The sequence below is a fragment of the Triticum urartu genome, chromosome 1A, assembly GCF_056163025.1.
Source record: "Triticum urartu cultivar PI428250 chromosome 1A, HENAU_Tu73, whole genome shotgun sequence".
NCBI classification, from domain to species: domain Eukaryota; kingdom Viridiplantae; phylum Streptophyta; class Magnoliopsida; order Poales; family Poaceae; genus Triticum; species Triticum urartu.
The window spans coordinates 498598596-498669813 of NC_141873.1; the positions used below are offsets into that span (position 1 = coordinate 498598596).

Below are 71218 nucleotides of genomic sequence, written 5' to 3' on the forward strand. Positions count from 1 at the left end.
TCAACTCCATGGCCTCTCCGGTGATGTGTGAGTAGTTTATTTCAGACCTACGGGTCCATAGTTATTAGCTAGATGACTTGTTCTCTCTCTTTGGATCTCAATACAAAGTTCTCCTCGATCTTCTTGGAGATCTATTCAATGTAATCTTCTTTTGCGGTGTGTTTGTCGAGATCCGATGAATTGTGGGTTTATGATCCAGTTTATCTATGAACAATATTTGATTCTCCTCTGAATTCTTTTATGTATGATTGGTTTATCTTTGCAAGTCTCTTCGAATTATCAGTTTGGTTTGGCCACTAGGTTGATCTTTCTTGCAATGGGAGAAGTGCTTAGCTTTGGGTTCCATCTTGCGGTGTCCTTTCCCAGTGACAGCAGGGGCAGCAAGGCACGTATTGTATTGTTGCCATCGAGGATAAAAAGATGGGGTTTATATCATATTGCATGAGTTTATCCATCTACATCATGTCTCTGTTCTTATGAACTTAATACTCTAGATGCATGCTGGATAGCGGTTGATGTGTGGAGTAATAGTAGTAGATGCAGAATTGTTTCGGTCTACTTATCGCGGACGTGATGCCTATATGCATGATCATACCTAGATATACTCATAACTATGCTCAATTCTATCAATTGCTCGACAGTAATTCGTTTACCCACCGTAATACTTATGCTCTTAAGAGAAGCCACTAGTGAAACCTATGGCCTCCGGGTCTATCTTCCATCATATTAATTTTTCAATACTTAGTTATTTCTTTTCTCTTTTATTTTACTTTGCATCTTTATCATAAAAATACCAAAAATATTATCTTATCATATCTATCAGATCTCACTCTCGTAAGTGACTGTGAAGGGCTTGCCAACCCCTTTATCACGTTGGTTGCGAGGTTCTTATTTGTTTGTGTAGGTGCGTGGGACTTGAGCGTGATCTCCTATTGGATTAATACATTGGTTCTCAAAAACTAAGGGAAATACTTACGCTACTTTGCTGCATCACCCTTTCCTTTTCAAGGGAAAACCAACGCAGTGCTCAAGAGGTAGCAAAAACAACTTTGTAACATAGAAAAAAAATGCCTTGATGTTTTTTTGCCATCTGCGTGATCTTGATCCAATGGCTGTCGGGGCTTCCCTGGACCTTCCCCAGGGTACGTTCCCAGTTAACATTTTTCTAAAAAAATGCTACACCTAAAGGCCCTTTACATATCTTGCTTGACTTGATCCTCTCTAATTATTCACTAATCTATCGCCTGAACTTGAGGGTGGGATCCGTAATATCCAACCAAATGGTGCCACATCACCTTGCACTACCGGACTCGCGGTCTATGCCTACGGCCAGGGGCCGTCGGCATAGGTCCTTTGCCGTCGGCATAGATCTATGCCTACGGCTGCTGTCGGCATAGACCCGTCGGCGTAGATATCGTCAGCGTAGTCTTGTCAGACCGTCGGCGTAGTATAGCCGTTGGCATAGGGACCTATGCCGACGGCCAGGGTCAGCCGTCGTCATAGTTTAGCCGTTGGCAGTGTTTTCCCGTCTGACGGCAACGGACGGCGCCGTCAAAAGCGCTGACGAGTCATGGGACGCCACATGGCAGAGGTACGCCGACGGGTTGGCCGTCGATATAGGTAGAAATCTATGCCGACGGCCTAGCCGTCGGCGTACCTCTGCCACGTGGTGTCCCGTGGTGCTCCTGGTGGCAGTGTTATGCCTATGGCAAAGCCGTAGGCATAGATAGTCCTGCCACGTGTCTTTCCCTGGTTTCTCCTGGCGGCAGGGCTATGCCTACGGCAAAGCCGTCGGCATAGATGAAAATCTATGCCGACGGCATTGCCGTAGGCATAGATCTGCCACGTGGCAAGCCCTGGTAACTCCTCGGCTTATATATGCCAACGGCTTTGCCGTAGGCACAGTTTTTTATTTTTTTTTTATTTTCCCTGTTTTCTCTTTTTCAATTCATTTGACAGCATTTCAAAGCAGAATAATATGGAATTATGCAGAAATATGATAGTTCATCATCTAAACATACTCAAGTTCATCATCATCATCTAAACATAGTCAAGTTCATCATCATCATCTAAAGATCATCACCGGCGGAAGTTCATGAACATAAAAGTAGTGCAAGACATGGAACATCATAAAAGTAGCAACATGAAAGGCATGGCACGACGGCCACATGCACGGAATCATCATCGACATCAAGCAAGACCACCTCCGCCAAAACCACCACCATGACCACCTCCGCCAAAACCACCACCACCAAGACCACCTCTGCCAAAACCTCCACCGCGACCACCATCACTCTGCCAGATCGGAGTGACTGGGGTCGACGGAGCAGTAGTCGAGCCACTGGTCCCCTACATGTTTCAGAAAAGATTCTAACGGTAAATATGATATGATAGTGTTGAATGAACGAGAACTAGTTTGCCAGTAGTTAGGCAAATGTACTAACCGGACCATCACTGCGTAGTGCCACCCATTCATCGAACATGGGCACGTGTGGGGGTTCTCCCGCAGGTGGTGGTGGGGGTCCCATTTGTGGTGGATCCGTGCGGTTACTCCATGACGCCAACATAGCCTGGATGTTAGTTAAACAAGCAAACTAGAAGGTCAGAAGGAATGAAAGTGCAAAATTTTAGCTTGGTTTTAAGAGGGCAAAACTAACCACCATCATCTGACGGTTGTAATCATCATTTGCCTTCACTCGTTGCAAGTACTCTCGCACCTCGAGATTCCTATGCTCGACAAAGGCCTTATATTCCTACATAATTTAGGTTGTTTCTAAGTGAGCAATGCTGAAAATGAACTGAGAATGCTAGAGAGAAAAAGATAAAGGGGAAGTACTTACAGCATGCTGGCGGGCTAAGGGAGTCTGTGAACGCCCCGTACTCTCTAACTGGCTCGGGTTGGTAGACCGAAGCCGTGTGTACGAGATCGAAGGAGTTATCAAGCCATCGAAACACGGATACCGGCCATGTGACTTCCCCTGGATGGCCACCACCACCGTGTCATCGATCTGAGGCTGGGCGACCTCAGGAACAGGAACATCCGGATGCAACTTCTGATAGTGCTGAGTGTAAGACTCCAGGTGCTCCTCGGTCTTGCCATAGTACTGGCTCTCGCCCTCCTTGGGATGACTCCGCTCGCGGGCCAGCTTCAACGACTCAATGTCTGAGAGCGGCCTCTTCAACTTGTCCTCCTGCAACGTCAAACAGAAGTTAGCCATACATAAGAACATGACGGTAAAGAAGAACAAAAATGCATCATGCATATAGATATACCTTCATGGCCTTGAAGCCCCGGTGGTTCCTGTTTCCTTGGCCGTGTGTCCCATCTTTTCCACGGTTAGCCCGGGCCTTGATGCTCTTGGCAGCAAACTCTGCATCGTCGCCGAGCCACCTATCCACCAAACTCGCCCATCCGTCATGCCTTCCATAGCACCAACGAGGAACAACCTATGCAAATTTTGGAAGCATGACATGTGAGCACGAAACATATAGTTGACTGCTTGAAACAATGATAAGTTAGTAATAGTTACCATCATGCACTGCTCCCTGTTCAAGGTAAGTCGTTGCCTCTGCGCTTGAGTTTTGGTCATCTTTTGTTGCAGGTAGATGTGGTAGTACTGCGAGACGGCAACCCAGCGCACCTCGTACTGCAACTGACAAGCTTTCTTCTTCGCAGCCGCAAGCAAGACCACGTCGGCTCTGGCCTTGTGCTCGTCAAGAACTCTATAGAGTTGCTGCAATCATGCATAAACCAGAAGCAAACAAGGCATGAGTTGAGTGATTCAATGATAAACTATGAACGAAACTGAAGACAAGTGATTCAGAAGAGAACTTACCCAAAATTTGGTGATCACGGCCTTAGCGGCCGTCCCGTACTCCGCGTTGCTGCAAGCCTCGTAGTGGGCCCAGCTCGTGGCCAAAACCCGCAGCTGCAGGTCCCTGTCTGGCCGCGGGCAGAATAGGACAGGCCAAAACTCCTTCAACAGGACAGTGATAAGGCCGTTCGGTTTACGGCCCTTTCCGCGAAGGATCCAGTTTCTGCAAAAGAATCAAATGATTGCCATGTGTACAATAAGAAAATGTTGTCATGTGTTGAAAATATGATTGAGAGGCACTTACTCTGTCCCCACAGGTTCAATGAGCCACTTGTGCTCCTCGATAGAAGGTGGTGTAGGTAGTCCGGCATTACCATGCAGCCACCCCTGCGGAGCACCCGGTGGCAAGTCACCCCACAACTCGGGATCAACATCCCCTCCACCCTCCTCGCCCTCCTCCTCACCCTCCTCCTCGGCCTCCTCCTCGCCCTCCTCCTCCTCACCCTCCTCCTCCTCGCCATCAGGAACATACTCCTCCTCCTCAGACTCAGAAGGTGCCTCTGTATAGGAGGGCATCGAAGAAGAACCTCCTATTTCGGACACGGCCCGGAGTTTTTTGCCCCGGCTGCCTCTCCCCCCACCTCCTCCTCCTCTAGGGGCTCTTCCCCCACCGCCTCCTCCTCTAGGGTCTCCTCCCCCGACCCCTCCACCTCCCTGTGAGGTGTCATCCTCGCGTAGTCGGGAGGGAACCTTGTGGGCTCGTCCACTCCGAGTAAGTCCTTTGAATTTACTGAGGAAACTGGCGCCGCTGGACTTGCCCATGATTAGCAAACCTGCATTGAGAAGAGAATAAACAATTAGTAAGGATATCAATTAAACAAGCATACAAGAAAAACATTAATACCAGAAGAGCACATTAAGCATACTATTGTAATGATCATTAAAAGAACTTACATTTTCTAGAACCCATATGAATCATCACTATTGTAATCTATTTGTGGACCGGTCTCATCATCACTATTACACATATCTTCTTCGTTGTCTGACGGAGGTGGAGGCTCTTCCTCATCGTCAGCGTCTTCATTTAACTTTTCAAGCATAATTATGTCTCTTTGATTCACAACTGCCTCACCATCAATCCGTGCGTCGTTGTCGTTTGGGTCCAGGTCAACATAACCCAAGTCATCATCCTCGTTGTTTCGGACCACGTCATCATGTTCCTCTTGATAGAACACTCCCTCGTATGTCATGGGGTTTATGTTGTAGTAATCATCATCGTTCGGGTCCGGTAGCTTACCATGCGGCGACACCTTGAACACAACTTCCCAACCCTTTAGGTACTCTTTCTGGCATGGGTAAGGCAGATAATATACTTGTGTGGCCTGGGTAGCGGCGATAAAGAGATCAGCTCCGGCATAGACGGTTGATGGTTTAACTTCAACTAAACCAACAGAAGGCGTATGTCTCAAACCCTTTTTGGGGTCGAACCATCGACATTTGAACACGGTGAGACTTAGGTGTTCGCGGCCACGTTTGAATGTAAGCTCGTATATTTTTCCTACCCTTCCGTAGTAATCTACTTTATTATCTCCTTCAGTGAAGACTCCAGTATTTATGGTTTTGGGATTAGGCCGACTGTTCTAGTGCTCCTCTGTATGGAAGCGATACCCATTCACATCATACTTTTGGCATGTCATGATGACAGGGTCAAAACCCATGGAAACCCATCTCAATTCTTCATCCATTGATTTGGTCGGATCATTTCCCTACAAGTTTAATTGAAATTATAGGGTGCATGAGTTTAATTGAAATTATAGGGTGCATGAGTTTAATTGAAATAGGTAATAGGGAAGTGTGAAAAATTACTTTCTCCATGAACCACGCAACGAAATTTTTCCTTCCATCAGCACCCTTTCGGAGAAGAGCAAGTGCCTCCGCTTCAGTAGGAGGAAGCATTCCCGTCCATTCTTCTTCAACGAATCGACTACAATAAGAACATCGGTATAATAACTAGGCAAAGTGAACATAACGAATTGACTAAAAGAATGGTGCAAAGGTATTACCTCATCCACTCATCCTCAACTTCCTTGATGTTGTGCAAGATATAGAACATGACATCCTCCCACTCATCTCGTGGCATGAGATAAGGTTTCGAGCATCCAGCCCTACCACCTTGCCCGATGAATAGAGGCAACTTGGGTTTATACTTGGGTTCTTCTGTATTGTATCGAGACACCTTATTGTGCAACGTGGGAACATGGTCCGGATAGTAGGCTATCCTGAGGTCTGCCACCTCCTCTAGGATAACTGCCTCAGCTATGGAAGCTTCAATCTTAGCTTTGTTTCCACATTTCTGTCTCAGATGCTTGTACTGTCTCTCAGGGCCGTACTGCCAACGATTCTGCATAGGGCCCCCCAACAATACCTCGTTCGGGAGGTGCAAAATGAGATGTATCATCGGAGTAAAGAAGCCTGGCGGGAAGATCTTCTCTAGCTTGCATAACAACTCCGGTGCCTTCTTATGCATTTCTTTTATCTTCTCAGGACATACTTCTTTAGCACAAAGCGTGCGGAAGAAATGGCTTAACTCCGCAAGCACACGCCAGACACGCTCAGGAACATAGCCCCGAACCATCACCGGCATAATCCGCTCAATCCATACATGATAGTCATGACTCTTGAGCCCGGTCACTCTGCCCGTTGAAAGATTGACCCCCTTACTTATATTCGACGCATAACCATCAGTGAACTTCACGATGTGTTTCATCCACTTGAATGCCTCCATCTTATGATCCTTTTTAAGTACGAAGTCAGCATCTGGCTTGAACCAAGATTTTCGACTGCCTGTGGGAGGCTGCATGTGTAGACGTGGTCTATCACAAATATTCTGTTGATCAACTCTAGCATTAACATTATCCTTTGTCTTATCAGGAATGTTGAGGATTGTGTGAAAAAGGGACTCTGCGACATTCTTTTCGGTGTGCATCACGTCTATGTTGTATGGAAGTTTGAGGTCCTTAAAATAGGGAAGCTGTGTGAAGGGGGTAATGTGAGTCCAGTTGTGCGTCTCACCATATCCTTCAAATTTTTTTCCCTTTACCTTTTCCTTTGCCCTCGCCCTCGTCTTCGCCTGTGGCTTTGCCTTTGCCTTTGCCTTTGCCTTTGCCTTTCCCTTCACCGGTAGGCTTAAGAGCTTTCAGCTGAGCAAGCACATCCGCACGAGAAAACATTGGAATCTCGTTTACTTCATGGACAACTTTGCCTTTTGTGAAGTTCTTCTTGTCTTCCCTATCAGGATGGTCTGGAGGGAGGAACTGTCGATGCAGGTCAAATGCAACATACTTTCCACCCTTCTTCAGCCAAATGAAAATCAAGGCCTGCATGCACACTCGGCAAGGCATCTTTCCACTTGTACACCATCCGCAGAACAGGGCATAACCGGGAAATTCGTGCATGCAATATTGTAGCCAAACTTTCATCAAGAAATTTTTCTGCAGATGTCGGTCCTATGTCAACCTCGGGAAGTACCAAGAATGGTGCAAATCATCCACCAACGGCTGCATAAACACACTCAAATTCTTCCCCGGATATTCAGGCCCCGGAATTATAAGCGACAGGAACATGGTCTTGCGTTGCATTATGGCGCCGGGAGGGAGATTGAGCGGAATAACAAATACGGGCCAACAGCTGTATGGATTAGACGACATACCATATGGAATGAACCCATCACCTGTTATAGCAATTCTGACATTCCCAGCCTCGGCTTCTTCCTCCGGGTACTCTATATCGAATGACTTCCATGCTTCACCTCCTGATGGATGTACAATTTTTTCTGGATTGTACCTTTTCCCTTCCTTGTGCCACTTCATCATTTTGGCAGACTCCTTGGTGATGAAAAGGTGCTGCAGTCTTTTTATAAAATCAAGATACCGAAGAACCTTCACAGGGATTTTTAGCTGCTGCTTCTGACCACGCTTATCGACCACCTCAATATACCGAGAGGAACCGCACTTCCTACAGTACTTGTCATCCGCATACTCATGCCTAAACAAAAGGTAATTCTTTGGATAAACATGTATTTTCTCATAGTCCATGGAGAGCGCCTTCATGATTTTCTTCGTAGCGTACATGGTTTTCGGCAGTTCATGGCCCTCAGGCAGGCTGTTAGCCCATACTCCCAGAAATGCTTTGAAGCAACCTCGGCTACAGCCGTACTCAGCCTTGACTGCCATCAGTTGCGAGATGGCATCCAGCACAGACAGCTTGGCACCCTCATAGAGAGGTTTCTTTGACGAGGCCAAGATTTACATGAAGGCCTTTGCGGTTTCCTCTGGTTCATTCGCTGAATGTGACGGAGGTGTCGGCTGTGCAGCAAAGACATCATCTAGCATGTCTCTAACCCCATCATCCTCATAACCAGCGACGCGTTGTCGTATCACATCCTCTCTACCACGGTCCTGCTGGGCAAAGTTTATTGGCATATTAAAGTTGGGCATAAATCCATGCGTGCGAAGGTTTCTGCGCGGGCGTCGGCTTCGTGCCGCTGCGCGGCTGCATCGATCAACTGTTGGATGCGTCGGGTCATGTGGGGGAGCTCTTCGGCCCCCAGTCCATCTAGCTCGTCTACGGCCGCCTGGGCGGCGCGCAGGTTCTCGAGTGGAGTAGCGTAGACTGGGCGGTCGACTCCTAGCATATCGGCGACGACAGCGCCGCGCTGTCTGACAACGCCGGCCCGGCTAGGCCCGCCTGGGGCCGGCGTGCCAAAGGTGGCGCGGTCGGCCTCGCGTCGGTGGGCTTCAGCGAGGCGTCTCATGGAAACCAACTTCCGGCCCTCTGTGAGGAGGGTGAGGCGGTGAGCTTCCAGTGCTTCAGCATCGGCATCGGCCGGGAGGGGGATGGACAAGTCGTGGACCGCCGCGTGCGGGGCGTCGTGGGCGCTCTCGTCAGAAGCGCCACCGTGGCCGATGACCATCACCTCGATGGTGACAGCGTCGCAGCCATCGGCCCGGGGAAGCGGGTCGTTGTAGATCGCGACGTTGGTGGGGAACGTGTCGAGCGAGGCCGTGTCGGAGTCGACAGGCATCGGATCAGTGGAGCCAACCGACTCCAAGTCCACGGCAGGCTCGCCGGAGACGTGGAGCTGGCCGAGGAGGTTGACGAGGTGGTCGGTGCCCGCGTCGGGGGCGAGCTCATTAGAGATGAGAGTCTTGTCAGGGAGATTGGCGAGGCTGCTCGCCGCACAGATGTTAGTGACGCCTTGTAGCATGTCGTGGCAAGCGCCATCGGGCGTGCCGGGCTGGCTACGCTCACGGGGGAGGAAGAGGGTTCCCGTCCAGAACAGGTCTTCGGACGACGGTGCACCTAGCCCCACGGTGGGAGCCAAATGTCGGGTGGTAGGTGCGACATATGCCAACGAGTGGCTTATCATTGTGGGAGCCAGTAAGACGTCGCCGGTGCCTGGAAACGGGATGAGGCGAAGACATGCACGCCGGCGAATCTTGCCCAGCTTCGGGGCTCTCCGTGGAGATAACACCCCTACTGCTGCTCTGCGGGGTCTCCGCATGGTCACTAGATGAACAAGTAGCTACACGGTGCTCCTTGAGCTGTTGGCGAGAGGAGGAAGAAGGGCATGGCTTGCTCTCTTCTCCTCCCTATGTGGTGTCTGAGACTAGCAGGGATTGATCTCTCTTTGCATGGATGCCCCGGGGGGTTTATATAGGCCTACCCCCTGGGGGTACAATGGTAATCCGGCTGGGCGCAGGGCCCAGCCGTCTGTGTCTACTCTCTCCGGCTTCTGCGCCGGCTGCTGGGGCCCGTCGGCTAGTGGGTCCCGCCGGCTGCCGGCTCCTTGGTCGACAGGCAGGCCCCACTGGCAGGGCCTTGTCGGCGGCTGGTTACTGTTGCTCAATCTTGGTGGCGAAGGCTTCGCCGAAGTGGGTGTGGCTACAGTGCCGCTGCCTGGTGGGCGATCACTGTAGCCCCACCGCGTCTTGTCTCCTTAATGGGGCGTCTTCTTCGAGGGAGGTGGCAAGCCGGCTGTGGGGAGCCGGCTCTATCTTGGGCCGACTGGGGGAGGTCTGGCCACCTTCGGGTGTCTCTCTGCCCGAAGGAGCCCACCGCCCGTGGGCCGTGCTGGTAGCCCGTCGTGGATGACATCAGGGTCAACGTGGCAACAGTGCTGCGCCGGACGGGTCATGGCCACCCGTACAGCGCACTGTGCCAGGCGTGCTCCGGGATTCGGGGGTGGCAGGCTTCACTATAGCCACGCCCCGTCACATCGCCGTTATGTGGATGCAGACTTCGATGGTACGATCTTGACCGCTTTATGGGAGCCGGCTTCTTGGAGTCGGCCTTCTCGCAGTCGGCTTCTCGGAGCCGGCCCTCCCGCGACTTCTCTTCATGAGGGCTGAAGTCGGGCCGCCTTTTGATAGCCGGCCTGGAGACAGCCGGCAAGGGAAGGCGGCCCTGCATCTTGGATTCTTGAGGGCCGAATCGGCTCGTAATTTTTTCAGAAGGGCCAGGGGGAGCCGGCTAGGCTACCCATGGTTATTTACTCCGACAGTAGTCCCCGAAGCTGATCGAGCTTCGAGGCTGACAAAGGGACGAGAAGCTAGGTCAGCTTCCTATCCCGAGGGGCCGGCTTTGCTCGTGCGCGCCGTCTTCGGAAAAGCTCCGTTTCTCGTAGGCGGGAACGCGGGCCACGTGGCGAGGAAATCCTGCCAACGTACGCGCGCGACGGGACGCCGCCGCAGGCCCGGGCCCGCCACTCGTAGGCCTCGGTCCGAGCGCGGATCTTCTGCGGCCCACATGGACCGCTCGCCTTCCCGCGGCGGTTTTATTCTGCCATCAAGGCACAATAATCGCGGGACGTGGGGGAGTGGGCGTAGTTGATCCCCACGTTCCCCCACGCCGCACCTCCTTGGCTCCGCCGCGCGGTCTATAAGTAGGAGGAGGAGGGGGAGCGGCAGAGGCTCGCGCGCTCTCCCTCACTCCGCCCCTTCTCGCCCTCCTTCTTCTCTTCGCCGCAGCAACTCTTTGACGCGCCGTTCCGCCGTCGCTTCGTCTTGCTCCCCGCCGCATCGCTCCCATGGCGCTGTCGAGCTCATGGGATGGCTCCAACGTCCACGAGGACCACGTCGAGTTCCTCCGCCGGACGCGGCGTCTGCCCGGCGAGAACCTTGTGCGGGTTCGTCAAGCGCCGGCGAGGGAGATTTCACCGGCACCGGAGGAGGGCGAGCGGGTGATCTTCCGCTCGCACTGCCTGCGTGGCTTCGGCCTCCCGGCGAGCAGATTCCTTCGAGCCTTCCTCGAGTTCTACCACCTCCAGCCGCATCACCTCACGCCCAATGCGGTGATGCTGCTGTCGGCCTTCGTCACCCTGTGTGAGGGCTTTCTTGGAGTTCTCCCCACGCTTGAGCTCTGGGGGGAGTTCTTCCAAAGCAAGCTCGGCACCGTCGTCGCGGGCGTGCCCGCCCCCTGTGGAGCCTTCATTGCCATGAGGCGGGCGAGCGAGAACAATCCGTTCCCGTCCATTCCGCCGATCCAGTTGGTGAAGCTTTGGCAGAAGTCTTATTTCTACGTGAAGAACGTCGCCCAGCAAGGCGACTACGTCAACCTGCCAGATTACATAGCCAGCCCGCCGGCTGGGAGGCAGCCTTTGTGGAGCTACCGGGCCAGGTCGCTGTCTCAGGTCGGGAACGCGGCCGTCTCCTGGCTTCGGGTGATGATCCAGTTGGAGGGCCTGACCGGAGCCGACTTGGTGGCCGCCTTCGTGGAGCGTCGGGTTCTTCCGCTCCAAGGCCGGCCTCACATGATCTGCCAAATGAGCGGCCGCTTCGACCCGTGCCGGCTGAGCACCAGGGAGATGCCTCACGCAGAGGTGTCTTACATGGTGAATTATATCTCCAACTGCAAGCTCGTCGAGGATTGGCGATACGGCAAGGAGCCGTATTCCCGCGCCAACCCTCCGCCTGCGGTAAGTTCTTTCTTCTTTTCTTCCTTTTTGTAGCCGGCCTCATGATAGCCAACTCTTGATCAGTTCATTTGCCTTTTGCAGAATCCTCTTCTCCCGCTGACAGCCGGGGCCGCGGGGGTAGAGCGCCAGCTCCTCCCCGACCGCACGGTGGACGACGTTGACGATCCGGACCTGGGAGCGGCCACCATGGAAGACGCCATCATGGGGGAAGGCGACGAGGCCGGAGGCGCGGGACTCGGGGCCAGCTTCGAGGACTGGCCGGATGACGACGAGGTCGAAGTCGCCCCGCACCGCCAGTCGGCGCCCGATCATCAAGGCGCGGGCTCGTCTATCGTGCCGGCTGCCCGTGGCGGCGCGCAGAAGCGCCGGGCCGTGTCGACCTTCTTCGGCAGCCGGCCGAAAAAATCCAAGGCCTCCACGGCGGCGACCAAGCGGGATGAGGCGGCCGCGAAGGCGGCCCGCTTCCGCAAGGCGGTGAAGCAGCCGCAGGCGATCTCTGTGTAAGTCGTCGAATGTCTTGCGTATATATTTTTTGTCTTCCTCGTCCAAAACTCTTCTAAACCTTTCTTTTCTTGCTTGATAGGGCGCCGCTTTCTCTCGAGCGAGGTCCTGGCGGCTCCGTAGTCGGGCCGACTGGAGGGCCCTCAAGCTCCCGCCGCATGGATCCCCGCGCCGACCTTAAGGAGGCCACGGAGCGGAACGTGCGGGAGGAGCGGGAGGCGGCGGAGCGAAGGACCGCCCAGGCGACGAAGGAGCAGGCCGACGCGGCGGCCAAGGCCCGGGCGAAGGCGGCAGCCGCGGAGATGGAGGCGGAGGCTTCGCACAACCGGCCTCCGCTGCTCGTTGTTCCCCTCCGCGCCGTGGACCCCGACGTTCCCGTGCCCCTGTCGACCAAGGCCCACCAGTGATGGAGAGGCGGGTGGATCCCGTGATCTTCGTGGAGGGGGCGTCACAGACGGCGCCGACTGGAGCGGGCCAAAGCGGCCAATCAGCTGCGGCGCCAGAGCAGCCGTCCAGGGGCGAGTCGGCGGCAGGGGCCGACCTCGAGGTGCAGCCGGCATTGCACCGGTGCACAGGGGGTGGTGCCTCCGCGCCGGAAACGCACCGAGTAGCGGGCGCCAGCCAGACGACGGAGGCCCTGGAGACGGCCAGCGTCAGCACGTCCGAGTGGACTCCCAGCGGGGGGGGCGAGCGAGCTGAACGCGGCGGCCCAGGAGGTCCGGAACCGGCTTCAAGCTCAGGCCGCCTCACTGCAGCGATACACTCAAGAGTTTCTCTCGACGCGGGCCATCATCCAGGTGAGTCTTCTGTCCTTGGTTATTTTTCTCTTTCGATTTCTTCCGTGGGGGCGCGTCAGCGCACCCACTGGGTGTAGTCCCCGAGTTCCAAGCCGGCTGCTGCGCAGGCGGTTTGGAACTTACTAGGTCCTGACAACTTAACTTATCCTTACCTCCTGTATAATCTTCCAGGAGTATCATAACCTTCGCGCAGCCGCCTTCAACTCCCAGGCTCAGGAGCTGGGCCGGAGAACTGAGGACCTGACCAGCAGCTGAAGTGCGTGTTTGTCTCGTTCATCTCCTGTGGGGGTGCGTCAGTGCACCCACTGGGTGTAGTCCCCGAGATTCGAGCCGACTGCTGAGCAGCCGGGTCGGATCTTCCTTGATGACTTCCCCTTATTAATTTTTCCTTTGTCTTCATGCTTGCAGGAGCCAATGCCGACTTGAGGGGGCAGCTCAGCGAGGCGCAGGCCGCCCTTCGCGCCAAGGAAACTGAGTACGACGCCTTGGTCCTGGAGCGCGACCGCCTGGCCAAGAAGCTGGCTGACCAGGAGGAGAGCCACAAGGCGGCCCTGAAGAAGGCGCAGGATAACGAAGCCGCCCTGAAGGCCGAGTTCGAGACCGAAGCGGCGGGCTGGGCTGAGACCAGGCAAGCGCTGAATGAAGGCTTCGGCCGTATTGAGGATTTGATCGACGGTAAGCCGCCTTCCTCGCTCCTTGCATGCCCCTTGCCGCCTGATTTGTGTTCTGACTTGTGCTGCTTTTTATTCTCTGTGCAGACTACTTTCCCGGCTACTCCGTCTTCGCTACCCAAACCATCGAGGCCCATCGCGAAGCGCACCGTCAGGCGGGGGCCGACATCGCGCCGGACGCGAGTCAGACGCTTGAGGAGCAACTCTTGGCGGTCCAAGCGCGGCTGCAGCCGGCTCATCGTATGCTCCGCCGCCTCCAGCGCGTCGGGGCGTAGGTGTTGGCCGCCCTCTGGCCAAGCGAGACGATTCCCCGCACCCCGAGTCGGACTGCCGACTGGCTGGAAGTTGCGGTTGGCCGCTTCGAGGCTTGGAAAGCATCAGCGGCCTGGCTTGGAACTGGGCAGGCGTTGGAGTTCGTCTGAGCTTGGTATCCGGGGCTGAACCTGGACCAGCTGCGCACCTGGCGGCTGGAGGCCGACGAAGAGCTGGAGGAGGTGCGGCCAGCTATCGCTCAGCGCGCTTCGACGATCGCCGAGTGTACTGACATCAGCATCTTCGCTCCTGAAATTAATGATGACGGCGCTGCCTAGCCGGAGGAGTGGTTCGGGCTAGACCCGGCAGCGGGTGAAGACTTGGCAGAGGAGATCACCTCCAGCGATGAAGGCGAAGACGACGAAGGAGAGGAGGGTGAAGACATTGAGCCGGCCGGTGAAGCGGCCAGCCAGCCTCAGCCTGATCGTGCCTCCAGCAACGAGGCGCGTGCTAGCGCGCCCTCTGCGGGAGGCGGTGATCATGCCGAGGTTCGCCAGCCGGCCACTCCTCCAGCCGGCACTGCCGTCTCCACCGACCTGCCCGACTCGCCAGTCGCTCCCTTGGCTTAGTCTGTCGTCTTTCTTTTTTCCTGCTTGTTGCCTTTTGAACGATTTTATCAAACTTGCGCAGTTCCACCCACTGGGGGTGTATTCAAACTATGTCGAATGCTGGCCTTTTGAAGGTCTTTTATGTAAGTATTATTGCCTGCTTGGTTTCCATTCATGTATGCTTTTTATCCTTAGGATGTTTCCTTTGCCGCCTTCCACTTCTGGGAAGGCAAGTACTCGAGCTTTCTTAGATTGGAGCGAGGTGAATGGAAGCCGGCCGGCCAGCTACTCTGGTAGCTGGTCGGTGGTGGGAGAAAAACCGGCTTTTGTTATATTAGTCCGTTAGTCCCTAGCCGTTTTTCGTGTGGGCACCCGTTCCTGCCCTTAACTCTTGCCAGCCGGACAGCCGGTTCTTCGAACTGCGAATTTTGGCGAGAGAAAGCTTGGGAGCCGACACACTACTTGTCTGACTGCGGGAAGGACTTCTAATATAACTCCAGGCGGCCAGTCCCCGGGCCGACTAGTCGAACCCGGTGCCGGACGGAAAAAAGTGAATGCAATGACAAGGCCATAAGCATGATACTTTTCATTTCATAGACAAAAGATGGCAGTCCCCGAGCTCTCCTCGGGGGGCCTATTGTCTCAAACTTAGTACAAAAGTTAGCGTGATACATACTGCATTTCAACTGTAAAACCTTCGGAGGAGGTTGGCGTTCCATGGTCGTTCCGACTCCTTGCCGGAGTCGTCTCTCTTTCGTGCCTTCGGCTTCTGCGCGTCGATCAGGTAGTAGGAGTCGTTGCCTAAGGCTCTGCTGATGACGGAGGGGCCCTCCCAAGGGGCCGAGAGCTTGTGCTGGCCGGCTGTTCGCTGGATCAGCCGGAGCACAAGATCGCCCTCTTTGAAGGATCTTGGCTTGACCTTCCGGCTATGGTAGCGGCGCAGGCCCTGCTGATAGATGGCGGACCGGCTGAGGGCTAACAGCCGGCCTTCTTCCAGCTGGTCGACGCCGTCTTCTCGTGCTTCCTTGGCCTCGGCTTCCGTGTACATGGTTACCCGAGGTGAGTCGAACTCGGTGTCAGTTGGGATGACCGCCTCGGCACCATATACGAGGAAGAAAGGAGTGAAGCCGGTTGACTTGTTTGGTGTAGTGCGCAGACTCCAGAGGACAGCCGGCAGCTCATCGAGCCAACAGCCGGCTGAACGCTCCAGTGGTACAATCAGTCAGGGCTTGATGCCGGAAAGGATGAGGCCGTTGGCTCGCTCGACCTGGCCGTTTGACTGCGGGTGGGCGACGAACGCTAGGTCCAACCGGATGCCTTGCGTCGCGCAAAAACGTGCCAATGCTCCCTTGGCGAAATTCGTGCTATTGTCGGTGATGATGCTGTGTGGTACGCCGTACCGAGTTGTTATATCTGTGATAAATGTCATGGCAGTCGGCCCATTCAGCTTCTTGATCGGCTTTACCTCAATCCATTTGGTGAATTTGTCCACGGTGACAAGCAGATGTGTCATGCCGCCGCGCGCCGTCTTGAATGGGCCCACCATGTCCAGTCCCCAAACGGCGAAGGGCCAAGTGAGGGGAATGGTCTTGAGTGTTGAAGCCGACATGTGTTGCTTGGAGCTGAAGAGTTGGCACCCTTTGCAATGTTTAACTAACTTCTTGGCGTCATCCAAAGCAGTCGGCCAAAAGAAACCATGGCGGAAAGCTTTGGCGACGAGTGATCTTGAGGCCGCATGGCGGCCGCATTCTCCTTGGTGGATGTCCTTGAGGATTGCAATGCCCTTCTCTTGCTCAACGCATCGCTGGAGGACTCCAGTGACACTGCGCTTGACGAGTTCTCTGTTGACGATTGTGTATGCTCCGGCTCGGCGTTGGACTTGTCTTGCCTCTACTTCGTCAGCCGGCAGATCTTGGTTTATTAGGAAGTTGAGGATGGATTGAGCCCATGACGGAGCTGCGACTTCTTCTATTGCCAGAACGGCTACTACGACCAGGGCGGGCGGGCTGGGCGGTGAAATGCTGGAGTCGGCCGCCGCCTGTTGTGTTGGTGTAGTCTCCGGGCCGACTACCGCAGTCCCCGAGCCGGGTGAGGCAGTCCCTGGGTCGGCGTAACTACGGAAATCCCCGAGCCGCCTGCTGATACCCCCTGGGTGACTATCGAAGTCCCCAGGTCACTTGCTTGGTTCTTCGAGCCGGCTGCGTCGGGGTCAGGCGGCACGAAGATGGAATCGGACTTTGGAGACGGCTTGATAGACGGCTTGAGGAGGCGTTGTAGAGAGACACCGGTTGGTATTGCTTGCCGAGTGGAGCCTATTCGAGCCAGGGCATCAGCTGGCTCGTTGTCGGCTCGTGGTACGTGGAGAAACTCGCATCCTTCAAAATACCCACTGATCTGCTGAACGAGGAAGCGGTAGCTTGCCATATTTGTGTCCTTGGCATCCCAGTCGCCGGATGATTGCTGGACCACCAAGTCCGAGTCGCCATAACATAGGATCCGGCGAATGCCGAGTTCTTTGGCAAGCCGGAGCCCGTGTATGAGCGCCTCATACTCGGCCACGTTGTTGGAGGCGGCAAAGTGAATTTGCAGCGTGTATCTGAGCTTGTCGCCTTTGGGAGAGGTGAGGATGACGCCGGCTCCCAAGCCGGTGCGCATCTTGGACCCATCGAAGTGCATGCGCCAATGAGTGGAGTCGGGAGCCGGCGGTAGGTACTGGGTCTCGGCCCAGTCGATGAGGAAGTCGGCCAATGCTTGGGACTTGATGGCGGTGCGAGGCTGGTAGAAGATCGTATAGGGGGCCAGCTCGATGGCCCATTTCGCCACCCGGCCGGATGCATCCCGGCTGCCTATGATCTCGGCCAGCGGGGCGGTGCATACAACCGTGATGGGATGCTCTTGGAAGTAGGGCTTCAGCTTCTTGGCGGCGAAGTACACGCCGTAGCACATCTTCTGGTAGTGCGGGTAGTTCTGCTTCCAGGTAGACAGCACCTCGCTCAAATAGTACACCGGCCTCTAGACCGGCTGGGCTCGGCCTTCTTCTGGGCGTTGGACTACGATGATGGTGCTGACCACCCGGCTGGTTGCGGCAATGTAGAGGAGCATGGGCTCTTTCTCAGTCGGTGCCGCCAGGACAGGCGGCGTGGCCAGCATCTTCTTTAGCTCGTGAAAAGCTTGATCGGCTTGGTCATTCCACTCGAAGTGGTTGGTCTTCTTCATGAGGCGGTAGAGGGGAAGAGCTTTCTCTCCGAGCCGGCTGATGAAGCGGTTCAGGGAGGCCAAGCATCCGGTAAACTTCTGGACATCTCGAAGTTTGGTGGGAATCGCCATTCTCTCAATGGCCTTGATCTTTACTGGGTTGCATTCGATGCCGCGTTCGGAGACCAGGAAGCCTAGGAGCTGGCAGGCTGGCACTCCGAACACGCATTTCTCGGGGTTAAGCTTGATTTGGAACCGGCGTAGGTTCTCAAATGTTTCCTTGAGGTCTTCCAGCAAGGTGTCGCGCTTCTCCGTCTTCACTACAATGTCGTCTACGTAGACATGTGCATTTCTGCCGAGTTGCTTGAGGAGGCACTTCTGCATGCAACGCTGAAAAGTGGCACCGGCATTTCTCAAGCCGAATGTCATAGTCAGGTAGCAGAAGGCTCCGAATGGCGTGATGAAGGCGGTCTTCAGGCGGTCTGCCGGATTTAACTTTATCTGGTGATACCCTGAGTAAGCATCCAAGAAACTCAACAGCTCGCATCCGGCCGTGGAGTCTATCACTTGGTCAATCCTTGGCAGGGCAAAGGGATCTTTGGGGCAGGCCTTGTTGAGGCTCGTGTAGTCTATACACATGCGCCACTTGTTGTTTTTCTTTAGCACGAGGACTAGGTTGGCGAGCCACTCTGGAAAGAAAACTTCCATAATGAAGCCGGCTGCCAGAAGCCGGGCTATCTCTTCTCCCACAATCCTGCGTTTCTCCTCCGACAGTCGGCGGAGGGGTTGTTTGACTGGCTTTGCGTCTTCTCGGACATGTAGTTTGTGCTCGGCGAATTCCTTCGGGACGCTCGGCATGTCCTTGGGGGACCATGCAAAGACGTCTCGATTCTCACGGAGGAAATCGGCGAGCTCGCCTTCCTATTTGCTATTTAGGTTTGCCCCGATGACGGCAAACCTCTCTGGGTGCTCGGGGTCAAGAGGTATCTTCTTCATCTCCTTGGCCGGCTGGAAAGATCCTTGAGCATCATGCTCCTTGGGATCGGGGGACAAGGCCGACTGCTTGCCGGCCATGGCCACGACTCGGTCCAACATCTTCTTTTCTTCGGCAATCACAAGGGACTCGGCCAGCCGACTGCTGGCTGCTGCGCACTCAGAGGACTTCTTGTAATCGCCGGCTATGGTGATGACGCCTTTGGTGCTCGGTATCTTCATCTTGAGGTATGCATAGTGGGGAACTGCCATGAACTTGGCCAAGGCAGGTCGGCCAAGCAATACATGGTAAGGGCTCTCCAGGTCCACCACTTCAAACCAGATCGCTTCCCGGCGGAAATGCTCCTTGTCCCCAAAAAGTACATCAATCTTGATCTTGCCAATGGGGGCGCAGGACAGGCGGGTACGATGCCATGGAACACAGTCCGAGTAGGCATGAGTTGCTTTGTCTTGACATTCAGCTTCTCCATGGTGTCACGGTACAGGATGTTGATGCTGCTCCCGCCGTCTATCAGCACGCGGGAGAATCGGGCAGCGCGTCTATCCGTTGCAAGGGTGGCATCCAAAACCAACGCATAAGAGCCGGGAGACGGCATCACCTCTAGGTGGTCGGTCCGGCTCCAACTGATAGGTTTTTCTGACCAGTGCATGTGCTCGGCGGGGTTGGCAGCAACCATGCTGACTTCTTGGTGCTCTCGGCGTTTGCTGCGCCGGTCTTCGGGATAACTTGTAAAGATGATATAGGCGGCATCCTCGTTGGGGAACTCATCGTGCACGGCTCCGACTGCGGGCCGAGCGGCCGGCGGCTGCGGAGCCGGAGGCGGCGGACCGGCAGGCGGAGGCGGCACGAGCCCTTCGCCTTTAGAGATTCCGGTGAGCCAGTGGCACTTCCGGGTCGTGTGGTTGGACGGCTTCGCGCCGCTGTGGAACTTGCACGGGGCGTCGAGAGTCCGCTCATAGGAGAAGGCCGGCTGCCAAGCCGGCTTGCCGCCCCTCTGCTTCTTTGGTGTGGGCCACGCTTCGGGCTGCTCGTCTTCGACTGTGGCCACCTGCCGACTGGTGGAGGGCGGCACCGGGCCCTTGCGCTTGTGGTCGTTCTGGTGTGGGCGTCGGCCGGAGTCCCCAGCCGGCGTCTTGGGCGACGGGTTGAGTACCTTTCCGGACGCGTCTACCCGGAGTTCGGTCTTCATCGAGGAGTCGGCGATGGCGTACTTGTCTGCTATGATCAGAAGCTCGTCGAGGGTAGTCGGCTCGTCGCAGAGGAGCTTGTGCTTGAGGAGGGTGCCTTCTCGGCACCCGGCAGTGAAGTATTCTATGGCTTGCACCTCGTGCACCCCTTCGCAAGAGTTGCGGAGCTCGGCCCAACGCGTGAGGTAGTCGCGAGTGGACTCGGCGGGGCCTTGTACGCACAAGGAGAGCTGTCTGGGCTTGGGAGCCCGCTTGTAGGTGCTGGTGAAGTTGCGGACGAAGGCTTCTGTGAAGTCTAGCCAGCTGTTGATGCTGTATGGCTTGAGGCTGTTGAGCCAGGTCCGCGACGTGCCCTGCAGCATGAGGGGCACATACTTCATGGCAACGCGCCTGTTGCCGTTGGCTAGGCTAACCGCCGTGGAGAGTCGATCAACCAATCTTCCGACTTCACAGAGCCGTTGTACTTGGGCGTGTCTCTTGGGAGCGAGAACCCTTTGGGTAAAGGCTCGTCGCTGATGCGGGGGCCGAAGCAAGGCGGGCCGACATCGTCTTCTTCTTCTAGCGCCAGGGATCGCGCCAGGCGGTCGATCCTATGGCGGGCGTCGTTCTCGCCGACTCCTTCGCGGCGACCTAGCCGGCCGCTGAGAGTCGGATGCGTAACAGGCGGCAGGGTGGGATATCTCTCTCCACGGGGCCGGGGCGGAGGCAGGTTGCCCCGCCACTCCATGGCCCGGGGGTGGCCTTCTGCGTCTCGCTCGATGGAGATTCGGGTTCGGCTTCGGCTGGCAGCCGGTTCTTTCTCGCGCCGCGCGCGGGTTTTACCCGTAGTCGGCGTCCGGGACGTCGCGCCGTGATCTCGGCGCGGGGGAGGGCTTTCCGCGCGGGCGCCGGCTTCGTGCCGCTGCGCGGCTGCATCGATCAGCTGCTGGATGCGTCGGGTCATGTGGGGGAGCTCTTCGGCCCCCAGTCCATCTAGCTCGTCTACGGCCGCCTGGGCGGCGCGCAGGTTCTCGAGTGGAGTAGCGTAGACTGGGCGGTCGACTCCTAGCATATCGGCGAAGACAGAGCCGCGCTGTCTGACAACGCCGGCCCGGCTAGGCCCACCTGGGGGCGGCATGCCAAAGGCGGCGCGGTCGGCCTCGCGTCGGTGGGCCTCAGCGAGGCGTCTCATGGAAACCAACTTCCGGCCCTCCGTGAGGACGGCGAGGCGGCGAGCTTCCAGTGCTTCAGCATCGGCATCGGCCGGGAGGGGGATGGACAAGTCGTGGACCGCCGCGTGTGGGGCGTCATGGGCGCTCTCGTCAGAAGCGCCGCCGTGGCCGATGACCATCACCTCGGTGGTGACAGCGTCGCAGCCATTGGCCCGGGGAAGCGGGTCGTTGTAGATCGCGACGTTGGTGGGGAACGTGTCGAGCGAGGCCGTGTCGGAGTCGACAGGCATCGGATCGGTGGAGCCAACCGACTCCAAGTCCACGGCAGGCTCGCCGGAGACGTGGAGCTGGCCGAGGAGGTTGACGACGTGGTCGGTGCCCGCGTCGGGGGCGAGCTCGTCAGAGATGAGAGTCTTGTCAAGGAGATTGGCGAGGCTGCTCGCCGCACAGATGTTAGTGACGCCTTGTAGCATGTCGTGGCAAGCGCCATCGGGCGTGCCGGGCTGGCTACGCTCGCGGGGGAGGAAGAGGGTTCCCGTCCAGAACAGGTCTCCGGACGACGGTGCACCTAGCCCCACGGTGGGCGCCAAATGTCGGGTGGTAGGTGCGACATATGCCAATGAGTGGCTTATCATTGTGGGAGCCAGTAAGACGTTGCCGGTGCCTGGAAACGGGATGAGGCGAAGACATGCACGCCGGCGAATCTTACCCAGCTTCGGGGCTCTCCATGGAGATAACACCCCTACTGCTGCTCTGCGGGGTCTCCGCATGGTCACTAGATGAACAAGTAGCTACACGGTGCTCCTTGAGCTGTTGGCGAGAGAAGGAAGAAGGGCACGGCTTGCTCTCTTCTCCTCCCTATGTGGTGTCTGAGACTAGCAGGGATTGATCTCTCTTTGCATGGATGCCCCGGGGGGTTTATATAGGCCTACCCCCCGGGGGTACAATGGTAATCCGGCTGGGCGCGAGGCCCAGCCGTCTGTGTCTACTCTCTCCGGCTTTTGCGCCGGCTACTGGGGCCCGCCGGCTAGTGGGTCCCGCCGGCCGCCGGCTCCTTGGTCGACAGGCAGGCCCCACTGGCAGGGCCTTGTCGGCGGCTGGTTATTGTTGCTCAATCTTGGTGGCGAAGGCTTCGCCGAAGTGGGCGTGGCTACAGTGCCGCTGCCCGGTGGGCGATCACGGTAGCCCCACCGCGTCTTGTCTCCTTAATGGGGCGTCTTCTTCGAGGGAGGTGGCAAGCCGGCTGTGGGGAGCCGGCTCTATCTTGGGCCGACTGGGTGAGGTCTGGCCGCCTTCGGGTGTCTCTCTGCCCGAAGGAGCCCACCGCCCGTGGGCCGTACTGGTAGTCCGTCGTGGATGACATCAGGGTCAACGTGGCAACAGTGCTGCGTCGGACGGGTCATGGCCACCCATACAGCGCACTGTGCCAGGCGTGCTCCGGGATTCGGGGGTGGCAGGCTTCACTGTAGCCACGCCCCGTCACATCGCCGTTATGTGGATGCAGACTTCGAGGGTACGATCTTGACCGCTTTATGGGAGCCGGCTTCTTGGAGTCGGCCTTCTCGCAGCCGGCTTCTCGGAGCCGGCCCTCCCGCGGCTTCTCTTCATGAGGACTGAAGTCGGGCCGCCTTTTGATAGCCGGCAAGGGGAAGGCGGCCCTGCGTCTTGGATTCTTGAGGGCCGAATCGGCTCGTAATTTTTTCAGAAGGGCTAGGGGGAGCCGGCTAGGCTACCCATGGTTATTTACTCCGACAATGTGTAGATTGAGTACGTTGTCCATGCTCTACCCCATTCTGAGACAAAATTTCGGCAGCACCTCCCCGCTGTTCTCCAAATACACGTCTCAGCAAAATGCCGAGAGAATGTGCATCCGGAGAACAACAGGGAGGCGCCGCCGAAATCCTGTCTCGAAACGGGGTAGAGCATGAACAACGTACCCAATCTACACATCCTCGAGTTGTCCGTGGAAAGCGCTGGACAATCCGAAAGAGCTGCGGTGATAAATATGCAATTGAATGCATATTTATCGATGCAACCCTTTCGGATGGGAGACCTAGGTTACGCGACTTGATGTTAAAATTTAATCTAGTGACATGATTAAAAGAACGTATGAGGTTGTGGATTTGTAGCTCACCCTCGGATGTAGATGATGTAGTCGATCAGCAAAGGGACAATCAAAGACCAAGAGCTCCAACGTCAATGATCACTCCACCGGAGGCAACACCAGAAATCCTCTAAATTCCACCAAATGAAAAAAATTAGGTCATCACATCACATATAAAGCATCATCACACATCACATCATATCACAAACTTGTTTTAGCAAGACCAACTTGATGAAGTAACCACTCATCATATCCAAATTTTAACTTTCGTCTATCTATTTTCACAAAAAAATTGCTCTTCCCTCTCATCTCATCTTCACAATACATATATCTATAATATTGAGTATGTATCTAAAAACATAGTAAAACTACACAAATATCCATTCATCTACCATCTATCTATCTCACATTGTGCACTTAATTTTTTTCACATCTATACTCTCTTTCATTTCATTCATCTATCTAACATCCATCTATCTAATCATCTATTACTATATATATATATATATGCATTCATCTACAACATTACTACACAAAAAAGGTAAAAAAATCTTACCTACGGATGAGGGGGCGACCACCGAAGCAGGGGGGCGGCCGGTCGGGGCAGGGGACGACCACCGGAGCGACAGGGGGCAGTCGCTGGAGGGGCCGGCTGGTCGGACCAGCAAGGGGCCGGCCAGGCTAGGCCGTGGGCCGGCTGGGGCGGCGTCCATGCAGGGAGGACCGGGGTCGAGGAGGGAGGGGCGGGGGCGGCTGGAGCGAGGGAGGGGCAGGGGCGGCTGGAGCGAGGCCGGCGCCGGCTGGAGCGAGGGAGGAGCGGCGGCATGCGACGCGGGTGCGGTGGGATGGGGCGGCGGCGATGCGGGTGGGGCGGCAGGGGGCACGGGCGAGGCAGTAGGCGAGTGTGGCGGCGGCGGCAGGGGGCGAGTGCGGCGGGGGCGGCAGGGGGCGGCAGCGAGTGCAGCGGCCGCGGCAGGGGGCGAGTGCGGCGACGGCAGCAGGGGGCGGGGTCACGGGGAGTGGGAGAGATTGAGTGGATGAGGGTCAACGCGAGGGGATAAGGCAAACTATGCCGACGGCTGCCGTTAGCATAGATGCCACGCCACCGATCCGCGTGACACGTCCCCTATGGCCGCAGCTATGCCGACGGCTTTGCCGTCGGCATAGTTATATTTTTCATTTTTTTAATGTTTTTAGTAGTTCATATTTTTCATTTTTTAAATATTTTTAGTAGTTCATATTTTTCCTTCTTTATGTTTTTTATTTCATATAGATTTTTTAATGTTTTTTATAGTTACATTTTTTCCTTTTTATGTTTTTTATGTATTATTATTTCATATGGATTTTTAATGTTTTTTTAACCGCTCAGCCCTCTCCTCTCCCGGAACCACACAGAGGGGAGGGGAGGCGCCCAACTCGAGTAGCTTCGTCCGCCGAGGCCGTGGCCTGGTCGCGGGTCTGGGAGCGCATGGCCGCCGACTCACCGTCCGTGAGGGGGGGCAACGCCCCGGAGACGCGTGCCGCCTCTTTGGACATGCCACGACACCACCCCGCATGTATGAGGGCCCGGTGCGACGCTCCGGTGGCATTGCTACCCCCCCCCCCCAGGGCCCCCGTCCCGCCTAACCCTGTAGCGTTTGACCACGGGATCTAGCCCTTTGACTTTGCACGGACGGGCTTTGACCAGCGGACCTCCCCGCCCGGTTGTGTTAGGTCAGCCTATAGGAACACTTTGGAGCAACAACCGGGCCAGACCCACAGCAAGATCCCCTCCGTGTAGACCCGACGCGTCCGTTTCCCCCCTCCAGGTGCCGGCGGTGGCGCCGTCCGTGAGGAGGGGGGCACACCCCGGACACGTGTGCCGGGCGTTTGCAACCGCCACAACACTTTCAGACTTGTGAGAGGCCGCCCACGCAAGATTTGGCGGCATGCTAGCCCCCTTAGGCCGCCGGCCACAGCCGTAGACGCGCAAAGGGCAATCCGCGTAGAGGGAATTTTTCGGATACTTCTCCATCACCAAAAATTATGAAAAAATACCATCGTTCCTATAGCACATGTGCCCACGTCGTGCAAAAAAACTCATGATTTTATCACGCTCCGACTATTTAATAATATTCACGCCGCATCGTTATCGCAGAACGTCTACTACCGTGTCATCGCCGTCCGTGAGGGGGGCCACGCCCTGGAGACGCGTGCCGCCTCTTCGGACGTGCCACCACACCACCCCGCATGTATGAGGGCCCGGTGCGACGCTCCGGTGGCATTGCTACCCCCCCCCCCCCCAGGGCCCCCGTCCCGCCTAACCCTGTAGCGTTTGATCACGGGATCTAGCCCTTTGACTTTGCACGGACGGGCTTTGACCAGTGGACCTCCCCGCCTGGTTGTGTTAGGTCAGCCCATAGGAACACTTTGGAGCAACAACCGGGCTAGAACCATAGCAAGATCCCCTCCGTGTAGACGCGACGCGTCCGTTTCCCCCCTCCAGGTGCCGGTGGCGGTGCCGTCCGTGAGGGGGGGCACACCCCGGACACGCGTGCCAGGCGTTTGCAACCGCCACAACACTTCCAGACTTGTGAGAGGCCGCCCACGCAAGATTTGGCGGCATGCTAGCCCCCGTAGGCCGCCGGCCACAGCCGTAGACGCGCGAAGGGCAATCCGCATAGAGGGAATTTTCCGGATACTTCTCCATCACCAAAAATTATGAAAAAATACCATCGTTCCTATAGCACATGTGCCCATGTCGTGCAAAAAAACTCATGATTTTATCGTGCTCCGAGTATTTAATAATATTCACGCCGCATCGTTACCGCAGAACGTCTACTACCGTGTCATCGCCGTCCGTGAGGGGGGGCACGCCCCGGAGACACATGCCGCCTCTTCGGACATGCCACCACACCACCCCGCATGTATGAGGTCCCGGTGCGATGCTCCGGTGGCATTGCTACCCACCCCCCCCCCAGGGCCCCCGTCCCGCCTAACCCTGTAGCGTTTGACCACAGGATCTAGCCCTTTGACTTTGCACGGACGGGCTTTGACCAGCAGACCTCCCCACCCGGGTGTGTTAGGTCAGCCCATAGGAAAACTTTGGAGCAACAATCGGGCCAGACCCACAGCAAGATCCCCTCCGTGTAGACCCGACGCGTCCGTTTCCCCCTCCAGGTGGCGGCGGCGGCGCCGTCCGTGAGGGGGGGCACACCCCGGACACGCGTGTCGGGCATTTGCAACCGCCACAACACTTCCAGACTTGTGAGAGGCCGCCTACGCAAGATTTGGTGGCATGCTAGCCCCCGTAGGCCGCCGGCCACAGCCGTAGACGCGCGAAGGGCAATCCGCGTAGAGGGAATTTTCCAGATACTTCTCCATCACCAAAAATTATGGAAAAAAATACCATCGTTCCTATAGCACATGTTCCCACGTCGTGCAAAAAAACTCATGATTTTATCGCGCTCTGAGTATTTAATAATATTCACGCCGCATCGTTATCGCAGAACGTCTACTACTGTGTCATCGCCGTCCGTGAGGGGGGCCACGCCCTGGAGACGTGTGCCGCCTCTTCGGACGTGCCACCGCACCACCCCGCATGTATGAGGGCCCGGTGCGACGCTCCGGTGACATTGCTACCCCCCCCCCCCTAGGGCCCCCGTCCCGCCTAACCCTGTAGCGTTTGACCACGGGATCTAGCCCTTTGACTTTGCACGGACGGGCTTTGACCAGCGGACCTCCCCGCCCGGTTGTGTTAGGTGAGCCCATAGGAACACTTTGGAGCAACAACCGGGCTAGAACCATAGCAAGATCCCCTCCGTGTAGACCCGACGCGTCCGTTTCCCCCCTCCAGGTGCCGGCGGCGGCGCCGTCCGTGAGGGGGGGCACACCCCGGACACGCGTGCCGGGCGTTTGCAACCGCCACAACACTTCCAGACTTGTGAGAGGCCGCCTACGCAAGATTTGGCGGCATGCTAGCCCCCGTAGGCCGCCGGCCACAGCCGTAGACGCGCGAAGGGCAATCCGCGTAGAGGGAATTTTCCGGATACTTCTCCATCACCAAAAATTATGAAAAAATACCATCGTTCCTATAGCACATGTGCCCACGTCGTGCAAAAAAACTCATTATTTTATCGCGCTCCGAGTATTTAATAATATTCACGCCGCATCGTTACCGCAGAACGTCTACTACCGTGTCATCGTCGTCCGTGAGGGGGGGCACGCCCCGGAGACGCGTGCCGCCTCTTCGGACATGCCAGCACACCACCCCGCATGTATGAGGGCCCAGTGCGACGCTCCAGTGGCATTGCTACCCCCCCCCCCCAGGGCCCCCGTCTCGCCTAACCCTGTAGCGTTTGACCATGGGATCTAGCCCTTTGACTTTGCATGGACGGGCTTTGACCAGCGGACCTTCCCGCCCGGTTGTGTTAGGTCAGCCTATAGGAACACTTTGGAGCAACAACCGGGCCAGACCCACAGCAAGATCCCCTCCGTGTAGACCCGACGCGTCCGTTTCCCCCCTCCAGGTGCCGGCGCCGGCGCCGTCCGTGAGGAGGGGGGCACACCCCGGACACGCGTGCCGGGCGTTTGCAACCACCACAACACTTTCAGACTTGTGAGAGGCCACCCACGCAAGATTTGGCGGCATGCTAGCCCCCGTAGGCCGCCGGCCACAGCCGTAGACGCGCGAAGGGCAATCCGCGTAGAGGGAATTTTTCGGATACTTCTCCATCACCAAAAATTATGAAAAAATACCATCGTTCCTATAGCACATGTGCCCACGTCGTGCAAAAAAACTCATGATTTTATCATGCTCCGAGTATTTAATAATATTCACGCTGCATCGTTATCGCAGAGCGTCTACTACCGTGTCATCGCCGTCCGTGAGGGGGGCCACGCCCTGGAGACGCGTGCCGCCTCTTCGGACGTGCCACCACACCACCCCGCATGTATGAGGGCCCGGTGCGACGCTCCGGTGGCATTGCTACCCCCCCACCCAGGGCCCCCGTCCCGCCTAACCCTGTAGCGTTTGACCACAGGATCTAGCCCTTTGACTTTGCACGGACGGGCTTTGACCAGCGGACCTCCCCACCCGGTTGTGTTAGGTCAGCCCATAGGAACACTTTGGAGCAACAACCGGGCTAGAACCATAGCAAGATCCCCTCCGTGTAGACCCGACGCGTCCGTTTCCCCCCTCTAGGTGCCGGCGGCGGCGCCGTCCGTGAGGAGGGGCACACCCCGGACACGCGTGCCGGGCGTTTGCAACCACCACAACACTTCCAGACTTGTGAGAGGCCGCCCACGCAAGATTTGGCGGCATGCTAGCCCCCGTAGGCCGCCGGCCACAGCCGTAGACGCGCGAAAGGAAATCGGCGTAGAGGGAATTTTTCGGATACTTCTCCATCACCAAAAATATGAAAAATACCATCATTCCTATAGCACATGTGCCCACGTCGTGCAAAAAAACTCATGATTTTATCGCGCTCCGAGTATTTAATAATATTCACGCCGCATCGTTACCGCAGAACGTCTACTACCGTGTCATCGCCGTCCGTGAGGGGGGGCCACGCCCCGGAGACACATGCCGCCTCTTCGGACATGCCACCACACCACCCCGCATGTATGAGGGCCCGGTGCGATGCTCCGGTGGCATTGCTACCCCCCCCCCCCAGGGCCCCCGTCCCGCCTAACCCTGTAGCGTTTGACCACAGGATCTAGCCCTTTGACTTTGCACGAACAGGCTTTGACCAGCGGACCTCCCCACCCGGTTGTGTTAGGTCAGCCCATAGGAACACTTTGGAGCAACAACCGGGCTAGAACCATAGCAAGATCCCCTCCGTGTAGACCCGACGCATCCGTTTCCCCCCTCCAGGTGCCGGCGGCGGCGCCGTCCGTGAGGGGGGGCACACCCCGGACATGCGTGCCGGGCGTTTGCAACCACCACAACACTTCCAGACTTGTGAGAGGCCGCCCACGCAAGATTTGGCAGCATGCTAGCCCCCGTAGGCCGCCGGCCACAGCCGTAGACGCGCGAAGGGAAATCGGCGTAGAGGGAATTTTTCGGATACTTCTCCATCACCAAAAATTATGAAAAAATACCATCATTCCTATAGCACATGTGCCCATGTCGTGCAAAAAAACTCATGATTTTATCGCGCTCCGAGTATTTAATAATATTCACGCCGCATCGTTACCGCAGAACGTCTACTACCGTGTCATCGCCGTCCGTGAGGGGGGGCCACGCCCCGGAGACACATGCCGCCTCTTCGGACATGCCACCACACCACCCCGCATGTATGAGGGCCTGGTGCGATGCTCCGGTGGCATTGCTACCCCCCCCCCCCAGGGCCACCGTCCCGCCTAACCCTGTAGCGTTTGACCACAGGATCTAGCCCTTTGACTTTGCACGGACGGGCTTTGACCAGCAGACCTCCCCGCCCGGTTGTGTTAGGTCAGCCCATAGGAACACTTTGGAGCAACAACCGGGCCAGACCCACAGCAAGATCCCCTCCGTGTAGACCCGACGCGTCCGTTTCCCCCCTCCAGGTGGCGGCGGCGCTGCCGTCCGTGAGGGGAGGCACACCCCGGACACGCGTGCCAGGCGTTTGCAACCGCCACAACACTTCCAGACTTGTGAGAGGCCGCCTACGCAAGATTTGGCGGCATGCTAGCCCCCGTAGGCTGCCGGCCACAGCCGTAGACGCGCGAAGGGCAATCCGCGTAGAGGGAATTTTCCAGATACTTCTCCATCACCAAAAATTATGAAAAAATACCATTGTTCCTATAGCACATGTGCCCACGTCATGCAAAAAAACTCATGATTTTATCGCGCTCTGAGTATTTAATAATATTCACGCCGCATCGTTACCGCAGAACGTCTACTACCGTGTCATCGCCGTCCGTGAGGGGGGGCCACGCCCCGGAGACGCGTGCCGCCTCTTCGGACATGCCAACACACCACCCCGCATGTATGAGGGCTCGGTGCGACGCTCCGGTGGCATTGCTACCCCCAGGGCCCCTGTCCCGCCTAACCCTGTAGTGTTTGACCACGGGATCTAGCCCTTTGACTTTGCACAGACGGGCTTTGACCAGCGGACCTCACCGCCCGGTTGTGTTAGGTCAGCCCATAGGAACACTTTGGAGCAACAACCGGGCCAGACCCATAGCAAGATCCCCTCCGTGTAGACCTGACGCGTCCGTTTCCCCCGTCCAGGTGGCAGCGGCGCCGCCGTCCGTGAGGGGGGGCACACCCTGGACACGCGTGCCGGGCGTTTGCAACCGCCACAACACTTCCAGACTTGTGAGAGGCCACCTACGCAAGATTTGGCGGCATGCTAGCCCCCGTAGGCCGCCGGCCACAGCCGTAGACGCGCGAAGGGCAATCCGTGTAGAGGGAATTTTCCGGATACTTCTCCATCACCAAAAATTATGAAAAAATACCATCGTTCCTATAGCACATGTGCCCACGTCGTGCAAAAAAACTCATTATTTTATCGCGCTCTGAGTATTTAATAATATTCACGCCGCATCGTTACCGCAGAACGTCTACTACCGTGTCATCGTCGTCCGTGAGGGGGGGCACGCCCCGGAGACGCGTGCCGCCTCTTCGGACATGCCAACACACCACCCCGCATGTATGAGGGCCCGGTACGACGCTCCAGTGGCATTGCTACCCCCAGGGCCCCCGTCTCGCCTAACCCTGTAGCGTTTGACCACGGGATCTAGCCCTTTGACTTTGCACGGACGGGCTTTGACCAGCGGACCTCCCCGCCCGGTTGTGTTAGGTCAGCCCATAGGAACACTTTGGAGCAACAACCGGGCCAGACCCACAGCAAGATCCCCTCCGTGTAGACCCGACGCGTCCGTTTCCCCCCTCCAGGTGCCGGCAGTGGCGCCGTCCGTGAGGGGGCCCAAACCCCGGAGACGCGTGCCGCCTCTTCGGACATGCCACCACACCACCCCGCATGTATGACGGGCCAATGCAACATTCCGGTGGCATTGCTACCCCCTCAGGGCCCCCGTCCCGCCTAACCCTGGAGCGGTTGACCACGAGATCTAGCCCTTTGACTTTTCACGAACGGGCTTTGAACAGTGGACCTCTCCACCTGGTTGTGTCAGGTCAGCTCAGAGGGACACCTGGGAGCAACATCCGGGCCAAACCGACAGCTACATCCCCTCCGTGTAGACCCGATGCGTCCGTTTTCCCCCTCCAGGTGCCGGCGGCGGCGCCGTCCGTTAGGGGGGCCACGCCCCGGAGATGCGTGCCGCCTCTTCGAACATGCCACAACACCACCCGGTTGTGTTAGGTCATCTCATAGAAACACTTGAGAGCAACGTCCCCTCCGTATAGACCCGATGCGGTTGTTTCCGCCCTCCAAATGCTGGCGGCGGCGCCGTCCGTGAGGGGGCACACCGCAGACGTGAGGGGGTCACACTCCGGAGACGGGTGTCGGGCGTTTGCAACCGCCACTCAACTTCTATCGCATAGCTGTTTTTGATTTTAATAAAATTTAAGGACCTATATTCAAAAGAACATGACAGCATATTATTAATGTGCTTGAAAAAATACAAACTATATATATATATTCATAATCTATGGAAAAAATTACAAACTACATATATATTCATATAATACATAAAAAAGCATGAACACATATTTTTTTAAAAGCATAAAAACATATGCAAAAAAACGTATGTAAAAAAGCATTAAAACATATGCAAAAAAGTATGTAAAAAATAGCTATGCCGACGGCTTTGCCGTCGGCATAGATACGGCAGAGTTCTGGTGGGCGCCGTGCCGCGGATCGGTGACGTGGCAGATATGTCGACGGCTGCCGTCGGCATACCTACGCCGCGGATCGGTGACGTGGCATGCGGAGATATGCCGACGGCCGCCCGTCCAGACCGTCGGCATAGGTTTGACGGCATTAGCCACTAGTCACGGGCGGGGTCGCCGGGCCCACAGTTATACCGACGGTCGATTTATGCCGACGGCTGCTGTCGGCATGTCTGTGGCTAGGTCGACGGTCGTTCTGTGCCGACGGCGGCCGTCGGCATAGGTCCACGTAACCCGACGGCCAGTTTAAGCCGACGGCCAGGACTGGGCTGTCGGCATATCTCGAACTAGGCCAACGGCAGCCGTAGGCATAGCTTTGGCCGTTGGTGTATGCCCGTTTTCCGGTAGTGTTGTAAGTCAATTTTGTTCGTAATCCTCCGCTCGTGTAGCATTCTTGTTCTTAAATTATACACACTACTTTTTTTGTGGGTGTCAAGAGTACTTTAAACTTACTAATAATAACTATACTATACCTCACACATTGCTGTAAAATTGAATATATAGTTTCTAAATATTATGTAGAATACTAATGCAGTCATTATGATTTTAACTTTGTGAGAATTATTTGCATAACCAATAAAGATCTTAACCAGAAAAGTTCCGCAAGTCACACTAAAATGCAATGAACTTTTTTGGGGTCAAAATGCTAATGGATGAAGCTAGAAAATGTAACGACCATAATAATTTCGATGAAGTTGAAGCACACATTTTGAGATAATTAGAAGTATGAGATCACTCGGAATGTAATCTTATTTAGGTATAACTGAGATTTATGAAAGCCTCACATAATTGAATTAGCAAACTGATTTAATCATCCTTGCTGTTACCCATGGGATTGCCCTTAAACCGGTTGATTTTAAAGTGCCGGAGCTCAACCCCGGCCTCTGCCGCGGTCCTGGCCTCGCCGTCGATGGCCAGCTCGGCGAGGATCATCCCCACCGCCGGCCCCATCTTGAACCCATGCCCAGAGAACCCGGCCCCGAGCACCACGTCCTGGCCGAACTCCCCGCCGAGGAAGTCGATCACGAAGTCTTTGTCCGGAGTCATGGAGTACATGCATGACTGCCGAACGACCGGCCCGCCGTCGGTCACCACGTGTCCCGGCATGAACTCCTCGATCCACCGCGCGACCCGATCGGCGGCGTCGCCACCACCGGAGACCCAGTCCCGGCTGTTGGGGTCGCACGGCGGCCCGCGGTCGTAGTTGATTTTGATGAGGCCCGGGAGCTCCAGCGACGGCGTGCTGTACACGTGGGGGTCCCCGTAGCTGGAGAACGTCGGGAACCCGGCCGCCGCAGTGAGCTCGTGCTCGTGGCCTGGCCTGATCTTCCAGTACAGGGTGAGCATGTGCAGCGGCTGGATGGGCAGCTCCAGGCCGGCGACGGACCCGACCAGCTTGCTCGTCCATGCGCCGACGGTGACGATGCATTTGGCGCCGTGGAACTCCTCGCCGTCGCTCGTCGTCACCCGGACACCGGCCCCTCCCTCCTCCTTGACGATGCCGACGACCTCCTTGTTGTCCCTGACTACGGCGCCCTTCTTGACGGCCAGAGCCTGGAACATGGCGACGGCCTTGGTGGCGTCCAGCACGCCGCCGCCGAGCTCGCTCACGGCCGTCACCCACCCGTCGGGGACGCGGAACACGCCGCCGCCCCACCTCCCGGCCAGATCCACCTCCGCGCCGCCCCCGTTCCCGACGGCGGCGAGGAGCGCGGCGTTGCTGCGCGGGCCCATGGCGAGGTGCGGCGACGGGGTGAGCACGCGGTAGCCGGCGTCGGCCTGGGCGTCGCCCCAGAGGCGGCGGGCGAGGCGGACCATGGGCGGGTAGCGCGCCTTCGGGTAGGCGTCGCGGATGGTGCGGGAGTGGCCGTGCGAGGAGCCGAGGTCGTGGAGCAGGTCGAAGCGCTCGAGGAGGAGGGTCCGGGCGCCGCGGGACGCCGCCGCGTGCGCCGCGCAGCTGCCCATGATGCCCGCGCCCACCACGATCACGTCGAAATCGGCCCGGCCGAGGTCACCGGCGGCGTCTGCGGCGGCCATGATGCCAACGCGCTCTCGGTTTGGTCTGGCCGGTTGCTCTCCGGTGCACAGCCAAGTGAGCAGGTCAGATGTGTGCTCTAGTTCAAGAGTGGCAAGCGGTATATATAGATGTAGGCCATCTCATGACTTGTGTGGCCTCGTGCGCAGATCATTCTGTAGCGGATGAGTGCCCTGATTGATTATTTTTTATCAAAGCCGCCGCTCCTTAAACATGTGCCCTTGACAGATTCATCGTCGCAAGAGAGGGTAAAGAGCCCGAGGACGTATCTGCTTGTTGTAACACTATGGAACTTTCAAAGCTCAAGACTGGAGAAATCGGCACAACTTCTTTCACTTTACCTTTGAACAATCGTCTGCTTCACCCGCAACAACAACAACAACAACCGTCTGCTTGTTATAAAAAAGGCCGGTCGATTATTTCGCCATCAAATGCAACTCATTGCATTCTTGTGGTAAACTAATACTTGCTTTTATCCATAATAATTGTACTAAGTCAGCAACAAATCGAAGGGAGTAAATATTTTTTTAGGGTCCCGATAACTGCCACACGTGTGGTGTATCGGGTAGTTGTGCCACACTCCTCGTGTGACATGGACAGCAACCAGCCCACACACCTACGTGTGGGCAAAACAACTAATGCCCACACACATCTTTTTTTCCCTCCTGAACCCTCTCACACGCGTGCGTGTGGCCGAAGTTGATAACGCCCACACGCCCGTATGTCAGGCCTCGTACCCTTCTGGTCCCGCACGCGACGCGTGACGCCCACCGCGCGCTCGCAGTTGTCATGGTCCAGACCCTCGTCCATGTTCGTTTATCTGCAGTTGCCAAGTCGCTGAACTACGGTTGCCATGTCGGACAACTGCAGTTGCCATGGTTGCTCAACTGCAATTGCCATGTATAGTCTGATCTAATGTAGTTGCCATGATTTCATAACTTTAGGAATTGCCACATACTAACACTAGGCAGTTGAGAGAGTTGTCATGTGCTCACAAGCATGCTAGGGCAGTTGCCATGTAAAAAGGAAGAGTTGCCATCTGCTTACGTGCACGTTAGGGCAGTTGCCATGTACGTGCACGTTGGGGCAGTTGCCATGTACCATGCAAAAACACATGGCAACTCGGTAAAAAACAGTTGCCATCTGCTTACGTGCACACTAGGCAGTTGTCGTGTACCCTGCAAAAACATATGGCAACTCGGGTAAAAAAAGAAAGTTGCCACCTGCTTATAAAGCACACTAGAGGCAGTTGTCATGTGCGCTGCAAAAACACATGGCAACTAGCAGCTTACGTGTGGGAGAGGAGACGGGCGTGTGAGCGAGATGGCAAATGCCCACACACCAGCCCTTGTGCGTGACTGAAAACTGGTGTGTGGGTGAACTGCTAAACGCCCACACACCGGCCCCTCCGTGTGGTAAAACGGATGTGTGGGCGAACTATGTCACACACCACACACACGCCTTGTCCTACGTGGCACAGAAAATCAGCCAGATTATGTCAAGATTCGTGCATATAGTACTGGACGGTGATGGATGCGTGTGGTCAAGATGGTCAACGTCCACACATGTGGGTGTTAACATTTCCGTTTTAAAGAACATTTTTCGCATACATAGTACTTACCCATGTAATAGTTGACTATCTACCAAGCGGGCAAGCATGGTAAAAGCAATATCAAACAGACAAAGTATAGTTGGCTAGCTGTACAACCTAACCACCAAGTTCAGTTTGCTATAATTGACTCTGATCATCTGATGCACGTTTTCCTACTTATTTTCATGAATATCAAGCGAATGTGTGCACTACTCGACCGATTAAGATAAAAATCTTGATACTCGTACTTTTAAAGGTTATGTGCATCCCTAGTCAGCGCAAATGTCAGGAGAAATAAAAGTATTTTCTAAAAATGTGGCAGTTGTGTGCATCCTAACAATGCAGAGACTGAGTGTGCAATCACTTTGCTTATATGTTTTTAATGTGACGTTATGAATTAATAAAAGTGACCTTTACTAAAAAAAGTGTATTCTTTTCCCCATTCTTGATCATACTTTGCGTGTGCATTTGACGGTGGAAAGAAATGACAAGCCTTCTAAAATAAGAAGATTATTGTTTTGAGGTTCTTCGAAAGTATAAACACCTAGGACTGTTCCCTTTCTCCACACGGGGCAACATAATAAGGTGACTAGGGTTTTGGTCCGCCCGCCTCCGATGGCCCTTGGTTCTTGGAGGTGCGGAGGAACCCGGTCCCTTGTCGGTGGGAGGGATCACATTCTTGTTTTAGGTAGTTTTAGCATCTTTTGGGGGGCTGCGAGGCGACGATGACTTTCCATAGTAGAAATAGTGTCTTTCAGATATCATCCCGTCCCAGCGGTGTGTCTAGCGCCGATGGAGGGAATGTGAATATGTGTCTCTGACGGATCTCTCCTAGGATTTGGTCGACTTTGGTCTTCGATGGATCTGTTTGGATCCAATCTGTGTTTCGTCTCCAGTGGATCCCTCCCAGGATTCGATCAATGTTGGTCTTCTGTGGATCTGCTTGGATCCAGTCCGCGTTTCGCCTCCGATGGATTCATCTGGATTCGGCCGGCATAACATTTTATTAGAAGGTTACATCAAAGGAGGTAAGACCTTTGTCCACTGGTGACTGACGATCATATAAAGTAGAGACAGGTTTGTAGGACGCAGCCAATTGCACTAAAGTGTGGCCACGTGCTCCCAATTAGCACACGGTGCGGCGGCGCAGCCTGGTTATGTTGTTAATACCTCCCCTGGTAGTAAGTGGTAACTGGTAAGTACTCTTTCCATACGCTTAGGTCATTGCTTACGGAACGCTCAATGGACCGCTTACCTATTTGGCGTTCCATCCAGGCTTCCATATGTTTTAGCTGGCTCCCTAGCGAGGATGGAGACGCGGAAAATATAGAATTTGGGACGGTGAACGGAACAGGACACAGGTAAAAATCTGAGCCGAACGCGAGACGAGGCTAAGCCACATGTTTTTACAGCACCGGGTCTTGACAAGTCGCAGCTAACAGCCAGGGGTCCAGTTAAGAACTGACGCTAGCCTACACAGGAACGGATGGCAAGGAGAAGGGAAGACAGATTAGCAGCAGGACATGCATCGACACACGCATCCACCAAGTATCCGAACAAATGGTGGGCACAAAGCCACCATCCGGCAGAACAGAGGCCAAGTGCGGCATTGACACGACATGGGCATTCTACAGCTCGAAGATAGCTTAAAGTCTTCGCGGTTCCGAACGACCGATTATTAATCATCTTCCCAGGAGCCAATCTAACATTGGTAGAATCGGTAGCAGCACAAACATCTGCAAGGTGAGCAGACAGGTAGTGAGTAGAGCAAATGCTCAAAAGATGGTATATGTTCCTATCCAAACAAATAAGATGGTATATAGACCCACAAGTAAAGCTAAAAGGTGATAAACATACTAACATCTAGCTTTAAATACTTTAGAGACGCAGAAAGCGAAGCCTTTCTTCTGCTGTATCACGTATAAACACAGATGCAGCTTAGCTATGGGTAAATAGCATGTGATGTGCAGCATTTCAAGACTACCAAGAGCTGCGCTTGCCTATCATCATCATACATATGCGGTGCCAAGTAACTACAGCAGTTTGTTCGAACAAGAATATTAGTGCTAGAGGAAGATAAAATGCCAAATTCGATGATACAAACGTGCAAATTGCTACAGTACTATGCTAGTAGATCACATGACTAGTCACTCCAGAAATATAGCGATTCAGCATCAGGTGCAATAGATGCATACTTGAGTAATACAGTAAATGGATGAACACACCGGCAATACATAAACCCAATCTGGCAGAGAAGATACCTAGCATATTGGCCTGCATGTTGATCCACCACAATATACATGAGCCCTAATGTGAATCAAAATAACCCGCGACAGGTTAATGATCCACACAGGCAGGTCTTGCTCCGACTGGTCCCGGCTCCAACCACACCGTAGTCATAAGTTAACTCCGTCATGGGAGGGATGTGATTAAGTGCAAAGAACATTATACGTGGGTGCTTGTCATCTCCATGGTCGTATTGCACTGGTTGCCAGAAGGCATTTGGGGAGCAACTGTGGTTCATGAAACGCGAGACATTTCCAATCTGTTTTGCACTTATCTTGATGGGCAGCGGCTGAAATTCATCAGGTGATACATATGTGCTTTCCTTGCCTATCAATTCAGGCCCAGAGTTCCATTTTAGCGTCTTCTCACCAGGACACATGGTCTGAAAAATGTAATCATCTTCACTATCATCCAAATTAACTTGAAGCTCATCAATAACATCCCCAGCATACTCGCAAATAAATGCACCAGCACGAATAGGATCCCAACAGCGAAGACCCCAGCCTCGATTTGTGGTCCTGAAGACCTCAAAGTGGTACCTGATCCCCTTTTGGCACACTCTGTTCCGACAATTCAGGCTGCAATGGCAAGCTTCACCACATTCATATATTACTGGCTTGCGGCACACCAACACTCCTGCTGAGCTGTACGGTAGATCACCTCCATTATGTTGCCCACAAGCACAGTTTGCATCACCGGGTAGGCAAACACTCTGGCAACCGCAACCCTGCAAGGCTTTCATGGAGCTGAGGGGTCTCGGGTATTTGACATCAGTAGTATAGGTAAAATGCCCAGGTCCTTTCTCATGGTCTATCTCATTGACGACACAAACTGGGAACGTTTCAGCCCCAGATGATAGGTCATGTTGTATAACCCTGCCTCTTGTTGATGCATTTTGTATCCATCGCTGCGTCCTCTTCCATATCGCAGCTCCATCACGCTGTCCAGGTTCACGCTGCAGCCTGTACTTGAAGCAGTTGATGCCAAACTTTGTTCTCTCCTTCCAGGACTCTTGGATTTTATAGAGGCCATCGTATATGTAGATTTTGCCAGTTATCGTAGCTGGATCTCTGAATCCCCGCACGACCCTTATCTCATTCTTCCTGTGCAAACTCCTCTCGAGAGCAAGGTTGCCCCTCTCAAGCTTCTGGTCATGCCTCTCCTCGGTATTCCTACTGTTACCCCCTGAACCACTGTACACCAGCGTGTCTGTGTCATCATCATCATTCTCATAACCACCTGCCGCGACAATACATATTGCTACAGAATCCTCGCCATTTCCAAAGTTAGCACTCATGTAATCAATGCCACTCATGCTAGGCGCGTGCAACCCGATGATGCATAGCTCCATCCTGAAATAGAAAATATCGCCTATTTCAACACCAGGAACAGTCCCTACCCTCTTTCCCACATTGGCCCTGATATCACTGGCCAGCATGATAGCGCCAGCTTTCAGGTCTGCACGTCTGCTAGCATCTAGCGTTTCATCCATCTGAAGATGTCTACGCCTGAGTGCCTCAAAGGTCATATGAACTGCTTCCACAGCCTCCCTGGGAGTACTATCTGAAGTGGTCAGAAAAGCAAGCAGCTTGCCAGAAACATGATTCCTGTAGATAGGCTTAGGGCGCTTGACCTTAACTCCATTTGAGCCCTCAGCAGCCAAACCAGCTGACCTCTTAGCCTGACGTTCAGATGCCGAAGTCTGACTAACCGAATAAGGTTCGCCGTCATCATTACGTGGTGTAACCCCAGATGATCTCGTCTTGTATGCTGAGACAGGGGTAACATCAATGGGCACATTAGCACTTGTGCCTGCAGGCGAAAAAGCATTCGCAGTAGCACTGAAGGTGGCGAGTGATCCAACGGCAGGAAGGCTCCCAGCACCAAATCCTGTAGGAAACTGGCCAACCGGAGTCACAACGACCAACGGTGGGGTGCTTGACTGGTTAATGTTGACTCCCATGGGTGCAGGGAACATTGGAGCTAAAGATCTTAATGGCTTGGCATCCAGAAGCTCCTGATTAGGGCCAGGCATGAAATTCCTAGCCCTGTCCATGTTAAATCAACCAAGAATTCCTGCACAAGGAAGGAAAAACCTTAGTGGACTATACAGTTACAAAATCACAAAGGAGTAAGCAGCGCTTGGTGAATCCTGAAGCATGGTTGCATCCTTGAAAAAAGTACTGCATGTGACTCTACAACCAGCATGAAAGTAAAACACCAAGCTAAAATCTCACCTGCTTTTGTTACTCCTTTGATCTTTTCCAAACCAAAACAGAAACCACCTATAGTGAACTACAAGAATTGATGGGTGCCCTTTGAGAACTATTCCCTCCGTTCCTAAATATTTGTCTTTCTAGAGATTTCAAATGGTCACCACATACGGATGTATATAGACATATTTTAGAGTGTAGATTCACTCATTTTGTTCCGTATGTAGTCACCATTTAAAACCTCTAGAAAGACAAATATTTAGGAACGGAGGGAGTACATTGGATCATTGCAGTTATCAACTAGATGAAGCATTTCCTTCTGAGTACTAAACAAGACGTAGCATTGAACCATTGGTACAAGGGTAAAACAGTAGTATATATCAGTAGCATTGATAATGGAAGAATTGCTAGGACACCAAGAAACACTAAAAAATATATATGTAAACTTACTATAATAACAAGTATCAAGGGTAGAGTAGCCACCAAATGCAAGAGCCATATGAGATGTAATAAGTTGGCTTATATTAGTTTTATGAATTCAATATCAACACACAAGCACAACTCAAGCCATGCAGATTAATATTGCCATCCAAACTAAATCAGTGACACTATACTCTTTCCATCGATTGCCGGTCACAGAGGGAGGGGGCCCAGCAGGACTAGAGTCACAACAAAATGGAAATTGAACATATGTAAGCTGGCGCTGTAGGAAACTGGCCAACCGAAGTCACAACGACCAACCGTGGGGTGCTTGACTAGTTCATTTGGTGGATTAGCAGCCGCCACATTTGTAATTGAACATAAGTAAGCTGGCGCATTTGTATTTGAACCTCTTATGATCCTACTTCATCAATGAAATACAGCCCTAGGGCTGTCTTTTCGTCAAAACAAAGTCTCATTTGTGTTTGAAATGGGAGGTCGTCTGTTCGATTCATCAATTCAGCATTTCCTTGTTTCTTGCAGCTATTGGAGGAATGCATGATATGAAAATGAGAAAGAAAGCATGGGTTGATGGGCTTGGGGCACAAAACCTTTACCGCTAGGACAATATAGCTGTTATGCTCACATTTAAAGTGTTTCTCTTATTTAAAGTATATGTCTGACCCAAGTTATATCTTTTCTCTGCCACCGCCACTGTGGATTGCTCTTACAAGAGTGAGGACGAGCAAGGGAAGAACTTGGAAGATAGGAATACTTGATAATTGAAGGACCAGGATTGGGGCCTGCCATCAGTACTAGATTAGCACGAACGGTATGGAAGTTCAGGTGAATATCAGCCAAGAAGTGGAGATGCATCATGAAAAAGAAAAGAAGTGGAGGCACATAGTCCGATGCCCTCTTGCGTCACGCATCTGGCAGCTGCTAGCAATCCACCCTGTGTCTCCCCCTTCAAACGAATATGGGAAACGTGCACTCCACTGGGTCTGCCTGCCACGCTCACTCTTTTCGTCCTTCCTAGTTATACTGTGGTAAATCTTGGATGCCAGGAATGCTAACGTGTTTCGGCAGCTCTCACTATCTGCCGTGGATGTATCAAGGAACATAGTCGATGACCTCACTCAGTGGTAAAAAAGGCTAAAAGCAGCTGATGAAAAAGCCCTTGCCGGTTTGTGGCGGGACTATCTATCCTCTCGCTAGCACTCTGCACACGAGCTTCTTTGAAATATATTCAGGTGGGGATTCACTCCCTCCTGGTGAAAATATCAAAGAAAAAAAATAAAACAGATTTAGAGCCGAATTTGGCAAATTAGAACATAAAGCATTTGCCTGGCTGATCCTCAATGATAGAATTTACACCAGGGATATGCTAAAACGTAGGCATTAGCATGTGTCTGGTGATGATCATTTATGATATGCCCTTTCAGAGCTAAAGAGGATTGGCAGCACCTATTCTTCCAGTGCAGTTTCAGCACAATGGTATGGACCTGCCTCCCTGTTGCTTGAGCCCTAGGGAGCTTAGCCATTTCAATCCTGTGGGCTTGTTGACATTTAGCTGGTCCTTGCTTCAAGGAGAATGTAATTTGGCTCCCTCGCACATTTGGAAGCAGCGCAATGGCCACATTTCGAAAGGTTCCAGGACGGCTTTTAGAGCTTGGAGGTCTGGCTTTGTTGCAGATGCTACCTTTCTTAAGTATAAGGTGAAGAAACAACTAGTTACCCCTCTGTCATTATGGATTGGCACTTGGCAGACTGTTGAAAACAGTTTTTCCTTTTTCCTAGCTGATGTAAATAGTTGGTTGTATTATTTATTTGTTGCACAACGAAAATGGGTGTACAGGTAGCATTGGGAAAGTACATTTCAAGAACCAAATTTTCATTGAAATTAGTCCACCTATGTACAGCAAATGAGATGAGTCCATCTATAGCAAAGGTTTTTTTATCTTGGTACAAATAAGTAGCGCAAAAACTTTCACTTTCTACCTATAATAAGTAGGAACAGAGCCCGGAGTTCCAATCCATGAACTTGTGTCAACACTCAACACTCATGGCCAACATTCATTTTTTTTTTCAGAAGTTCCTATCTATTCGCCCACTCACTCCCCCTCTGTATATGAATCCTAAGTTCCGTGGTTATCGGAGCCCTAGAATTTGACATGGTCTTTACATGCCCTGGCGGTCAATATGAATGCCCGTCCTTAGCCATCGGAATGGAGAGGGGAGAAAGCAGTATCCGGCCCGACGGGGAAGCCCCGATCACGCGTCCTCTCGGGACGGACGGGGAGAAGATAAGAAAACGTGTTCCGGTTCGCCGCGAGGCCGCGCGGAGTCCACCCTCAATCGAGAAATGGGCGCGGCTCGGCGGGGCCGTGCGGGCATGCATGCGTCGGGACTCGGGAGGGAGAGGAGCCGAGGATGGAGACGCTACCTGAGCCTCTCGGGACGAAGGGAGAGGAACGGAGAGTGGCCGCCGCCGCCGCCGACAGCGAGCGAGCGATCTCTCTGACGGCGGTTTGGTCGAAACGAAGAGAAGGAGAGGGCGCCGCCCACTGTGTGGGTGTGGGACGGGTGCGCGGCGACTGGTTTATTAATCGGGGCCGGGGCTCCTCTCTGGTCGGAGGTCGCGGGGGTGGCCGCATCCCGCGCGTCGGCCGCGGATCGGACGGCCGTGGTGCCCGCGTGCGCGTGGCGGCATGGGCCCGGCGCCACCACCTGGCGCCGCGAGAAAGAGACCGGAGTAGCGCGGAGTCCGAGGAAGGGAAGTGGGTGGTGGCGGGGGTGGGGGTGGGTGGGTCTCGGCGTTTTCTCGGGCTTGTTTTGTTGCACGGCGAGATGAGGTGGCACTTACTACCGAGGAAAAGGGGAGATGGCAAGCCGACGAGGCAGCGCGCTCACCCGAGCAAACATAGTAAACCAAAACATGCTAGACTCACGGGGGAGCTTGATGTATACAGTACCAATCGACCTTTCTGTACACAATGCAAGCGGAATCTATCGACAACGAAAAAACACAGGGATTGCTTGATGAACATATAAGGAAATAACGAAAAAAACACAGAGATTGCTTGATGAACATAAGCAAATATTTCTTTCTTCCAACCTGCCCCTCAATGTAGTAGGCTACTTAAATGGCATCAAGCAAAAACTTAAGCTCCAATTTGTGTGTTAAGCAATGAGCAATAAATTATGTGCTCAATAAGGAGAAACTTACCCCGCAAAAAAATGTTCTATATAATTCAAATGTCGTATCAACGTCCATTTTTATCGCCATGCTCCCATATGTTTGGATTTATTTTGCACAAATAAGAGCACAAACCATAGACTTCGTCAAATATATAAACTACCATATTTGATACACTTTAGTTGAAAAATTAGAAGTTGCTACTGACGGTGTCCTACACTAGGGGGTACCAACCTAGGCGACCCATAGTCCATGGGCCGAGCTTACAGCCCGCCAACCTCCATAAGGAAGGACTCCAGAAGCTTTGAATCATGGTGTGATCAAGACGAAAGCCGTCAAAGACTTGGCGTATACTTCAAGGACAACTCTAGTAGTCAACGTGTTTATTCCTAGTCGGCAACCGACCATATGTAACCTAGATACCGTCGGTGCCTATATAAGCTGAGGGGTTTAGTTTGTAGAGACACGATTACAAGCCTTAGGGTTTAGAACACAATATACGATCTCGAGGTAGACCATCTTGTACTCGATACTCAAGCACATCAATATAATCAGAGTAGGACGTAGGGTTTTACCTCTTCGAGAGGGAACCTGGGTAAACATCGTCTCCCTTATCTCCTGTTACCCATTGTTCCTAGATCCACAGTTCGAGACCCCCTATCCGAGATCATCCGGTTTTAGTACCGACATTGGTGGCCCATGCAGGTCCCGCTGTGTGGTCAAAAAGGATCAATGTCTCGTCTTCAGATCAACAACAATATTGGTTGTGGTGACATCTTCGTCCCCAGTCCTGCTTTTTACATTCGGCAGCGTCGTTCTCCATGCCAACTCGACCGGCCATTTGGACCATGTCGAGAGCTTCGTCCCGAACCAAGTCATTACGTTTGGGAGTTTGGAATATACCGCTGACTCCCGTGGCGATCACGCTCGGCTCGAGAACCCTTCAGGCACCGTGGCCTTAACCCAGAGCCGACCTCTGACCCAAGCCTCGGGCCAGATCTCGCACCAGACTCAACTCCAAGTGCGGATCCGATCATCGTCACATCGGGCCCAACCTGAAGTGTCGATCCGACTACTATCTCATCGGGTCTCGACCTCGAGCCAAGTCCGCCCTTGGAACCGGTGTTAAGCTCGGATCCGATCTCTTCGCCAGCAGACCAGGAATTAACCATGGCTGGCCAAAGCTCCGAGGTTGCGTCAAGCGGTCCACTGAGCATACTGCAAGTTAGCCCGAGCTACAGTCAAGTGATGAACCCAGCAGATCTCTCGCACTTAAACGAGATGCTAGACCAAATTCGGAATCTCATAATTTCGTCCTCAGTCTACGACCAAATCGGATGTAAAGCCGATGATAGGGAAATTTACGTCTCACCCACCACCCACCCAGTCGCTACGGTCGAAGATTTAACCGACGCACTGAACTACGCCTCCGATGAGGCAACCGACATGGATGAGGATGTCGTTGGCACATCAGGAGCAAACTCACCAATGGCCATATCCCATACCGGCAACTGGCCCGCAACCTCTACCTATGATGTTTATATGGTAGACACCCCCAAGAAGGATGGGAAAAAGCAAAAAGACTCTCCCAAGCGCCGACGTAGGTGATCCAGGGGCGTTGGTAGGGGCAAGCAGAGCCAAAAAAAATACAGATGCCACGGATAATGCCCCCCCCCCCCCCGAATGACGTTGAGGATCAGGGTGACGGTGATAATGCCACACCTGACCAACTTAACGGGCATACAAGGATGTCCGATGATGAGAACCCCGAAGATCCCGAGGATGAGGAGGAAAGTAACTATCTCCCCGAATCCGAGGAGGAGGTCAGTCTCAGACCCCGCCAGATTTCATCGTCCCTAAGGACCCATTCGAGCAAGAAAGGTTTCGACGGCGATTCATTGCAGCCGCTCGAAGCTTGAAAAAGAAACATCAACAACTTCAAGTTGATCAAAACACGCTCAATGATAAGTGGGTAGAGAGGTCCTCGAAGTCGAACAAAACTTTGATTCACGGAGTGAGGAACAAGTTAAATCCTACCCATGACGGTGTTTACTTCCAGCATTCGATGACGAAGTCGCCGAAAACGTGCCATTCAAGCACGAACGAGTTGATCAACCAGGCCGTCCTCCTCGGGGACGGGACATGCCAACAGGGGAAAATAGAAATCCCCTCACAATACCTCGCCATGAAGGCCAGGACCCAGTCCAATACCCTGAGTCGTACGATTTGCAAAGGAGATTAACGGCAAACCCTGCCCCAGCTTTAGATCCACATATGGATCAAGAGGACATGCGCCCTGCTGGGCAGGTCGGCTATGAGGCCTGGTTGGACATGCATGGGAAGGCTCGAGAGCAGACACATGCTCGGATGCCAATGGATATCTAGCACGAAGCGGCTCGTTTTCGAGGGCCTGCTCACGCAATATGTTTCACGGACGAGGTCATGGAGTACCAGTTCCCTTAAGGGTTTAAACCCGTTAATATCGAACAGTGCGATGGAACTACTGACCCGGCTGTGTGGGTTGAAGACTTCTCCACATCCATATGGCTCAAGGAGATGATGTGCGTGCCATCAAGTACCTACCGCTGAAACTTAAAGGACTGGCAAGGTATTGTCTCAATAGCTTGCCCGAAAACTCTATCGGGAGCTCGTAGCAGCTCGAGGACGCCTTTAGGACGAACTTCCGAGGTACCTATGTTCGCCCCCCAGATGCCGATGACCTAAGCCACATCATTCAGTAGCCTCGCGAGTCCGCTAGGAAATTCTGTAATTGGTTCTTAACTAAAAAGAATCAAATAGTAGATTGTCCTGACGCAGAAGCGATCGCTGCTTTCAGGCATAGCATCCGAGACGAGTGGCTTGCACGACAGTTTGAACAAGATAAGACGAGAACCATGGCAGCCCTTACCTCTTTGATGACCCGATACCACACGAGCGACGATAGCTGGCTGGCTCGTAGCACTCAGAGCAATGAGGTCGGCACCTCGGAAGTACGCGACAGAAACAGAAGGCCTAGGCACAACAAGAACAACAAGCGTCGGCACAAAACCAGTGGCAGTGATGTTGATGACGCAGCTGTCAACGCTAGATTTAGCAATCCAAGGACTAGCCAGAAAAAGAAGCCCTTTAAAGCGAACAGGGATGGTCTTACCACACTTGATAAAATCCTCAACAAGACTTGCCAGGTTCATGGCACTTCGAACAAACCTGCCAATCACACTAACCGGAACTGATGGGTTATCAAGCAGGCCAGAAAGATTGCAGTCGAAGGCCTGGGCAAGAGTCTGTCTCGCAGCGAGGACACTCCCGGTCCCTGAGCTCCTACGACTAAACCTGAGAATGGTTATTAAAAAACTGGGTGAAACGGTTTGGTTCTTACTTTGGGTTTGATTGGTTCAGGTTTTATTAGGCCGAATCTTTTTTAGTTTGGTTTTGGTTTGGGCATGTGAAGAAACCAATTTGGATATAGTTGGTTATGGGCTTAAACAATTTGGTTATTAACGGCTATAAACTATGGGTCCAAACCGGTTTCTGGGCATTGGTTATGTGCAATAAGTAAGGATGCATCGATAACGAGTATCTTTGATCCGCGTACATGCTGCGATACACTATGTAATTCTGTATTATGAGGAAACACCACATGCAAATCGAATGTATTTGCTTGTGCTTTTGCTAAGCAATTGGTTTTAATACACTTGCCAGTAAGCTTTTCAGTTGTGGGCATTGTCTTTTTGACTCTTATTGTGTGTTGACTGTATCTCAACGATAACTTTATTCCCAAACTGTTGTAGATACACTTATGCCTTTATATGTCATTTGCTTCTTAACATGTCGATTTGTGCAATCATATATACATTGAAGCAAACACATAGTTATGTATTGGGTTTAAACTCACGGTTATGTATTGAGTTTAAATTAGTTTAGGTGGAAAAAATAGAGGGTTTAGTTTTGGTTGGGCTGAAAATGGCATTAAACGGGTATAGTTCAAGTATGATTCTGAGAGATACATGTACGAGTATGGTTCAAGCATGAAACCATTTTCAGATTTACCTACGACACCCATGGAAGCGCATTGTATGACCCGCGCCCCTCCATGGACGGCTTGGCGCTGCCCATGCCAGTGTCACCGCTGCGGTGGCTCCGCTGCTCCGACTTCATTTAAACCTCCACGCCACCCTCATCGCCGCCTGTTCTTTGAGACGAACAATGAGAGATGTGCAGGAGCTTCGCCACCTTCCACAGGGACGGGGGGCTGGGACGCAGCCGCGGCGGCGAATTCAGCATCAAAGGGAGGGCGAGGGGATACTCGGCCGCCTCCAGGCGGAGTAAATTTTTTTGCTCCTCTAACTGGTTTAGGAGATCAGCTAGGTGCCAGTTAGAGGAGTAAAACAGGCGGAGTAAAAAAATTTACTCCTCTAACTGGTTTAGGAGATCAGCTAGGTGCCGGTTAAAGGAGTAAAACTGAAATCTTCAATGGATTAAGATCTGTGACAAACATGTTCGGATTTCAATGGATTAAGATTCAGTGTGTGACCAACAGCAAGCAGAACACGATTCGCTACAGCCCCCCAAAACACGAGAACCTGCTTGCTACCTCAACTGGGATGGAATCATGGAACCGTAAGCAACAACGCCTGAAGGTAGTTTTTTGCACTGAAAACGAACCGCTCCAGTCCGGTATCTGTTACGCGAGCACGTGAAAGTAAATGGGGAGCAGAGCTCATGGTCTCTTCTTAGTCGGCGTCCATCTCTTCCAACGCTGCCCGCGCTGCTGCCTTGGCCTGCTCCAGAAGATCATTTGGAACCTACACGAGGTATGAAAAGTTAGCAAGGAATTCAACAAAGGGCAACTCTGTGGCCTATGTACGGTAGCTGTGGAGTTCCAAGGGAGGGGGTATTTTTTTTATGAGTGGCCGTTTATCACCTTCTCATGCTGACGGTTAGATTCATCGCACACCCAGCTCAGTTCCAGCTCAAAAGATTTGTCTTTCGCTTCATCGTGTACACCATAAATTCTACATGTACAGGAAAAAAAGTCAGCCTAGTAATTATTTCGGGTATGGCAATTTGTACTAGAGTATTGCAGCCACAAATACTCCTTGTGGGAGTAAAACCATGATATGGAGGATCAGCAATGTTGTTCCTTCTGAGAGAAAATCAATATTTGTTGTGACTAGTAATTACTGGCCATCTTCATGCTTGAGCAAGTAAATGTACATGACTAACAAGCTTTCAGGCCATTCATGACAGAAATCTAGGTGGTATATCCTAAAGATGAAACTTGCAGTAGGATGGCAAAAGATTTAGGACATACATCTTGGCAACCTCAACAATGCCTTCCCTGCAGGTTAGCTCAGAAAGCTTCAATTTCTCTATCTCCCTGTATGACAAGATTAAGATAGATCAATTAGAATGGAGAACCACTGTTTGTGGCCAATAAAAATACATAGTAAACATCATCATAAGTATTTTGTGCAGATGCATTTGACAGCCGCTGCGAACAGTAAAAAGGGACATTCTACAAAATTTTGAATCGCACAAGTTCTTTGTAATATAAAGCTCTCAATGTCATAATGTATCTGAAAACATACACATCAATGGCTACAAAGCTGCAAGGGGAAAGTAAATACAGATCAAGTTTTAGTTAATTAACAACTCTTCCACTGAAAACTAAATCAACGGAAAGACCAATAAAAGGACAAAGAGATAAACGGTCAATGTATTTAGACTATGTAAATGATGTGCATCTATGATCTAAAGTACGTTAACATCAATGGTCAGTTTGGTATTGTGGGCCTTAACTGCGGAAGCTAGACAATTCAAAGAATTACACATACCAGTTCTGGTACAATATTTCTGTTATGGCTGTAAAGAAGTGGTTATTTATCAAAATGCTAAACTGAGGGTCTGTTTGGTTAGTTGCAGTGCTTTTTTTTTCCTAAATTTTGTGCGAGAAGTGTGACAAGTCACAATTTATTGCTCAGCAAACTTTTCATCACAGGTGTGCCAAGATTTCACAATAGATGTATCTGACGTGTAGGGTGCACTGATGCAGTTTTAAGAAAATGTGGCGCATCAAAATTTGTCAAAGAAATAAATACGAGCTTAACCCAAACCTGCCTAACTCGTATGTAGCAAACTGTGGTAAGCAATAAAACACCACCTAAGCTGTGTTCTGCTAGTGGCAAACCTAACATAAGCAATAAGTATTTCGCCCGTTGAATATGGAACGGCTAAACTACTACCTGCATAAACGCTAAATGTGGATGATCATTTGATGAGCAGCTTTAAGAATATCAACAGCATGTTTACTTCCTTATTCCTAAAGATCTACTTTGAAAAATTAAAATGGTATTTATAAAAACGATTCATGAATGTGCCATGCTTTAGCCGTGCTAGTGGTTTGCAACAAAACAGAAAATGGCCACTACAGGAATCATACAACAGAAAAAAATTAGTGAAAACTTGATTGGCTTACGTTTTTGCAGCCTGTCTTCCTTTACCCAGAGCAGCACCAAAATATTTCTGTCAAAATTCAACCATTAAGTCATAAATTCCAAATGCGTCTACTGCTACTAAAAGCAGCACTGCACATCTTAATCCATGTACATAAAGTTGTCTGTTTACTATGAAATTAAACTTGCCCGGTCACTGACAGGAAATATAAATATGTGTTATCTAGCCAACTTATACCTTGCTCGGTCCTAATAAATAATGGCAAAATAGAAGAACTACCATGTCTTAGATTGAGAACTCACATATGAGAGCCCTGAAGGTTCGATCATGTAGAGCTGTGGCCCATCCCTATCATAACCTCCAAGAATAACTCCACAGCCAAAAGGCCTGAGACAGGAGTATAAAGTGTATCAAACTATCACGTAACATGTTGGAGGCAACCACCTTCTTGAACAAGAAGAACATCTTAACTGCCTTACCTGAGCCACCAGTAGAGTGTACACAGATGAACGTAGCTAGCTACACGATCAGCTAATTCCTTCACAGGCATGGGTTCTCCGTATACCCTGGTGGATTACAGCTTTAGGTTACAGTTCTACAAACATTTGGTATGAAAATCAAAAGTCTCACTAATTCTCACTTTTCATAATTGGCAGCTTCTGACTTTGCTCTGGAGACCACCTGCCTACCGTCTGCTGCTAACCCAGCCACAGCCTGAAAAAGAGAACAGGAATTAACTTCATTACCAAATGCAATCCGTTACAGTAAGAAGAAAGGCAATTATAAAGAGACATGAAAGGGAACACTGCAGAATATATATCCTAAATAATTGGTGCATTCGCAGAGAGAGACCAGCCTGTACGTAACAAAAAAGGAAGAGAGATTACCAAGCCAGAGTTCCGGTGAACAGAGTGAAGTCTCCGATTCGACCCGGCAAGTATCATCTTCGATGTTATCAGCTTCTCCACACCCTATAGACCAATATATTAAAAGGTTATCACACAAAAGAAGCACAGAGTACCACCCCATCCGGGTAAAAGGAAATACAGCAAATAACCACTTACGAGGACAACTCCATCTTTGCACTTGATCCCAACAATCGTCCTACACAGAATCATCCAAAGTTTCATCATGAAGTTGCACAGACAGAGAAGGTCAGGAAAACAGGGGAGGGAGCTAGGTCACACCCGCTGTTGTCGACGGCCTTGCCAGCATACTCGACCTGGAAGACACGGCCGTCCGGGGAGAAAGTGGTGACGGACAGATCATACCCGGTTCCTATGCTACTCATGGTTAAGACTTAAGTCGCTTCAATCACCGAACCGTTTATACAGTTCTCTCCTGAAAAAAAGAGATCACGACAATCATGTTAAGAATAAGCAGGACAAGCATCACTGCATCGGGGAACAAGCATATGCAGGAATCGTTCAGATTTCAGACAGATGTACTACGCGAGGCATTTTGGCGGAGTTGTAAGATGCCTAGTGATTAGTGAACCTTGTATTGCAAACCAATCCGAGGTCTGTTGCACATTTGCTAATGAAGCTACCTGCCTACAGCTTTAAGAAAAAACGCTGCCTGCCTATGTGAAAACCTGGAATTCCCCTGGTACCAGGATGCGGTCTACACTGCAACGCTACAGATACGGCTAGTTGCCGCTGGTGGCTCCAGGAGCGGACCTAACATAGGAGGGGGACGAACAAGGTTTCGGCCGAATTTCAACCGCGCAGCGAGCGATTCTACGACAGACTGTAGCGGTGAGCGCGATGGGGCGGGGGGACGGGGGCGCTTACCGATCCCGGCGAGCGGAAGAGGCCGCGTCGACGGCGGCGCGGGCGGGGGGATCGTCGGCTCCGGCTTGTGCCGCAAGAAGGTGGGGAGTGTGGGTTTGAGAGAGCCGCCGGGACGGACGGGCACGAGCTGTGTTTGCGGGGCGGAGGCGTGCGCGTCGGACTCGAACCAGGGAGGCAGCCGGCTGACTGCGTCGGACCAGCAAGTCGGGTTAGACTACGAGGGCTGGGCTGGGCTGGGCTGGGCAGGGGCCCATTCCGCGATGCGTCAGCTTCGTCTTAACGTGGGCTGCACAAATGTTTTGAATCAAGGCGAAACGTGAAGGTTTTGAATCAGTTCAAATCATTCATGAGAAAGGAGAGTCAAATGTTGAAGCACACAAACCTGGCAAGAGCTTCTGCTACTTTAGGTTTTGCGAGGCAATAGACCAGACCTTATTGTAATTTCTTCCAACATTTTTTGAATGAATAATAAAGTGCTTCGACCGCTCAAAAAAAAAATCTAGGGTGCACAATATTTTCTATATTTTTTTATGCGGGGGACCTCTTTGTAATGTACGGGCATATGTCCTTGCCTAGTCTTTTTTTTTGGAAAAAAACGTTCAACCATTCATCAACTATCATGGGAGTATATAACCTTCAACTATCATTGGAGTACATAACCTTGTACAATGTGAGTGCTTAGTGAAAGAAACCATTTTTTAAGCATATGTACTCCCTCCGTCCCATAATATAAAAGCGTTGACACTACATCAGTGTAAAAAATGTTATTATATTATGGGACGGAGGGAGTACTTATTTGTAGAGGGTATATACGCAATTAGACATCTCTCCTCCTATAAAGATAAGCACCAGTGCTTAAGCAAAACTTTGTTTATTGTACTAAGCATTCCATAAGCACTTTGCGTCGTACAAGGCCTTATTTGTTCTCGGGTATAGTAAAATATTCTCAATGTGCTTTTTTGTCAAGAAAATATGTGTACAATTCTTTTGATTATATGAGACAAAAATAAGAAATGATAGGAGGATTTTAATGAAAATATGGGGCGCAAGAAATCAGAAAGTTTTTCAAGATGTTGATGCTGACGTTTCATCGACTATCCATAATATTTGCTTTGACCTAACTCTATGGTCGCATAGGCTTAAATCTCCCTTGCGTCTGTCTTTGGTGTGATTCCGTGTAATCTGTGAAATATATCCGTGTGAGGAGCCTTTCCCCTCATTGGTGAATATTAAAAAAAACAGGAGGATTCTACATGGAAAGAATAGAAAGATAATTTACGAGGAAAAGAAGAGATGAATTGTGCACATTGGTATTGAACACCAATTTAGAGAAGGCATGCGGCGAAACTTAGTAGAGTGTTTCATTTTGGTAAAATGCCACTGTTTCAAATCTTGTCATGCCTACTAAGGACCACGGAGCCATGCCTCACGAGGGCATGCATAAGTGTGAATCAATATCTCCCCTAGTGAAGATCCCGAATGCTAATGTTGTTTTAGTTGAAGAATTAATTGATCCGAAGAGTTGGGGTTGGACAGAGATAGTGTCATTGAGAACTTAGTCACACCGGATGTTGATGCCATCTGCAAGATACCAACTAATATTGCAATGGAAGATTCATGTGCATGGAATGCCGAGAAATTATATAACTTTACAGTTCGGTCTGCCTATAAGCTCCTGGTTGCTAATCAATTACACGATGATCAACCAAGCAGCTTAGGCACTGGCATGGGCAAGGTGTGGAAGGAGTTATGGCATTTACAGGTCCCCAAAGTGAGAAACTTCTGGTGGAGGGTGATTTACAAGTTTGTACCGTCTCAGGCCGTTCTTTGACATATTGAGAGGATTCCCTTTCATGAAGCATGCGGAGAAGATGAGACCATTGTACACGCTTTTTCGAAATGCACTTTCGATCGGTTGTTTTGGGAAGAGCTAAAGGGAGCTTACACCAGTCAAAGTCCTAGATTTGCACACAAACAGTTGGGCAGTTTTTTCTTGAAACAGAGGCAAAATATTTGCCTCATCTATTAATTAAGAAGAGAATAGAGTTTGTATTACAAGGCCACGAGGCCCGCCGACAATAAGCATGAAAATACTTCCTGGGTACAATGGCTCCCAATTTTTTTTGCACCCGCCGAGACCCAAAACTTGGTCTCGTCTTTGATGGCCTTGAGCAAGATGGTCAGTGGCTTGCTCTTTTGACGGAGCATGTGTGCATTTATCTTGTTCCAAATGGTCCAACTAATGAGCATTGTGAGTGATGCCATTGCTTTACGTTTGGGGTATTGTTGCCAGAAAGGTTGACGCACCAATCTTTGATGGAGCTCTCTAGGTGCCAAGAGGAGGTGTCAATGTTTTCCAAGTGCGGCCACTCATTAGCGAGGTTCGAAAGACGGAGGGTGAGACGACAATTGAAGAAGAGGTGTATTCCAGACTCTTGTTCTCTCTTACAAAGAGGGCAAAGACCGCAATTTGGCCACCCACACTTGGCCAAGTGGTCGACGGTCCAAATTCTATCTTGGATGGCCAACCAAGCAAAGAATTTGACTTTGGGCGGAGCCCACACCTTCCAAACCATGTGATCCATAGGAGAGTACAAGGTGCCCATAAATTGTGCCGAGTAAGCAGTTGCCGCCGAGTATAGACCACGCTCTGTGAGTTTCCAAATGTCATCTTCGCCATGCTCATTGAGATGGAAATCCCGGATGAGAGACGAAAGGGCAATGAATTGCTAGAGGTGAACCATGGAGAAGTTGACGGTGATCTTGATCTTGGAGACCCAAGCACCCGCATGAAGAGGATGTTTGGCTCGCATCCATGCCATCTCACGCCTAGCCTGGACGCTGCCTGAAATATGCCTGGTACTTGTTTTGTTTGTGTCCTGAGAGAAAGAGTGCATGCCTGGTCTGGCTGGTGGAGAGTTGTGATTAGCCTGGTCAAGTGGAATAAAAAAAAGAGAGGAAAACATGCATGACCCAGGCAGTGGGATTAGCCTGGTCCCAAGCGTCCAATTCTTTCGCCTGGACCACGCCGCAGCATGCCTGGCTCCCACTTAAGGTTTTTTAATTGCTATATGACGCACAGCAGGGCAGCAGCATGCCAGGGACAAACCAAACACCCGGATGCCAGGCTAGCCTGGACAGGCACAAAAAGTTCACCTCACCAGGCCGACACCAGGCATGGAAATTTTCTAGGCAAGGAGCCCAGGGAGCGAACCAAACTAGCCTGAAGTGCCTCCCTCACCTCGATGCTTTTCTTTGCGTATGCTTCATAGATAAGGGGGGCGGCACCATTGCCCACATTGATGGTGGTGGAGGGAGCTCGCTGGAACGATTTGTGGAGTTTGACTTGATCGACCATAAGTCTGTGCAAAAGGGTACAAGTTGGGTGTTATTCTATGTGGTTGTTGGGTTGTGTGGAGTGAAGAAATGCTAGAAGACACGATGAAAGAAATGTATGAGTGCAATATAGTCTGTTAAATGGGCAATTGGTATTGCAAACATGGGAAGTGAGAAGAAAGCAAAAATGCCCAAAACAACATAAAGATGGCAGACACCTGACCAGAATGTGCTCAAACTAAATGTTGATGCACAAACCCTTAAAAAAATGTTGATGCACAATGTTTCAGAGCAAGCAAGACATGGGGGTACGGGGCTGGCAGTTCGCAACCATGCTGGAATGCCAGTGAGAGCACATAGAGATGGCATGAGTTCATACCCAACGCACGTAAAATGAATTTTTTCTGAACATACGTAAAATGAAAACTTATGCAACAGAGATGGTCCCCAACTGGCTATTGAGTGCTGACCTAGGATTTGATCATATTATGCTCAAGAGCGATACTCGAGCTATTGTTAACTTATGCAACTCTACAATTTCGCACGAGTTCACTAGCTTTCAGTTACTTTATTATGTTACTAATAGAGAGGCCAACGTGGTTGCTCACTTTTTTTGCGGGAACGTGGTTGCTCACGTTGGGCCCATCAAGCTAGTGACTTTTTTTGCATGATAATACATGTCTCATTCATATCATAAAGAACAAAGTACAAGTGACCTAAGGACCGACATGACAAAACTGAAAAGATAGTAGAGCATCTCTGAGCCCGTCACCTGCCTCCGGCACCACCATAGCAGCCACTGAAGAAAAGAATGACGGATCACTGATAACCCACAAGTATAGGGGATCGCAACAGTTTTCGAGGGTAGAGTATTCAACCCAAATTTATTGACTCGACGCAAGGGGAGCCAAAGAATATTCTCAATTATTAGCAGCTGAGTTGTCAATTCAACCACACCTGGAAACTTAATATCTGTAGCAAAGTAATATGATAGTAGTGGTAACGATAGCAAACGTAATGGTAGCAAAAGTAACATTTTTGGGTTTTGTAGTGATTGTAACAGTAGCAGCGGAAAATTAAATAAGCGAAGAACAATATAGGAAAAGCTCGTAGGCATTGGATCGGTAATGGAGAATTATGCCGGATGCGATCGATCATGTAACAGTCATAACATAGGGTGACACAGAACTAGCCCCAGTTCATCAATATAATGTAGGCATGTATTCCGAATATAGTCATACGTGCTTATGGAAAAGAACTTGCATGACATCTTTTGTCCTACCCTCCTGTGGCAGCGGGGTCCTAATGGAAACTAAGGGATATTAAGGCCTCCTTTTAATAGAGTACCGGACCAAAGCATTAACACATAGTGAATACATGAACTCCTCAAACTACAGTCATCACCGGTAAGTATCCCGATTATTGTCACTTCGGGGTTAACGAATCATAACACATAATAGGTGACTATAGACTTGCAAGCTAGGATCAAGAACTCTCATATATTGATGAAAACATAATAGGTTCAGATCTGAAATCATGGCACTCGGGCCCTAGTGACAAGCATTAAGCATAGCAAAGTCATAGCAACATCAATCTCAGAACATAGTGGATACTAGGGATCAAACCCTAACAAAACTAACTTGATTACATGATAAATCTCATCCAACCCATCACCGTCCAGCAAGCCAACGATGGAATTACTCACGCACGACGGTGAGCATCATGAAATTGGTGATGGAGGAAGGTTGATGATGACGATGGCGACGGATTCCCCTCTCCGGAGCCCCGAACGGACTCCAGATCAGCCCTCCCGAGAGAGTTTAGGGCTTGGCGGCGGCTTCATATCATAAAACACGATGAATCCTTCTCTGTGATTTTTTCCTCCCCGAAAGTGAATATATGGAGTCAAGGTTGAGGTCGGTGGAGCGTCAGGGGGCCCACGAGGCAGGGGCGCGCCCATGGGGATAGGGCGCGCACCCACCCTCGTGGACAGGGTGTGGGCCCCCCTGACGTGGATCTTTCTTCTAGTATTTTTTATATATTCCAAAATAATTCTCCGTTGATTTTCAGGTCATTCCAAGAACTTTTATTTCTGCACAAAAATAACACCATGGCAATTCTGCTGAAAACAGCGTCAGTCCGGGTTAGTTCCATTCAAATCATGCAAGTTAGAGTCCAAAACAAGGGCAAAAGTGTTTGGAAAAGTAGATACGACGGAGACGTATCAACTCCCCCAAGCTTAAACCTTTGCTTGTCCTCAAGCAATTCAGTTGATAAACTGAAAGTGATAAAGAAAAACTTTTACAAACTCTGTTTGCTCTTGTTGTTGTAAATATGTAAAGCCAGCATTCAAGTTTTCAGCAAATATTATGAACTAACCATATTCACAATAACACTTAGGTCTCATGTTTACTCATATCAATGGCATAATCAACTAGCGAGCAATAATAATAAATCTCGGATGACGACACTTTCTCAAAATAATCATAATATGATATAACAAGATGGTATCTTGCTAGCCCTTTCTGAGACCACAAAACATAAATGCATAGCACCTTTAAAGATCAAGGACTGACTAGACATTATAATTCATGGTAAAAGAGATCCAGTCAAGTCATACTCAATGTAAACTAACAGTAATGGATGCAAATGATAGCGGTGCTCTCCAACTGGTGCTTTTTAATAAGAGGATGATGACTCAACATAAAAGTAAATAGATAGGCCCTTCGCAGAGGGAAGCGGGGATTTGTAGAGGTGCCAGAGCTCGGTTTTGAAAGAGATATGAATAATATTTTGAGCGTTATACTTTCATTGTCAACATAACAACCGAGAGATCTCGATATCTTCCATGCTACACACATTATAGGCAGTTCCCAAATAGAATGGTAAAGTTTATACCCCCTCCCCCTCCACCAACAAGCATCAATCCATGGCTTGCTCGAAACAACGAGTGCCTCCAACTAACAAGAGTCCCGGGGGAGTTTTGTTTGTAGTTATTTTGATTTGATTTGCATAAAGCATGGGACTGGGCATCCCGCTGACCAACCATTTTCTCGTGAGTGAGGAGTGGAGTCCACTCCTCTTGAGAATAACCCGCCTAGTATGGAAGATACAGACATCCCTAGTTGATACATGAGCTATTCGAGCATACAAAACAGAATGTTTATTTAAAGGTTTAGTGTTTGGCACATACAAATTTACTTGGAACGGCAGGTAGATACCGTATATAGGTAAGTATAGTGGACTCATATGGAATAACTTTGGGGTTTATGGAATTGGATGCACAAGCAGTATTCCCGCTTAGTACAAGTGAAGGCTAGAAAAAGACTGGGAAGCGACCAGCTAGAGAGCGACAACAGTCATGAACATGCATTAAAATTAATCAACACAGAATGCAAGCATGAGTAGGATATAATGCACCATGAACATAAATATCATAGAGGCTATGTTGATTTTGTTTCAACTACATGTGTGAACATGTGCCAAGTCAAGCCACTCGAATCATTCAAAAGAGGATACCACCCTATCATACCACATCACAACCATTTTAATAGCATGTTGGCACGCAAGGTAAACCATTATAAGCTCCTAGCTAATTAAGCATGGCATAAGCAACTATAATCTCTAATTGTCATTGCAAACATGTTTATTCATAATAGGCTGAATCAGGAACGATGAACTAATCATATTTACAAAAACAAGAGAGGTTGAGTTCATACCAGCTTTTCTCATCTCAATAAGTTCATCATATAATCATCATTATTGTCTTTCACTTGCACGACCGAATGGTGTGGATAATAATAATAGTGCACTTGCATTGGACTAAGCTGGAATCTGCGAGCATTCAATTCAAGAGAGAAGACAATGTAATATGGGCTCTTTGTTAGATCAACAATAATGCATATAAGAGCCACTCAACATTTTCATTATGGTCTTCTCCTCTCGACCCCCAAAGAAAAGAAACAAAACTATTTACACGGGAAAGCTCCCAACAAGCAAAAGAAGAACAAGAAATTTTTTTGGGTTTTCTTTTAATTATTACTACTACAGGCATGGAAAGTAAACTAACTAAAAGCTACAACTAATTTTTTTGGTTTTTTCTAAAGTTTATCAAACACATTAGAAGAAAGCATAAAAAGGGAAATAAACTAGCATGGATATTACAATGAAAAAGTATGAGCACCGACAACTAGCATGAGTGTGTGAGCATGAATGTAATGTCGGTGAGAGATACGTACTCCCCCAAGTTTAGGATTTTGGCCTAAGTTGGTCTATGGCCACGGCTGGCCTGGCGGATATCCAAAGTTGTAGCTAGGGTCGTACTGAGATGCAGCGGCAATTGCCTGATTCCTGCTTGGACCATGAAATCCTCTGACGGCCATTCACAAGGCCGCACTTGAGCTTCTCTTGGTGGTTCCTCGTTCGCATCGCGTATTGCGGGTCTGGGTCCTTGCTTCCTTGAAGAACCACCTTGGTACATTTTCCTAAACATATTTCTTTCTCTGAAAAATTTCTGAAATTTTTAGTAACTCAAAATAAAAGTGAACCAAACTCAACAAAATTGATAGCAACTACTCCTACAAGTTGCTAGAGGATATATCATGCATTAAAACTATTTTTGACCATATAAATTTGACATGCAAGCTCAAGAACAAGGTCACCTAAGCAGCAAAAATTTGCAATGAATAAAGCACTAGAACAAAAACTAATTGGACCATTGAAGGAGTCACATATCAAAGAACAATCCCCAAAACGGTTTTGTGAATGGAGCTTTGAGCTAGGAGATCGAAAATGGCAGCAAGATGAGCTAGAACTCGTGCTTGAGCTGGATGGTGATTTTTTGGGAGGAAGAAGGTGTGTGTGGTAGCTGGAATAAGTGGAGGGGAGCCACCATGGGCCCACGAGGCAGGGGGTGCGCCCTGGACCCTCGTGGCCAGGTGCTTGCTCCCCCTGTTGTGTTCTCAGTGCCAGATATTCTCAAATATTCTAGAAAAAATCATATTTAATTTTCAGGGCATTTGGAGAACTTTTATTTTCGGGGTATTTTTCATTGCATGGATGATTCAAAAAACAGACATGAAATACTATTTTTGCTTTATTTAATATAAATAACAGAAAGTAAAAGGAGGGTATAGAGAGTTGTGTTTTCTAACTTCATCCATCTCATGCTCATCAAAAGGAATCCACTAACAAGGTTGATCAAGTCTTGTTAACAAACTCATTCTGAATTGCATGAAACCGGAGAATTTTCGAATAGCACTAGGTTACCTCAACGGGGATATGCACGTCCCCAACAATAAGAATATCATATTTCTTCTTGACAGTAGGAAGAGGAAATTCAAAACCTCCAATAGTAATTGTTGAAATTTTTCCAATAGAATTGATACTGTGGACTTGAGGTTGTTTCCTCGGAAAGTGTACCGTATGCTCATTACCATTAACATGAAAAGTGACATTGCCTTTGGTGCAATCAATAACAGCCCCTGCAGTATTCAAAAAGGGTCTTCCAAGAATAATAGACATACTATCGTCCTCGAGAATATCAAGAATAACAAAGTCCGTTAAAATAGTAACGTTTGCAACCACAACAGGCACATCCTCACAAATACCGACAGGTATAGCAGTTGATTTGTCAGCCATTTGCAAAGATATTTCAGTAGGTGTCAACTTATTCAAATCAAGTCTACGATATAAAGAGAGAGGCATAACACTAACACCGGCTCCAAGATCACATAAAGCAGTTTTAACATAGTTTCTTTTAATGGAGCATGGTATAGTTGGTACTCCTGGATCTCCAAGTTTCTTTGGCATTCTACCCTTAAAACTGTAATTAGCAAGCATGGTGGAAATTTCAGCTTCCGGTATCTTTCTTTTATTTGTAACAATTTCCTTCATATATTTAGCATAAGGATTCATTTTAAGCATATCAGTCAAACGCATACGCAAAAAGATAGGTCTACACTACCGGAATCAGCAGATTTGCCGTCTGCCGACACTTTGCCGTCAGCTAGCGGATGGCAAAGAAAGGCTTTGCCATCAGCCACCGGAAAATGGATGGCAAAGAGGCAGCGGACGGCAATGGAAGGCTTTTCCATCAGCATATCTTTGCCGTCCGCTAGCGGACAGCAAAGAGGATGGGTGGCGGGCTTACGAGGACGACCTAACGTCCATTTTCTTTGCCGTCTGCTGGCTGACGGCAAAGAAGTTTGCCGTCAGCCAGCAGACGGCAAAGAGTTTGCCGTCAGCCAGCAGACGGCAAAGAAAATGGACGTTAGGTTGTCCGTTTCCCCGGCCCCACCCCACTAGGTACACTCTTTGCTGTCTTCTAGCAGACGACAAAGAGGTGTGACCTACTTATAGAAAAGGGGCCGCGCCCGCGCCCGTGCCCCCCCTCTCTGATCTGTCCGTCCCCTTCCTGAGCCACCACCACCCCTCACCCCTGCCGCCGCCCCTAACCCGCGCCGCCACCCCCGTCGCCGGCCGCCCCGCGCCACCCCCGTCACCGGCCACCCCGCCCCAGCCCCATGCATGAGCCGCCGCCGCCCCGCGCCACCCCCGTCGCGAGCAGTCCCGCACCGCCCTGACCCCATCCCGAGCCGTCGCCGCCCGGCCGCGCCGCCGCCGCCGCCGTCCCGAGTTGCTGACCGCCCCACACCGCCCCGCCCCCGTCCCGAGCCGCCGCCACCCGGCCGCACCGCACCGCCCGGCCCGGCCCCGCCCCGTCGCCGCCCTGCCCCTCATCGTGGTGAGTTTTCTTCTTCTTATTTTTAGATTTAGTTTATTTTTGTTTAGTTTAGGTTAATTAGGTTAGTTTAGTTTAGGTTAGTTTAGGTTATTTAGGTTAATTTAGTTTATTTTAGGTTACATTTGGTTTATAGTTTTGTTTAGGTTTTTTTCCTGTTTTTAAGAATAATCAAGAAAAATGAAAGAAAAAGAAAGAGAAGAAGAGGAAGAAGAAGAAAAAAGAACAATAAGTAGTACAAGAAGAAGATGATGAAAAAAAGAAGTAGAAGTTGAAGATGAAAAAAGAAGTAGGAAAAGGGGGCACCCAGGGATGAGCGGTTTAATTAGGGGGTTCCTCGGTGTCGATGGAACCCTAAATAGCAAGTATATCGTCGGTGCGAGATACATGTGGCCATCAGTGTGGAACACTACATCCATGTCCCACAAGTGACGCCGACGTCCAGCGTCCCAAAGCAAATGTTCTCGGTGTCGATGGCGGTCGAACACCATCGCGAATTTGTCTGGCAGCCTCTGCAATGATGATTAAAAGGCAAGTGTTGAAACTTGAAACACCCAAACTGACTCAATTCGGTTTGGTTGTTTGAAATTTCAAAACTTGGCTTTAATCCTCATCGCAGAGGCTGCCAAACAAATTCGCGATGGTGTTCGACCGTCACCGGCCACCAGAACTATTGTTGCGGGATGCCGGGCACCGACTTCACTTGTGGAATGTGGATCTAGTGTTCAACGCTGAGCGCCACATGTATCTCGCACCGATGATACTTGCTATTTAGGGTTCCATCGACACCAAGGACCCCCTAACCCGCTCATCCTGTTGTCAATATTTAGTTAGGTCGAGGAAGAAACAAAATTGCTATGTTACTCATCTTTGGATTTGAATGTGCAGTTATTTCGTCGCTGCGAGGGTCTAGTGTTCGACGAGCTCCGCCCCTACGTTCATTGGTGAGCACAAATGACATCTCTCGATGAAACTTGCTAGCTATAGGTGTCAATCATCAGTATGCGTAACCACTATGCGTCTCCCATTCAAAAGGGTTACATCTATAAATATGCATGCATTTACATATTTATAATGGTGATTCTTTCGAATTGTCCAACGTTATCCATGGACAACCCGAGTATGTGTACCCGGAGAACAACAGGGAGGCACTGACGAAATTCTGCATCGGATCCGGAGCTGAGCATATGGGAAAACGAACCCGATCTACACATACTAGGGTGGGATTAGGACCTATCTTTACCTATTAGCATGTAGGTTGCATGGACGTAATAAAAATAACAAACTCCATTAACTGATGGATATGCTTTGCTTAATTATGTATATATTTCTTGTGTGTCTAGTAGGAAGTCAATATGAGTGATCGTGCATGGATCTACACCGGTTACACTAGTCAGAAAGTTTGGACCGAGGAATGGTTAACAAAAACCAAGGGGTTTGCTAGAACCGCATTTGCAAATGGCCAGGAATTTAGCTGGTGCCCCTGTTCCCGTTGCGACAACTATAAAAAGAGGGACGAGCTTGAAATGAGTAAAGACCTGCAGAAGTTTGGTTTTACGCCTGGTTACACGGTCTGGACATTACATGGTGAGTCTGCCCAACGTGCCAGAGCCGAGGTTCGTCGTCGCACCGACGAGCATGGTACCGGGACCGCAGACATGGTGCAAGACTTTGACGATGCTCGGGACTCAGACGAGGAGATGGAGGAATCTGCTGTAACACCCACGATGCGGCTATATCTCCCACGTGTCGGAGCACGACTTAGAGGCATAACCACATTGTAGGCAATGTCGCAAGAGGGGTAATCTTTACACATCCCATGTACTGAATAAGAAAGAGGTACAGAGTTGGCTTACAATCGCCACTTCACACAATACATGAATATAGCATTACAACATCCAGATACAATCAAGGTCCGACTACGGAACCAAAATAAAAGAAGACCACCCCTAATGCTACAGATCCCCGATCGCCCCGACTGGGCTCCACTACTGATCAACTGAAACGAAACAACACAACAAACATGATCTTCATCGAGCTCCTCCTTGAGCTCGGTTACATCACCTGCACAGTTACCATCGGCACCTGCAAACTGGTTTTGGAAGTAATCTGTGAGTCACGGGGACTCGGGAATCTCACACCCTCGCGATCAAGACTATTTAAGCTTATGGGTAGGGAAAAGGTATGAGGTGGAGCTGCAGCAAGCATTAGCATATATGGTGGCTAACTTACGCAAATGAGAGCGAGAAGAGAAGGCAAAGCACGTTCGAGAATCTATGATCAAGAAGTGATCCTAGACTACTTACGTTCAAGCATAACTCCAACACCGTGTTCACTTCCCAGACACCGCCGGAAAGAGACCATCACAGCTACACACGCGGTTGATGCATTTTAATTAAGATAAGTTTCAGGTTTTCTACAACCGGACATTAACAAATTCCCATCTGCCCATAACCGCGGGCACGGCTTTCGAAAGTTCAAAACCCTGCAGGGGCGTCCCAACTAAGCCCATCACAAGCTCTCACTGTCAACGGAGGATATTCCTTCTCCCAGGAAGACCCGATCAGACTCGGAATCCCGGTTACAAGACATTTCGACAATGGTAAAACAAGACCAGCAAAGCCGCCCGATGTGCCGACAAATCCCGATAGGAGTCGCACGTATCTCGTTCTCAGGGCACACCGGATAGGTCAAGCTACGAGTAAAACCAACCCTCGAGTTGCCCTGAGGTGGCCCCGCAAGCTGCCCGTTTCGGACCAACACTCAGAGGAGCACTGACCCGGGGGGGTTTAAAATAAGATGACCCTTGAGTCTGTAGAACCCAAGGGAAGGTATATGGTGGTAGGTAGGTGAATGGTAAAACCAAGGTTGGACCTTGCTAGAGGAGTTTTATTTAAGGCGAACTGTCAAGGGGTTCCCATTATAACCCAACCGTGTAAGGAACGCAAAATCAAGGAACATAACACCGGTATGACAGAAACTAGGGCGGCAAGAGTGGAACAAAATACCAGGCATAAGGCCGAGCCTTCCACCCTTTACCAAGTATATAGATGCATTAGTTAAATAAGAGATATTGTGATATCCCAACAAATCCATGTTCCAACAAGGAACAAACTCCAATCTTCACATGCAACTAGAAACGCTATATGAGGGGCTGAGCAAAGCGGTAACATAGCCAAACAACAGTTTGCTAGGACAAGGTGGGTTAGAGGCTTGACATGGCAATATGGGAGGCATGGTAAAGCATGTGGTAGGTATCGCGGCATAGGCAAAGCAAAAGAGCGAGCAACTAGCAAGCAAAGATAGAAGTGATTTAGAGGGTATGGTCATCTTGCCTGAGATCCTGCAAGGAAGAAGAACGAGTCCATGAAGAAGACAAACGGACGACGTCGAACGGATCCTCACAAACGCGACGTTATCGGAACCAACCCGAAGAAGCACACCGGAAAGAAGCAAACAACATAGTAAACAACCACCACATCAACATGGCATGATGCACAATTGAGTATGATGCATGACCGGTTTAATGAAGCATGGCATGGCAAAATGCACAAACAATTCTACAAATTAAGTGGAGCTCAATATGCAACGGAGTTGCATTTTGAAGAAAACACCACATGACTTATTTAGTTCTCTCTCGTTTTGAAGGAAATATGCCCTAGAGGCAATAATAAAGTTATTATTTATTTCCTTATATCATGATAAAAGTTTATTATTCATGCTAGAATTGTATTAACCGGAAACATAATACATGTGTGAATACATAGACAAACAGAGTGTCACTAGTATGCCTCTACTTGACTAGCTCGTTAATCAAAGATGGTTATGTTTCCTAACCATGGAAAAAGAGTTGTCATTTGATTAACGGGATCACATCATTAGTTGAATGATCTGATTAACATGACCCATTCCATTAGCTTAGCACCCGATCGTTTAGTATGTTGCTATTGCTTTCTTCATGACTTATACATGTTCCTGTGACCATGAGATTATGCAACTCCCGTTTGCTGGAGGAACACTTTGTGTGCTACCAAACGTCACAACGTAACTAGGTGATTATAAAGGAGCTCTACAGGTGTCTCCAAAGGTACATGTTGGGTTGGCGTATTTCGAGATTAGGATTTGTCACTCCGATTGTCGGAGAGGTATCTCTGGGCCCTCTCGGTAAATGCACATCACTGAAGCCTTGCAAGCATTGCAACTAATGAGTTAGTTGTGGGATGATGTATTACGGAACGACTAAAGAGACTTGCCGGTAACGAGATTGAACTAGGTATTGGATACCGACGATCGAATCTCGGGCAAGTAACATACCGATGACAAAGGGAACAACGTATGTTGTTATGCGGTCTGACCAATAAAAGATCTTCGTAGAATATGTAGGAACCAATATGAGCATCCAGGTTCCGCTATTGGTTATTGACCGGAGACGTGTCTCGGTCATGTCTACATTGTTCTCGAACCCGTAGGGTCCGCACGCTTAAGGTTACGATGACAGTTATATTATGAGTTTATGCATTTTGATGTACCGAAGGTTGTTCGGAGTCCCGGATGTGATCACGGACATGACGAGGAGTCTCGAAATGGTCGAGACATAAAGATTGATATATTGGAAGCCTATGTTTGGATATCGGAAGTGTTCCGGGTGAAATCGGGATTTTACCGGAGTACCGGGAGGTTACCGGAACCCCCCGGGAGGTATATGGGCCTTAGTGTGCCTTAGTGGAAGAAGATAAGAGGAAGCCAGGGCTAGGCCGCGCGCCCCTCCACCCCTAGTCCGAATAGGACAAGGAGAGAGGCGGGCGGTGCCCCCCTCCTTCTCTCTCTCTCTCTCTCTCTCTCTCTTTTCCCACCTCACGAATCCTATTCCAACTAGGAAAGGGGGGGAGTCCTACTCCCAGAGGGAGTAGGACTCCTCCTGGCGCGCCTCTCCTGGCCGGCCGGCCCCCCTCCCTTGAACCTTTATATACGGAGGCAGGGGCACCCCCTAGAGACACAAGTTGATCCACGTGATCATATTCTTAGCCGTGTGCGGTGCCCCCTTCCACCATAGTCCTCGATAATATTGTAGCGGTGCTTAGGTGAAGCCCTGCGACGGTAGTACATCAAGATCGTCACCACGCCATCGTGCTGACAGAACTCTTCCCCGACACTTTGCTGGATCGGAGTCCGGGGATCGTCATCGAGCTGAATGTGTGCTAGAACTCGGAGGTGCCATAGTTTCGGTGCTTGATCGGTCAGGCCGTGGAGACGTACGACTACATCAACCAAACGCTTCCGTTGTCGATCTACAAGGGTACGTAGATCATACTCTTCCCTCTCGTTGCTATGCATCACCATGACCTTGCGTGTGCGTACGAAATTTTTTGAAATTACTACGGAACCCATCAGTGGTATCAGAGCCTAGGTTTTATATGTTGATGTTATATGCACGAGTAGAACACAAGTGAGTTGTGGGTGATATAAGTCATACTGCTTACCAGCATGTCATACTTTGGTTTGGCGGTATTGTTGGACGAAGCGGCCCGGACCGACATTATGCGTACGCTTACGCGAGACTAGTTCTCCCGATGTGCTTTGCACATAGGTGGCTTGCGGGTGACAGTTTCTCCAACTTTAGTTGAACCGAGTGTGGCTACGCCCTGTCCTTGTGAAGGTTAAAACAGCACCAACTTGACAAACTATCGTTGTCGTTTTGATGCGTAGGTAAGATTGGTTCTTGCTTAAGCCCGTAGCAGCCATGTAAAACATGCAATAACAAAGTAGAGGACGTCTAACTTGTTTTTGCAGGGCATGTTGTGATGTGATATGGTCAAAACATGATGCTAAATTTTATTGTATGAGATGATCATGTTTTGTAACCGAGTTATCAGCAACTGGCAGGAGCCATATGGTTGTCGCTTTATTGTATGCAATGCAATCGCGCTGTAATGCTTTACTTTATCACTAAGCGGTAGCGATAGTCGTGGAAGCATAATATTGGCGAGACGACAACGATGCTATGATGGAGATCAAGGTGTCGCGCCGGTGACGATGGTGATCATGACGGTGCTTCGAAGATGGAGATCACAAGCACAAGATGGTGGTGGCCATATCATATCACTTATATTGATTGCATGTGATGTTTATCTTTTATGCATCTTATCTTGCTTTGATTGACGGTAGCATTATAAGATGATCTCTCACTAATTATCAAGAAGTGTTCTCCCTGAGTATGCACCGTTGTGAAAGTTCTTCGTGCTGAGACACTACGTGATGATCGGGTGTGATAGGCTCTACGTTCAAATACAACGGGTGCAAAACAGTTGCACACGCAGAATACTCAGGTTATACTTGACGAGCCAAGCATATACAGATAAGAGACCGAAAGGTCGAGCGTGAATCATATAGCAGATATGATCAACATAGCGATGTTCACCAATGAAACTACTCCATCTCACGTGATGATCGGACATGGTTTAGTTGATTTGGATCACGTAATCACTTAGAGGATTAGAGGGATGTCTATCTAAAGTGGGAGTTCTTAAGTAATATGATTAATTGAACTTAAATTTATCATGAACTTAGTCCTGGTAGTATTTTGCAAATTATGTTGTAGATCAATAGCTCGCATTGTTGCTTCCCTGTGTTTATTTTGATATGTTCCTAGAGAAAATTGTGTTGAAAGATGTTAGTAGCAATGATGCGGATTGGATCCGTGATCTGAGGTTTTTCCTCATTGCTGCACAAAAGAATTATGTCCTTGATGCACCGCTAGGTGACGGACCTATTGCAGGAGCAGATGCATATGCTATGAACGTTTGGCTAGCTCAATATGATGACTACTTGATAGTTTAGTGCACCATGCTTAATGGCTTAGAATCGGGACTTCAAAGACGTTTTGAACGTCATGGACCATATGAGATGTTCCAGGAGTTGAAGTTAATATTTCAAGCAAATACCCGAGTTGAGAGATATGAAGTCTCCAACAAGTTCTATAGCCAAAAGATGGAGGAGAATCGCTCAACTAGTGAGCATGTGCTCAGATTGTCTGAGTACTACAATCGCTTGAATCAAGTGGGAGTTAATCTTCCAGATAAGATAGTGATTGACAGAATTCTCTAGTCACCATCACCAAGTTAGTAGAACTTTGTGATGAACTATAGTATGCAAGGGATGACGAAAACGACTCCCGAGCTTTTCATGATGATGAAATCGATGAAGGTAGAAATCAAGAAAGAGCATCAAGTGTTGATGGTAGACAAGACCACTAGTTTCAATAAAAGGGCAAAGGGAAGAAGGGGAACTTCAAGAAGAACGGCAAGCAAGTTGCTGCTAAAGTGAAGAAGCCCAAGTCTGGTCCTAAGCCTGAGACTAAGTGTTTCTACTACAAAGGGACTGGTCACTGGAAGCGGAACTACCCCAAGTGATTGGCAGATAAGAAGGATGGCAAAGTGAACATAAGTATATTTGATATACATGTTATTGATGTGTACTTTACTAGTGTTTATAGAAACCCCTCAGTATTTGATACTAGTTCAGTTGCTAAGATTAGTAACTCGAAACGGGAGTTGCAGAATAAACAAAGACTAGTTAAGGGTGAAGTGATGATGTGTGTTGGAAGTGGTTCCAAGATTGATATGATCATCACCGCAGACTCCCTATACTTTCGAGATTAGTGTTGAACCTAAATAAGTGTTATTTGGTGTTTGTGTCGAGCATGAATATGATTTGATCATGTTTATTGCAATACGGTTATTCATTTAAGTTAGAGAACAATTGTTGTTCTGTTTACATGAATAAAACCTTCTATGGTCATACACACCAACGAAAATGGTTTGTTGGATCTCGATTGTAGTGATACACATATTCATAATATTGAAGCCAAAAGATGCAAAGTTAATAATGATAGTGCAACTTATTTGTAGCACTGCCGTTTAGGTCATATTGGTGTAAAGCGCATGAAGAAACTCCATGCTGATGGGATTTTGGAATCACTTGATTATGAATCACTTGATGCTTGCGAACCATGCCTCATGGGCAAGATGACTAAGACTCCGTTCTCCGGAGCAAGCAACTGACTTATTAGAAATAATACATACTGATGTATGTGGTCCGATGAGTGTTAAGGCTCACGGCAAGTATCGTTATTTTCTGAACTTCACAGATGATTTGAGCAGATATGGCTATATCTACTTGATGAAACACAAGTCTGAAACATTTGAAAAGTTCAAAGAATTTCAGAGTGAAGTGGAGAATCATCGTAACAAAATAAAAAGTTTCTATGATATGATCGCAGAAGTAAAATATTTGAGTTACGAGTTTGGCCTTCAGTTAAAAACAATGTGAAATAGTTTCACTACTCACGCCACCTGGAACACCACAGTGTAATGGTGTGTCCGAACATCATAACCGTACTTTATTAGATATGGTGCGATCTATGATATCTCTTACCGATCTACCACTATCGTTTTGGGGTTATGCATTAAAGACAGCTGCATTCACGTTTAAAAGGGCACCATCTAAGTCCGTTGAGACGACACAATCTGAACTGTGGTTTGGCAAGAAACCAAAGTTGTCGTTTCTTAAAGTTTGGGATTGTGATGCTTATATGAAAAAGTTTCATCCTGATAAGCTCAAACCCAAATCGGAGAAATATGTCTTCATAGGATACCCAAAGGAGACTATTGGGTACACCTTCTATCACAGATCCGAAGGCAAGACATTCGTTGCTAAAAATGGATCCTTTCTAGAGAAGGAGTTTTTCTCGAAAGAAGTGAGTGGGAGGAAAGTAGAAAACTTGATAAGGTAATTGTACCTTCTCCCTTATTGGAAAATAGTTCATCACAGAAATCTGTTCTTGTGACTACTACACCAATTAGTGAGGAAGCTAATGATGATGATCATGTAACTTCAGATCAAGTTACTACCGAATCTCGTAGGTAAACCAGAGTGAGATCCGCACTAGAGTAGTATGGTAATCCTGTTCTGGAAGTCATGTTACTAGACCACGACGAACTTGCGAACTATGAGGAAGCGATGATGAGCCCAGATTCCGCAAAATGGCTTGAGGCCATGAAATCTGAGATGGGATCCATGT

General features: G+C 50.6%; 3 protein-coding genes and 1 pseudogene across 3 annotated transcripts; all 4 read right to left on the minus strand.

Annotated features, from left to right (window-relative positions):
* Positions 1-2290: 2290 nt before the first annotated feature.
* Positions 2291-3590, minus strand: LOC147991952 (uncharacterized). Its single transcript, XM_087538885.1, has 6 exons — positions 3531-3590; positions 3274-3447; positions 2841-3191; positions 2658-2753; positions 2450-2570; positions 2291-2349 (listed from the first exon to the last, which is right to left on the minus strand). Exons 1-6 carry the CDS (start codon positions 3588-3590, stop codon positions 2291-2293), a joined length of 861 nt encoding a protein of 286 aa, XP_087395011.1.
* Positions 3591-32793: 29203 nt separating this feature from the next.
* On the minus strand, positions 32794-34155 carry LOC125522234 (putative sarcosine oxidase pseudogene; annotated as a pseudogene).
* A 2909-nt stretch (positions 34156-37064) lies between these two features.
* Positions 37065-43321, minus strand: LOC125522224 (histone-lysine N-methyltransferase, H3 lysine-9 specific SUVH1). The gene is made up of 3 exons (XM_048687312.2): positions 43060-43321; positions 37956-40056; positions 37065-37430 (listed from the first exon to the last, which is right to left on the minus strand). Exon 2 carries the CDS (start codon positions 40034-40036, stop codon positions 38012-38014), a length of 2025 nt encoding a protein of 674 aa, XP_048543269.2. The 5' UTR covers positions 40037-40056; positions 43060-43321; the 3' UTR covers positions 37065-37430; positions 37956-38011.
* Positions 43322-48268: 4947 nt separating this feature from the next.
* LOC125522245 (proteasome subunit alpha type-3) lies at positions 48269-52229 on the minus strand. Its single transcript, XM_048687329.2, has 11 exons — positions 52062-52229; positions 51456-51609; positions 51333-51372; positions 51156-51239; positions 50909-50982; positions 50748-50834; positions 50571-50655; positions 50291-50337; positions 49127-49192; positions 48737-48827; positions 48269-48617 (listed from the first exon to the last, which is right to left on the minus strand). The coding sequence occupies exons 2-11, from the start codon at positions 51557-51559 to the stop codon at positions 48546-48548; spliced, it is 750 nt and encodes a 249-aa protein (XP_048543286.2). The 5' UTR covers positions 51560-51609; positions 52062-52229; the 3' UTR covers positions 48269-48545.
* Positions 52230-71218: the final 18989 nt, after the last annotated feature.

Excerpts from the sequence above, each read along its gene's own strand:
- LOC125522224 (XM_048687312.2), bottom strand. The coding sequence starts at position 40,036 with ATGGACAGGGCTAGGAATTTCATGCCTGGCCCTAATCAGGAGCTTCTG.
- LOC147991952 (XM_087538885.1), bottom strand. The coding sequence starts at position 3,590 with ATGACCAAAACTCAAGCGCAGAGGCAACGACTTACCTTGAACAGGGAG. Across the intron at positions 2,754-2,840 it reads CCTTAGCCCGCCAGCATGCT|GAATATAAGGCCTTTGTCGA; the intron begins GTAAGTACTTCC and ends TAAATTATGTAG. Across the intron at positions 2,350-2,449 it reads GGTGGCACTACGCAGTGATG|GGGACCAGTGGCTCGACTAC; the intron begins GTCCGGTTAGTA and ends TGAAACATGTAG.
- LOC125522245 (XM_048687329.2), bottom strand. The coding sequence starts at position 51,559 with ATGAGTAGCATAGGAACCGGGTATGATCTGTCCGTCACCACTTTCTCC. Across the intron at positions 51,240-51,332 it reads GCAAAGATGGAGTTGTCCTC|GGTGTGGAGAAGCTGATAAC; the intron begins GTAAGTGGTTAT and ends ATTGGTCTATAG. Across the intron at positions 49,193-50,290 it reads GGAAGACAGGCTGCAAAAAC|GGAGATAGAGAAATTGAAGC; the intron begins GTAAGCCAATCA and ends CTTGTCATACAG.